The 72089-nt window shown below is 39.7% G+C and overlaps 1 protein-coding gene across 2 annotated transcripts; it reads left to right on the top strand.

Annotated features, from left to right (window-relative positions):
* Positions 1-11743: 11743 nt before the first annotated feature.
* Positions 11744-67322, top strand: LOC131692250 (uncharacterized). Of its 2 annotated transcripts, XM_058979205.1 has the most exons (7): positions 11744-11856; positions 12303-12470; positions 14059-14210; positions 47440-48036; positions 53213-53424; positions 53487-53782; positions 67233-67322. In XM_058979205.1, exons 1-7 carry the CDS (start codon positions 11822-11824, stop codon positions 67276-67278), a joined length of 1506 nt encoding a protein of 501 aa, XP_058835188.1. In that variant the 5' UTR covers positions 11744-11821; the 3' UTR covers positions 67279-67322. The 2 variants fall into 2 exon arrangements, with proteins under 2 accessions (XP_058835188.1, XP_058835189.1); XM_058979206.1 differs by lacking the exons at positions 11744-11856; positions 12303-12470; positions 14059-14210; positions 67233-67322 and adding exons at positions 46786-47039; positions 62491-62958.
* The last annotated feature ends 4767 nt before the right edge of the window (positions 67323-72089 follow it).

The raw sequence follows: 72089 nt of genomic DNA, 5'->3' as shown, positions 1-72089 counted from the left end.
ATGGAGATCTACGTCGATAAATGAAAAATTGTAAGTTTCTGGTGCTCGACAATTCTAAGACGTACGAATATCTCCTTCAAGCCGATATCATCGAGAAGGTGGATTCTAACCGTGACTTGGGAGTATTATTCGAAAGAGCCGTTGCGGCGTTGCTTGTAACAAGATGTAGCTTTTCTAAGGCACCTTTAGATTCAGTTTCATCACATCAGGAACGCGAGCAGTACACGTTCAATATGTTAAGAATAACAGTTTTGTAAACCCTTTAGTTTAAAATCAAAGATCAATTTTTGAGAAATACTTACGTTCAAAAGTTTGATTTTATTGGCATGTTGTAACTTGGATTTAGTGCATGGTCAATTAGAACAGACAAACGAACTCTCGGCACATGTACTTCTTATTTTAATTAGCTCAGTCCAAAACAAAACGCATCAAACAGAGTGGTATTGATGTGGTTTAAATCATGTATCGTTCTGTTGTATTAGTTTTTTTTTACTAAATATTATTCACGAAATTATTGCAATACTTAGATACCGTGGTCAAAAAATAATTTGTTATCCAAATTAAGAAAAAGATTCAGTTTGTGAACCGAAGAACCACAGTCTAGTCGAGGTAGTCGACATTTTTGAAGGCACTCTTTGTGGCAAGGTCTCTGCCCTGGTTCAAAATCCCGGTTGTGACATAAATCTGACGTTGTTTGCCGCAGCTGTAGATTGCTTGCCAGACCAAATTATTGTTTGGCCAATTTCGAATTATTGTTTGTTTGTATTTTTCAGTGATCATAAATCTATTTCTGGCGGTAAATATCAGGCACTCTCAAAATTGTGCCATTCACTACCACGAGTCATTTTGACTTTCATATATAAAAAGGTTATGCAATCACTCTGAACATCGTCAACTTAATCTCGTCATATGTGTGTCATACACCATTGGACTCAGTTCGTTGAATTCGGCAAATGTCTGTGTGTGTGTGTTTTTATAGTAAGGTTTAAAGAGCTTCCAAAGCCTGGCTTATAGTGTATTGTCACTATGTGGGACTCACGTTCGTGACTAACCACTAAAAACATTTCTTACTCTTTACGCCCTTTTTCCCCACTGGACTACGTTATGGTATTACTTCATGGGGGGGGGGGGGTGTTCGTTGTGCTTTCGTCGCAGTTCTTTCTTCTGCTCTATCCCGGATTCTCATTTGGTTCATGAAATGGCTCGACCTTTGAGCTTTGATTTAACTCTCGACTATTATCTTGCTTCTTGTCTCCATCTATTACGTCGCCGTTGAGCTCTTGTCCCCGCTAGCTGTTTAGGTGCTGATTTTAGCCATTTAGCTCATCTTTTCGTGAGGCATTCAGCTCCCAACCTTATCACGATCTACTTGGATTGTCCCCGACGGTGAACTAACCCTATTACGACTGATAGTTTCCCGCGGAGGAATTTCTCCCAACACCGATACCCGCTTCATTGAGCCATTTAGCTTCCAGTTTTATCGAGATCAACTCGGATATTATCCTACTCCGACTGAGAGTTCCTTGGCAACGGAATTTCTCTCGGTACCAGTGTTTCTTTCGTGAGCCAACTAGGTCTCCTTTTCAACACAATTCTGTAGGATAGTTCACGGAGACGAGCCATTTAGCTCGATGTAGTCCTCGGCGGTGGACCTAGCCTACTCAAAGGGCTAGCCAGTAGGTGCTGAGGTCCATCAAGCGATGCCGGGTAGAGCGTAGCGTCCAGTTCACCCTATGTCGCTGCTATGTCGCGTACTTTGTCACATACTACTCAACTTGTCCCCAGATGTGGACCTAGTCTACACCTTTGGAAAGTTCCTCGGCGGCAGAATTACTCCCGAAACCCGATTTGTGGTTTCACGGCGGTGTTCCAGCCAATCACGCTACTTTGTTGGTCCCTTCGCCACTTCCTCTGCAGCTCGGAGAATATACTCGTAACCACTCTGTTCTGCCACAATAGATCAAAATACTGGTCGCAGTGGAATATGTACCCAACAGAAAAAACACTCTGTTGACAGCGTCCCAGATATGCTTGTCGTGGCACATCTATTCGACGATATTATCCACTAACACACCAGACATATCCCTTCGGACTTCTTCGAATCTAGGGCATTCGAAGAAGTCCGAAGCTTGTCCAAACCGATGCAGGTACTTCCGGAAGCATCCGTGCACGGACAAAAACTGCGTCAAATGGAAGTTCTCTGAGTTTCTTGTGTACCCAAGCAGATACATTTGGGATGAGTCGGTGGGGCCACCTTCCTTGACCCACTCTTGCTGCCACTTAGCCCCGAAACGTGAAACGTGCTTGTCAACTTCGTCCGGTTCCGCAATACCTCAGGATTGAGGATGAAACACCCGCCAGGAGACGTCTCGTCTTCCTCTTCCTCCTCCGTGATCGGCATGATCCTCACCAATGCGTTAGTTCTCCTTGCAGCCTTCCCACATACATAGTCGACATTGCTGTTGTAAATTAACCGATCGTCGACCATCACACCCAGGTGCTTTAGGGCACGCACCGATGAGATGAATTATCCCCCGACCTTGATCTCGATACGCTGGATTTTTTTGACCAGCACTACCTCGGTCTTCCAGGTTTCCACGATGCCTATTGTCTCTGCCGTCACCATCGCCACTTTCTGTTGTCGTCAGTACATCATCTGCAAGGCCGACGATCTCAACACCCCTGGGTAGTTCCAGTGTTGTACATTTTATTCCAGAGCGTTGGGCTGAGTATGGAGCCCTGAGGTACCCTCGCCGTGACCCTAATCAACCACTTCTCCATGTTCGTTTCGTAGACCAGTACCAGGGGCGGCGAAACACTTTACGCCCGAGTGGGTAGAAAGCATAGGGTGAGGGGTCCATTAGTAAGGATTTTTTCGCTTTTCGCAATGCACACGCTTACATTACATTAACATTAAATCATGTTCGCTTATGCAAATGGAATTGTGGTACATCGATGTTTTCAAATGTGTGTAGTGCGAGATACATGCGTTGCACATTTAAATTTTTTGAAATGGTTCAAAATTTCGAGTGGGTAATTACCCACTCGGTTATTTTCGAGTGGGTAGTACTACCCATACTACCCACGCTTTCTGCCGGCCCTGACCAGTACTCGGTTCTGGAAGCAGCTTTTCAGAACCCGCAGTTTACCAAGAGTATCCAGTAGGCATATAGGCCGATACAATGCTGGATCTCCTGGTGGTTTCCCTGGTTTTGGCAGCAACACCAGCTTCTGGATTTTCCATCTATTCGGGAAGTAGCCAACGCCCAGGCATTTATATAAGACTATCCTGAACATGTCCAGAAATGCCAGGATCGCAATCTTCAGTGCCACGGTGGGGAAACCATCCGATCCGGGAGCATTTTTCACTTTTAGCCGTTTTGCCACTATAAGGAGCTCGGGAGCCATGCGGTTGGGTCGTGCTTCGGAAAAAGACTCCACGATAATTTTCAGTTTGTCGGTGAACATTTCGACTGGTGTCATTGGACTCTTGATACTGGCCATAACGACACAGTTAGCATTGCCCCAGGAGTTAGTGCCAACTTCTCTGCACAGATTCTTGTAGTAGATGTACTTGTTTAGCACTACCTCGCGTTTCAAAGCGGCCCTGGCCGCCCGGAATGTTTCCTTATATCCCTCTCAAACTGCCTTAGATCTTGCTCTTTGAACGCGTACTCTGGCTTTTAGGCAGGCAGCCTGTGGAATGCTGAGCCATTCGTTCCACCAGTACGCCGGACGCCGGCAGTTTCTCGGCTCCATGTTCCTTGGCATTGTTACATCACATGCCCTTGCTACCATTTCCGACAGGTCATCGGCGCTCGGAATTGGATTGACGCTGTCGGCACGAAGTGCTTCCACAAAAAGGTCCTTGTCGAAGTTCTTTATTTTCCACTTCCGCTTGCCAGTCCTCACTATCCGCGTTACTGTACAATTCCGCCGACCAATGGTGTAGTGGATGGCCTTGAGGTCGCTATGTGTATACTGTTCACTAGCTCGCCAATTCCTGTTATCCATCAGCGACGCGCTGCAGAATTTTACGTCGATTATAGATTCCTGGCAGTCTTTACGGAATGTGGTAGCGGAACCTTCGTGGCACAGCCTTACGTCCAGCTTTGCCAGAGCTTCCAAAAGCCTGGCATGTGGTGTATTGGCACTGTGTGGTACTCACGACTCACGTTCGTGCCTAACCACTAAAAAAATTCTTTACTTTTTATTTTTACGCTCGGAGAGTATACTTGTAACAACTCTGTTGACAGCGTCCCAGATATGCTCGTCGCGGCACATCTCTTCGACGACATTGACCACTGTTATATCAGGCATACCCCTTCGTACTTCTTCGAATCTGGGGCATTCGAAGACCGCGTGTTCCGGTGTCTCTTGCACGTTTACACACTCCGGGCAAAGGGGTGACGAAGCGTGTCCAAACCGATGCAGGTATTTCCGGAAGCATCCATGTCCGGACAGAAACTGCGTCAGATGGAAGTTCACCTCTCCATGCTTCCTATATATCCAAGTAGACACATTTGGGATGAGTCGGTGGGTCCACCTTCCTTTCTCCGCGTTATCCCACTCTTGCTGCCACTTAGCCAATGAGTCCACTCGAACCAGTCTCCTTGCATTACGTTCATTTATCCGCTGGTAGCATTCTACGTCCTCAGCCAGAGTGATGCAGATGGGAATCATCCCGGCAAATACGCATACCGCCTCCGATGATATCGTTCTGTACGCACTCGTGACACGAACAGCTGCTGCTGTATATGTGTATTTATGTATGTGTATGTATGTGATTAACAAATGCACATATGTTACTCGGAGATGGCCGAATTGATTTTCTCAAAATTAATCTTAAATGAAAGATGCAACGTTCCCATAGGCTGCTAATCTATTTCATTTAATTCCGGTTCCGGAGTTACGGGTCGGGTTGAAGTGTGCGGCTACACAGCAAATTCATATTTTTGCCTTTCTCATAGAGAAAGGTTATGCAATCACTCTGAACATCGTCAACCTAATTTTTGTTTGACTAAAATATGTTTTCTGTATTTTAACAGGGGCATAGCTAGGGATATGCGGTGAGGGGTTAAAACTCTCCCTCCGCACACAATCTTTCCCCCCATCAAATCGCCTTCCATCAAGCCCCTTCCCCCCGAAAACAATTTTCGAGTTCCTCCAGAATAAACATTCCCAATAGGTCTGAAAATTCAGTTTTGAAATTAGTACATTACGTAATACGAAGTAGCCGCATTTAATAAAAATCAGAAAATATTGGATTGAAACGATCTTGAGCTTGAAACTACTTCAAAATTGAAACCAATTTAAATTTTTTTAACAAGTTCAAAATTTTTGATGGAGCCCGTATCTCCCTAACCCTCCTCCTGGATCCGCCGCCGGTTTCCAGTGTTTCAGCGTCGACCCATAGCATCTCAAGTTCGTGGCTGTCGATCCATTGAATATATGTGCAAATCGTACTGAATATGTTATAGACATTTCCTCCATTACATTAAACATATTCAGCCATGGAATCGTAGTTTGGACAAATGAGAAAGGCACAATTACACCACTGGATGGATTAAAACAGGTTTTAAGTTTGCGATGAGATAATTTAGAATTCTGGCGATGCTGCATTTCCTTTCGTTTGCTTGGCTAATTTTTCTAGTTATGTTAATTTATAGAAAGAGATCTCACCAAATGTGTCAAATTATACAAAGTCCTTTCACCAAATTTACAGAATATGAACATTACACGTTAAACTATATTTCAACAAAATATGGTTATTCTGCGTAGTTCGGAGAAGGACTTGTGGTGCAATTTTTTCGTGGATAGCATTAATTGTGAGAAATTATGGTAATGCGAAAGTCTGCCACTTTTGATTCATACTTGTCAAGCGACATCTTCTCTATCTGGTACCAAGCAAATATTAATTCGATTGAAAGAACAGCACATTTTAAGCCAAACAAACGTTCTTCTGTAGTATTTTCTCGGTCCTGGTGCATAATGTTAAAATTGTGGAAGTTAAGATCTACGTGGAAAGTGAACCAGGTAGTGTATCATCTTCTGCAAACAATGATCAAATCCATGACTTTTCTCGATGAATTAGCCATTGAAGGATGAGATCGCTCAAGGAGCCCATTTAGTAGAAAACTACTTCAAAAGTGCTTTCACTGTTGAAGGTTTTTAATATCCCCTCCACAATATCATATATTTAATCTGTCCAGTACTGGTTTGAATCTGAAATATATGAGCTCGCTGATGTCCCATGTGGAAATTTCTGCTAGTTTCTAAAATGTTCAAGACCAGCGGCCTTTGGTTTTATTGCAGAACTTCCTCATGTTATTATAGTTAGAAACCCATAAAGGGACACCCTCAGACCTTTACGAGAATGCTTGGAAGAGGAAATGATTTTTTCCTTTCGAGAATTTATAAGCACATTAGATGATGTTCCCTCAATGAGATTGTTGCTCCTTAGTAAACAAAAGAGCGTAAAAAATAGTCGTGGCCGGTAGTGTGGCTCTCTTTAGCATTTCCTCTCGGAGCGTTACTTAAAAAAAATGCTTCAGTTTTTCCCCATATAATTTGTACGCGGGATATGTCGAGAGATCATGTGGAGTCTCTCCGCCGTAGGAAAACTTCCCATGATTCTCTCCAATTTTCCACACCGTACCTTGTTTCTACAACGAGTCGCTGTATAGCCCAATTGTTTGCAACAACGGAAGTTCATGCTTTGCGGTACAAAATGCGAAATAAACGAGCCTAGTTCGAAGAACAGAAGAAGAAGAGCAGAGCCGACGAAAAGCCCGAAATGAGTCTGATGGAAAACAAGTTGCTTTCTTATACTTATCGCTTTGTGCTACATGAGATCGCTTGCAATCCAGAATTTTCACTGATGTAAAGGATTATTGAAGGAGCCAACCCCATACTTCAGCAACACTTCGCAATTAGGGCATCTGACGGAGACCACACCATCAATCTCTACTTCCCGGGCGGGCATGTAGACAAGATACTTCCTCGTACACGACCGAGTCTTATTTAGTTTGATCACGCGATATATTGATGATGATAAATGGTTTATCATTGGTCCGGAAGTAGACCATGCAGGGGCTTAGTGTATTAGATAGATGTAGTGTGTATCGAAACGGAGACATATTGGTATTATTTTTGCCATCTGGGAAATGTGCAAATCGGTCTTCATTGAACCTGAGGGAATGTTGGATATATCTTCCCATTAGCCAACCCTATTATGTGCGTCGATTTAATTCGAACAAACGCATTGCGAATTATTTAATGTGTATATTGCGAAAATGCCACAAATTACCCACTAGAGCAAAAAGTGTTATGTCGGCTCTGGGAGAAATCAGTACTTGATTATGTATGCCATGATGATAGACATCAAGTTTCTGAAAAATCAAACATGATAGCTGATTATAGCTATATAAATATTCTTTTAGAAAGAAAATAAAGTATCCTCAAATGTTACCCATCAATAGTTTTTTGTCTTCGTATAATCTAAAGGTCTTTGAATTTGTCTCTAGAATTTGGTAACACACGATATTTAGAGGTGAATTAAGGGCGGGCCATTACCATACAAACCATTTGATAATCTAGGGTTACTGCGCCCGAATTGATCTTAGCACCCCTATTCATCCCACCCATTTGAACACATTAGTTAGAGCAGTGTCTGCTATCTCTATTCAACGCATTATTTCAAATGGTAGGATGCATAAGGGTGCGTTGTACTCGACTTTTCGCTTCGCTCTAACGCGAGTATTTCATTTTTTTCAAGGCAGATTTTTTATTGATCTGCTTCTTAAGACCGAAGCAAATATGTTGACACCTATTTAAGCGCAATCCAAGAATTGTAAGCCGAGTTTTCAGCGAAATAGTGTGACATCGTGTAACCGTTCGCGCTACGAGTCCCGAAAGTTATTGGTAAACTCGGTGGTTTATGCGCCACTCTCGCTGTCGAGAGACCACCGGTCGTTTTCGCTTGCCCGTCTATTTTTTTGAGAACTCCTCAGGGGACGACTCGAACGGCTATTCTTAATTCAATCTAAAGCTCGTCAAATTAAATTCGCCACGGAAAACTCGCCAAATCAACCGCCGAACCAGTAAACTATTTCGCTCGTTTGGTTAACGCAGGAGGTGCTGGAAAGAACACTTTCGGTTCAAACTTAAACGCAAATAAATGTAACTTAATGAAATGCAATTTTATTTAAGGCAACGTAACGCAAAGGAACTGATTTTAATAAAAATGAACGTATGGCAACTTGATCTAATTTGAAATCTTTTACTATTGAAGTTCGTTCGTATCGGACAGTTTTGCTCTAATGGTGGAAAATAAAAACACTCATGGCCATGAAAGGGTTTCCACCTACCTGCGCGCAGGGTTTGTAGCTGACGATGACGGGCGATGACTGATGACGGAACTAATGGCGTTGACGAATGGAGTGCCACCAGCTGTATTCGATGGCGACGACTACAGATGCCACCAAGCGTGATGGCGGCTGACGAAGCTTCGGCGGCGAGAACGGTTGCGGCAAAAAGGACGCTCGCAAGGGTAGATGCGGCGCCTGACGCTCGACTCGTGTGCGATATGGCCGAACTTAAAGCTGCGGAGGGTGGCGCGGCTGGACGGAAGCTTCCGATTTATTCTCACGAGAGCAAACGTGACGACACAAGGGACGTACGTTTCCCGGGAAAGTCTTCCACGGAGGCCAACGTGTTCTGGATGGCCTTCGCGTACTAAGATTCCGCTACGGACCACCTCAGAACGGAATGAAACCGCCCGTTTCAGACTCGACACCTCGGTACGCTTTTGGTTACATAAGGGACGAGGGCCGGCTCTCGGACTTCGACCCACGAGGAAGTGTAACGTAGAAATCGGCTCGGCACTCACAAGCGGTTATTGGTGGCCGCTGTGTAAATTTCGCAACAGTATAAGCGAACTTACCACCTCTCCGTTTGACTACCACAATGGCGGGCCTTGACGAACCACACGAGTCTGTTCACACTAAACGTAGATGACGCCTCCTCCGGCGCCGTGGACTTCCGATGGTCCAAATTACTCCAGCCCGTACAATATAAAGCGCCCGTTGGACGAGCGCTGCTGTCCAACGCGAACTCACATTAGCAATTTTGACGTAGGACTACGTCTTTGTTTTCGATATGGGGATGCACTCTGCAAATTCTACAAACATGGTATGTAACGAAAAGTGGTCCAATTTTAAACGATAAATTTTCAAATGTTTTTGCGCAAATCGCCCCGAAATACTTCTAAGAATAGATTCCAATAGATAAACCCATAGATTTTTGATATCATAGCATTTAAAAATTAAATAATATACAACCTTGGCAAAATATCGCGCATTAACACACAGAAGATAGCGCTTCCCAAGCCCTGTACGACAGATTGGTGTACCTAGCGCGCTACGCTTCTATGAATGACATCATCATCGACTATTTAAAGAATGGACTTGGCCAGACACGCTCAGTTCCCTGTTGAACGGCTGGCGAAGTAGATCGCTGCGCTGTGTTTTTTACAGCCAGTGTAGCTGAGTTAGAGGTCCGTTACACTGGCTGTGGGGGGACGCTACCCTGTGTCGTCCAACAGGCGACCGCTCCAACTGCTTCCAGTAAATTTATTGTAATGTTGCCAGTAAATTTTTGGTTTAACTAGCACATGTATTTGCTATTTGCGCTTGAAATTAAGTAAGGTAGTGGTAGTAATAAGCTTCCCATTTTGGTTTAAACGCAAGGACAGTTTTTAAAACAGGATTTGATTAATTAGTTTAGCTCATCTAAGCAATTTTATCAATTCTGTAATTTAAAAGGAATTTTACGGAACTTGGTGAATTTGGCCCCACTTGCAACTGGTATAATCAACCTGCACAAAGTGTTGCATAACGCAGGGCTGTTTTTTGAACAATATGTGTTATCATTCAGTCCTTCGCTATGCAAAATCACGATATTATGACAGATGGGCTAAGCGCGGCTGTTCCTTTCAATCGGGAAAGGCCGTGTGGAATTTTGGTGAAATGCGCTAATAGTGTCGTGGTGGTACTAGTTGTCTCTTTCGCTCTACCATCATCATCAGCGTTGACTCATTTTGCATTGTGCGCTTGGATTCAATGTTTGGGGCGAATGTGTTGGTAGGTAGGGGAACTGGCGTTAAAATGAACACGTTATGCAAAGTCATTATTTTCTAACTAATAAGTGAATGAGATATTACAATCACCTTATATGTTTCTTGTTAGACATGTTTTGTACACATCTGGTAAAAATACTTCGTCATAAACACATTTTTTCAAACATGATTCTTGATTTCTAAACATGTCCAAAAATGAGACATGTTTATAGCGAGTGGGTAAAATGAACATGTGGCGGTGGTAAAATGAACAGCTTCTGGTGACCTGCAAAATGTCCTGTATGTATGCAATGCGCAGCGTTGGAAAGCATTTTCCGATCAATGCTAATATCCCAACAAATCATGAGCTTTGCATACACACAGAGCATTTTGCAGGCAAAACAAAAATTGTCATGGAAGAATTGAATTTTCATGACGTAATATTAACCATTTTACAATCCTGTGGCATCAAAACACATCTACAAACTTGGGGTTATCCATGGGTGTTTGAACTTTTAGGATATGTTTGAGAGCAACTATAAAGCTTGGTCTATACATGAGATGTGATTATATTGTCTAAAATTTGATTTTTTTTCACCGGTCCGGGTGTTTTTTCCCACACACTAAGTACTAAGAAAATAAATATTTTACATTAAATAGTATAGTCCTACGTCTACAGTTCGTGCAACCCCATAGGGCTGCCCCTTGTAGTTTTTAATTATAATTTCATGAGAAACAAACGTTACCTTTCTTGTAGTAATCTGAGGCAAAACTCAGAAGTTGGACGCTATGACCAGTTTTTGGTCGAAACAACTAAATCAGAGATACCGAAAAGAACTATGTATTAAACAAAATTAAGCTAAACTCACACTTCACTAAATCACCTTTATAACTCTTAACTCAGTCTCAAATAAACGAATTTAAGCACTGCGAAACGCGTCCAGAACTTCTGGATACCAGCCGAACTGTTAACGAAATGAGCGAGTAGTTCAAATTCCTCGTCTACGAAATCTCTGTTCGACAAAGACCTGAGGCGGTTACTTTCCGAGATGGCGATTTTTTGATGTGGCGGTTATAGGTATACATAATTGGCGCGAAAATAATCTCCATAACACAACGTGGTTCATTTCATATTTTCCAATAGAGATAATAGCCGTCTTATAGCGTTACCCTTACAGTAAAATTATGGCGACTTTCCGATACGCCTTCTCTTTGGTTTATATTTTGTGGCATCTAAACTCAGCTATAATTACTTTATTTTTAATGCATAATTTAAAATTATTTTTGCAATAATTGTCGCAAACACACAAAACGTTACACTAATGAGATGAATAAGGGCACGTTAACCCTAAATGAATAATAACATTTTTATAAATTTTTGGCAAATGGCAAACATATATTTCAACATCGATAACATCGAGAACTTCTAAATAAGTATCAACTCTGGGCAGGAATCCTGGTTTCATTAGCGGTGGTTGCTTGAATGTTACTGCCATGGGTACGTATTCAATATCGGACAGTACTGGAGCGGGTCAGCTAGTTGTGAAATTTCGCGAAAGCACCATTTTACGTCGCCAAAATATGAGAGGACTAAAGCTGAAAATAATGACAGTAGTGACGCAGAAACCGCATGCACCATTTGAGGTTTACCTTTCGACGCCCATAAACACCCACCTGGATTCGGTGCACCGCTATAATTTTGGAATGATGAGTTATTTGAGGGATTACTTTAACTTCAGGTGGGTATTGCTTGGAAAGCTCATTTTCTAAACATTAAAATGTAGTGTGACGAATAGATAGAGTGTACGTAGTATCAAGTTCATAAGTTTTGTTACAAATTAAGTGATAAGCAGCAACATTAACTTTTCCACGTTCCATTCGGTTATTGATGGAATCCCATCCCACCATAATGGCTGTTCATTCATCTTTCATACATGATTGATGATGATTATGACGATAATGATAACTTGAATGTGTGATCATCACGACGTCTGCAGCTGTGCCATTTTCTTGCTTCCCAAGTGATGGCGAAAAACTTTACTCTCCCTTCCCCAAACTCTGCTGACCATTCAATATACGTCCAGTCCAGCCACATCGCGCAGTAAAGCCGAAAAGATTGATACTAATAAAATATATATCATATATGAACCAATTTCATTTTCCCATTATACTGGTGGTCATGTAGCTTGATTATGAGACGAACAAAAAGCTGGGGCTATCTGCGGAATGGGACGTTTGACGGGATGATTGGTGCACTGGCCAGACGGGAAGTAGATCTTGGTGGATCACCGATGTTCTTTCGCCAGGAGCGACATCGGGTGGTAAGTTACACCACCCGATCCTTCATCGAAAGGTGAGTGGATATAGAGGTCAGATTGTAATGAACAGATATAGGGGAACTGGGGGATGCCCGACACCCTGGGTAAGCCCGACACCCCACGACTTTTCCCTGACATCAAATTTTAAATCATACAATAATGACAGGATATTATTAGTACGATTATTTTTGGCATTTCGATGCATATCGATGCCATATGTGTTCATAAACGTCAACAAAATAAACAAAACAAGCGAAAGCAAAGTTGATGCGCTTTTGGATGTTATTTTTAGTTGATACATTTTAAGGTTTTATTAACACAAAAGCTTTGAAAATGACCAGTTTTTTTGTCACACATTCTATTCTACTCTCCATACCGTTATTTGTATGTATTGAAGATAAGTTTGAGTATTTCAATACTGTTAATTGAGCATTTAACAAAAATGGGCGCTGTTGGGGTATAACCGACAATTGTTGGGTGGGGTAAGACCGACACGGTGTTTAGATAATTGGTTAGATGGTTCGTTTTTGATTCGATACAAACGACTGGGTATATTTGTTGTGTTCAATTAATACTATAATTACGTCATGTTAATAATTGAAATACACGGAAACTATGTTTTTTGCATTTATTTATCAGTATTGTCTCAAGCCGACCAAAAAAATAAAAAATAATTGAATGTGATTCATAATAATATTACAAAAAGAAACGAAAAGTATAATCTAATATGAGATTTTGAAATGATATTGATGAAAAAATTTCATTGACCGTCGGATTGTTGATCAACAGTGTTCCGAAAAATCACAACACGAACCGGATAGCTTACTACGAAGCGTGCGTCACTTCTAAGTGAATGAGTCCTAGTAACAGCGTATATAATCTGCTTGCAGAACAGCTCTTCCTCGTTAGAATGGTTATAAAAGTGGCAATAAAGCTCGAAAGAATTACTTGAGAAAACCCGTACCATAATATAAACCATGCGTTAAACATTATTTATTCATAACACCACACATTCGAATGCTCTTCCTTTTGCTACGCGATGAAACTACAGAAAGTATGCGTTTGCATCACACATACTCATATACACATAATTGCACTTTATCACACATACACAATACATTTTTAATGGAAAAATTTGGACAAAAAGAAAGTTCAAAAGGGGGTCGCTCTTGCCCCTTTGGGGTGTCGGTCTTACCCGCAGCGTTTTTAAAATGACATTTTTCTCCATTTTTTGGCAACCAATAACTTTTAATGAATTCAATTTTTTGAAACGCTGAAAAAATTATATTTTGTTAAGAACCACCTAAACAAGGACTATGCACAGAATATACAATTTTAGGAACTTTGTGGAATTTTAGAAAAATTATTGCGCTTAAGTTGTCGGACTTGCCCCGCGTTCCCCTAGTAGATATAGGATAATTTTACACAGCAAGTAGATTGAGATTAAAAATTGTTTTCCACATGTTTCACAATTCGAACTGTTCATGGAGCGTTAGTTTATTTGGTTCATAACAAATGTTACACTAAAAAATTACTAAATCGACATAACCACTTCATTCATCGTAATTGCACTAACAAAGTGATCAGAGGAAGTAAGTTCCTATATTTTTCTCCTTCATTAAGGCCATGTTTCATCTTCCGGCATCCAAGGAGGCAGAACGCGATGCGAAACCCTTTTCTGCTCCCATTCGAAACTGCAATCTGGTATTTGATGACGATTTGCGGAGCCATACTGGTGGTGGTCCTATTCATCAGTTTCTACTTTGAAGATTCAGGTAAAATTGCCACTTCGCAGAACTCAGATTCTACATAGAGAAGATGCGAGAAAGAGATCATAAATAGATAACTTAATTCGTAGCATTCAAGCGACTGTCGTACAAAAGTGCAGAGTTAGTCCGTTGTTGCAGCAAAAAAACCTCTCTGGAAAAGCACCATTTATTGAGCTTAAGTAGTGTTTAGGAAAAACTTTTTCGTTCACTACTGGTCGAGACGTTCTAGCTGCCTGCAATGATTGATGGAAAAATTTTGCTCTATAGGTAAAGGAGCAACCGCACCAGCATTGTGTGCGATTCTCGACGGGCAATCTTCCAAATACGGGAAGTAATCGAAGAAAAAAAGTTTTCCTTTCAAACACGTTAGTCGTTCTTGCCACTACCTGCTACTTATTTTCCCTACTACGCTTTTGGGCCGAAATATGTGTTTTTGGTTGCTTTCAACAGAACGTGAATCTCGATGGAAGGTGGAGACAATAAGCAGATCTTCACGTTTGTGGGACGTGAATTATTCTTTTGATACATATAAATTTTTATTTTCTCTCGTTTCCCCCTGTCAAGTTGCGAACAGTTCTGCTTACAGAATTTACAATCGTCTAGAAGCTTCTTTTCCCAGCGGCCATTATGAATGCTCTATCCGGCACGGTTCGGTTCAGAAGAGAAGCCCGTGGCAATAGTTTGGTTTCTATAATCTTATTCGAAGAATGGGAAACCCGTCGGTAAAAAGGAAATTTTTTTTTTATTGCTGTTTCACGAAAAGATCTATTTTATTCGGTTCGTATTTTCAGTTAGGTCGGGATGAACTGCAGAGAACTGATTTGCGAATGTATAAAGCGTACGAATTTGGCATTGTAGAACAGCTGCAAAACTAATAAGCAGTTGGGGTAGTGCATCGTCTGTTTATTTCGCTACCAGCCAGCTGGAACTGGGATTCGTCGTTTTTTGTTGAGGATGCGGTGTGGGAAATAAACGCAATATACCTATGTTTTCATATAAAGTGAGGGGAATTAATGATACTATTGAGGAATTCTACGGGGAAGTGGCCGACCATAAAAATCCACCATCTCCGATTTTAACAAAAATTTGCAGCTATGTTTGATTTATGAGTCTCCATGACTTCCACAGGTTATTAGACCATTTTGACTCAAGAGCAACTTTTTAAAAGGGCGTATGTGTTTTTGCATGCACAATGAACAAACAATAATAATACGAAAACCATAATTTGTTCAGCAAAACTATTCGAGAATGAGTTGCAGGGCATTCATTAATCTTTGTAAAAAAATATACACTGAAAAAAAAATTGTGCCGATTTTCAAAAAAAATATAATTTATATTAAAAATTGGAATTAAAAAAAACCCATTTTTTTAATTTTTTATTTTTTGCCAGCGAAAAACTAAATAAAAAAGAAATATTTTAAGTCTAATTTTATGATGGAGAAGTTATCAATAAAAAAGTTTTTCTAACAACAAATTTGTACATGTTTTTCAATTCTATACTATGTTACAGACAAAAATATATTTTTTATAGAATGTGATTCCCAATGTCATTTCGAATCAAAATGCTCTTAACAAAAATCTTCGAAAATGTAGTTGTTTTCAAGATATTTTAAATTTTGTTTAGACAAAAAGTAGTAATTCGTTAAATTACACCCTTTTCATAAGTTATTCGCGTTTCTCCATCAACAATCGTACGATTTTCATAATAGTCATGATAAGTTCTACAACTTACCTTTTGACACCAAGATGATAAGAGGATAATGTTGCAAGTTATAGGTCCGATTTATAGAATCACTATCGGTCATTTTTTATACTAACATTTATTTCTTCCTATTATATACAATTCCTATCTTCAATATACACCTTAACACTTTGTTCGTTTATATATGCTAAAAATACTTGGTGTTTCGTCATTCGAAAACAGTTTCGCGGCAATTTTATTTTCTGAAATAGGAACGAAAAAGTGATATTTCTGTGTACCTGGAATCATTTTTGCCTTCTGATACAGTCTACTCCATTCAGCTGCTCCCTGTTCGTATTCTTCTTGTGATACATAACAAAACGAAATTTTTGTTAATTGTTAATTATTTTGCTGGTTAGCCCATTTATACAACTCTTCTGCACTTGTGATTGGATGTTCGTGTGCTATTGCTAAGCTCGCATTTCTTGCCATTCGTTTCAATGTCCCGCCAATTGCGTCACAGGGTCCTTTTCCATGAGAAGTTGCAAAAAAGTGCCACTCAGCATCAATGTTATAATTATTTTTATTTTTACAAAGACTAGCAAAAAAATTTCTATTTTTGTATTGAGAAGCAGCTCCATCAGACATAAATATAGCCTTCTTTAATTGCATTTTTGGTTTTAGAAAAGTTAGTAACTTTGAAATGAATACCTGCACCGCGATTGCATCATGTTTTAGAACTTCGGATATTATCACAAAACTTAAATTTTTTATTATTCCAGAGTTCATATGATAAATAACAAACGGATGAATTGTAGCTTGATCATTGTTCCAATAACTACTCTGAGAAGCATCCTGCAAAACAAATGAATAATTCTCAGAAAAATCACAAATTACTAAAACTTCGCCTATTTTTAAAGACGATTTTGATTCATTTAAAAAAATAGACTGTTGATTTTTTATCTAATCATGAGTTATCAATTTTTCCAACTTCTCACCAAAAAATATGTTACAAACTCATCAACTGGTTTGACGAGTGTTTCTAGATTACATCTATCGGTAGCAACCCATTGTTCGAAAGTTATTTCTCCAACACAACGTTCCTCCAATTCTTCCGAAAAATTGTGTTCAAACATTGAAAGATTTGGACAGCGCTCACATTCGCGAAGATAACAATCTTTTGATCTTGACGATGCACTACACAACATTTTTTCGAAATACAACTTTTTCGAAAAAATATTTTTGTAGACTATGGAGCATTAAAATAATATTCTCGTGAATCGTACAAACACAAATGTTATGAGAACCTGAACTTCCTAATAGCTTGCAATTCTTCGGTCTCAATAATGCAAATGAACTAAATCCAATAGTAAATTTACTAATTTCCTTAAACCTATTAAAAGCCTCTTTCAATGAACAAATTAACACACGTTTTTGTACATGTTGACGCTTACCATCCTTTTTCACAGAAACATAGTCGTTTAGCCCAGGCATGGTTCTGCTAATCTGGTCGCTGTCATAGAACTCCAACGTTTTTTGTTTGTGAATCCAAAGTATGAACCATCTTTTCGTTGTTGTTGTTCTTGTTGTTGTGATGTTGTCCTTCTGCTAACAACCTAGCTTGCGATACAATGTGTTTGTTTGCATGAAAATCATCCATTATCTTTTGATTTGACCAAGATTTTGGTAAAATAGACAATAACCTCACTTGATCGTTTCTTGAACATCCTGAATCTGCAAATCTCTCTTTCAGTTGAGAAATTATATCATCAAGGTCAGCAGCTTTCGTTTTTAATAACTCCAGCTCATCATTTTCTACATTAAACCCGAATAAATGTTTTCGTATTCCATGTGAAATATTCGAATATTTACTATTGGAATAATTGACTTGTTGAAGCTTGTTTATTGCTATTGGTGAAACGTTGATTCCCAGGACTCCTTTATTGAATATTTCAATGTTATGTATTCTGGAATAATCCTGCACATCGCTTTCCTGAGTAGATGCCGAGAAGATTGATGTAACCGATGGTATGTCTACTGGATCATATTCTGAAGGTATGATTGTGGTTCTGTAGTGTAGATGCTCGGTAACTGCAGATATTTTATATTGTCAGAATTGCATGCCTGCAACCTGCAAGTATCACATATAAAAACAGACTCATCCAATTGAATTTTACACTCTGTGGATTTTAAAATTTCAATAATTTTTTGCGTTACTTTGCGAAGCTTCGATGAACACCGTTTACTAGGAAATGGCTTACAACACCTTACTTTATTGATATCCATAATAATTTGCTCTTGTTGACACCAAAACACCGTACTGACTAAGTCTATTTCAATGTAAAATATAGGTTAGTTTTAATACATGGTTCATACAGGTATCAACTATTTTGCTTCAGAAAACATTGGCAGGTCAAATCTATGTCCTCCTATGGTTTCTCCAGAATAAAGAGTAATTCTCAAATGTGCGACTTAAATAACGTACAAATTGAACTATTATCCGAATATTATCAGCTTGGCGCTGAAAACATTTTTAGAGAATTCAATTTCTATGTAGTCAAATAATTTTTTTATTATTTTCCTGTAGTTTTTTAATGGTTCGTTATACCGTCATGGTGTAAAGAGGAAAGTTGTAGAATGTATTATGACTATTATGAAAATTGTACGATTGTTGATGGAGAAACACGAATAACTTATGAAAAGGGCGTAATTTAACGAATTATTACTTTTTGTCGAAACAAACTTTAAAATATCTTGAAAACGACTACATTTTCGAAGATTTCTGTAAAGAGCATTTCCATTTGAAATGACATTTAGAATCACAATCGATAAAAAAATATATTTTTGTCTGTAAAATAGTAAAGAATCGAAAAACATGTACAAAGTTATTGTTAGAAAAACTTTTTTATTGATAACTTCTCCAACATGAAATTAGACTTAAAATGTTTCTTTTTTATTTAGGTTTTCGCTGGCAAAAAATAAAAAATTAAAAAAATGGTTTTTTTTAATTTCAATTTTTAATATAAATTATAAATTTTTTGAAAATCGGTACATTTTCTTTTTCAGTGCATTTTTTTAAAAAGATTAATGAATACCCTGCAACGCATTCTCGAATAGTTTTGCTGTACAAATTATGGTTCTTGATCAATATTTTTTAAAAAGTAGTGCACGCAAAAACACATACGCCCTTTTAAAAAGTTGCCCTTGAGACAAAATGATTTGATTATCTCTTGAATATACTTAATTTCCCATAACGCATTTACGCAACGTAAAAAGTTTCATCAAAATCGAAGATGGTCGGTCACGATTTTTTACAAAATTGGACGGCTCTTCGTGGAATTCCTCTTGCAATCGTAGTTTTGTAAAATCCCTATTGGAGTAGGTAGTTAGAACAGTTATTTATAGAATCTGTGCTTTATTTCCAGAAAACAGAATTCGCACACCTTTAAAACATTTTTGTCTTTCTCAATAGAAAGGTATTGCAATTGCTCTGAAAACGGACTGGTTAACCGAGGCCCGGGGGGCCGAGTGACATATACAATTCTGTTTTTCTAATAGTAAGGTTTAACCTTCCGGCAGTCGCGCTAGTGGACTGAGTGCACGCTGCTCTGAAAATCTAGCGAAATCGTGGTAGGGCACCAGCGGCTGCTAGTTAAGCGCGACTTCCGGAGGGTTAAAAAGCTTCAAAAGCCTGGCCTGTAGTGTGTTGGAACTATGTGGAACTCACGTTCGTGCCTAATCACTAAAAACTATCCTTACTTTTCACGCCCTTCTTCCCCACTGGACTACGTCAAGGTATTACTTCGTGGGGGGGGGGGTGCTTTCGTCGCACCTCTTTCTTCTGCTTTATCTCGGAGCCTCACTTGGTTCATGGAATGGCTCGACCCATGAGCTTTGATTTAACTCTCGATTCTTCTCTTACTTCTTGTCTCCATCTATTACGTCACCGTTTAGCTCTTGTCCCCGTGAGCTCTTTAGGTGCTGATTCCTTGAGCCATTTAGCTCTTGTTGCCGTGAGTCATTCAGGTCTCTGCCTTATCACGTTCTACTTGGATTGTCCCCAACGGTGACACCGACACCGATGCTCGCTTCGAATTCCTCGGCGATAGATTGCTCCCGATTCTGATGTACGTTTCTGTGAGCTATTAAGCTCCCCGCTTCGTCTACTCGGTCTAGTTCCTGGCGGTTGACCTAACCTGCTCAATGGGCCAGTCAGTAGGTGCTGAGGTCTACCCAGTGATTCCGGGTGGAGTGTAGCTTCCGGTTCACTGGCGCCCCAACGACCCACGGTTAGCTATTCGACGCGGTCTACTTGGTCCAATCCCCGGCGGTAGATATAGGCTACTTACGAGCTACCTGGTAGGGTTTCGAGGTCGGTCCGGCGCACAGTGTCGCTTAGCCGGACAAAACCTCAAAATTTTATTTTAGATTTTTCATGATTTAATATTTTTCTCTGTTTCTTAACATTGAATAGAGTCATCTCAAAATATTGAGTCCCGAGGACGAAAGTTCGTTTTTTTACAGAACTTCAAAGGTGAAATAGATGATGTATTTCTGCGAAAAACTGTTTTCAAACCTAAGTTATTCAAATGAATATATCTTTTTAGTTAAGATTCCGATCAGGGTCAAACTGGTTTCATTTGAAAGGTTATTCGCTGGATTTATAGTTGCCATTCGATTTAGTCGATACAAGCCTTTCTTCTCACTCAGACATGAAGAACAAATAATAAATCGTGCAATAAATTAAAGTTGTAATGTTCAAGTGGCTGTACTTTTTTGAAACAGTTCGATACTTAAAATTAATGTACTTTTCGAAAATGAATATCTTGTTTTGCTTCTTTCTGCCCCGAGATATAAAAAAAGGTGATATTGATATGTCTGAAGGAGACGCGTGGTAGCCTTTGATTACCAGGGTTCGTAATATAATTTATAGATGTGTCTTATCATTATCAACAATTGAAAAGTGTGTATTCTGCTAAAAAATTCACCACATCTAATTCTTTGAAAATGAATTTTCGGATATAGTACACTTTATATTTGAAAATGTTGAATTTTCGAATCACAATCAGAAAATCACTGTCCGGACATCATGAACCGGATCGTGTCCTTAGATCCGCTGGGAACTCTTGGGATTAGATTTCCAGGCAGCTGTTAGCATGTCAACCAAAAGAGAAGCGAACTAAATATTATCGGGGGTTTAAAAATATGTGCATAAGAGACATACAGGATCGGAAAACTGTCGCTAGAACACTAGGCGCACGACCAGACAACATGTTTAATGTTGCGATAACCGTCACCACAAGCGCAGAGACCGTTCTCCCCGACCCCAATGCTCCGAAGATTCGCATTCAACGTACCATGATTGGACATGATTCGATATATCACCCAAAGGAATTCACGACCTTCATCCATTCCTTTAACCTTGCGGAAAACCCAAACTTATTTTGGATGTGCAATGAATGTGTCAAGCTGATGAAGTTTGCTCGCTTTCGCGACACCGTTTCTTCACTTGGATGTGTTATCGCTGCTATCGTTGGGAAAACGGATGACGCCTGTGCTGAGCTAAAGGCCGAGTTATCCAAAAATAACCAGCAAATTTCGCGCCTGGCTAGAAAGGTTTCAACAGCTACTCCAGTCCGGCCAAACTCCGGTACCTCTCGACCACCTCAGAAACGTCGTCGCGAGGATGGCCCTGATCCGAGCAATATTCTTGTTGGTGGTCGAAAGCTAGTCGATAATAGCAACATTGTTACGGTTCCACTTCCCGCGCCGTTGCTCTGGATGTATCTTTCCCGCTTTCATCCTAGCGTTAGCAAAGAGACTGTCGAAAAAATGTCTAAAGAAGGACTAAATTGTAACGAGGAGATAAAGGTTATTCCGCTTGTTAAAAAAGGCATAGACGTCAGTACTTTGAACTTCATATCCTTCAAAGTTGGAGTTCACCCAAAGTACCGTGATGCAGATCTTAATCCTGACACATGGCCGCAAGGCATACTGTTCAGGGAATTTGAAGACTGCCGTACCCAGAACATTTGGAGCCCGCCGACTGATTTTCCACCGCCTCCAGAAGAAGCATGTACCTCTCTAATGCAACCCGGCCCATCAATGGTCCTGCAGAGGACTCCGCAACGATTGGCCATGCCACTATACCAAGCCACACCGCCCTTGTGAAGGAGTATCGATGCCGATCGCATACTGGGATGCAACGCAGTTGGTACTATGGAAGCCCTCGATCCCCCCGCTACAGTCGAGCCCTTGCCGCCAGCGTTCATCAGTCGTCCCGGTCCTGTATGTGTGGGTGGGGAAAGGGTCTTCCAAGCCGCCTTTCTCGGCAAGTATAATAAAAATTGTAACGATACAACGGTTGAACCGATTCACGCTTCTAGCTCATCGTACGACTCTCGCCGCAAGCTGCTACCACACCGTTGCTGCTCTCCGCATTCCGCCATCGGGTTCCAACGCATACTGGGACGCACCGCAGTTGGCACTATGGAAGCCCTCGATCCCCCCGCCACAGTCGAGCACTTGCAGCCAGCGAGCATCAGTCGTCCCGGTCCTGTGTGTGGGATGGGTGAAAGGGTCTTTCAAGCTGCCGCAAATGGCAAGTATACATCTGTTCCGAACACTTCAAGCGCTGATGTATTCTTCGCTTCCAGTTTTTTGCCTTTTGCTCTGACATCTTGTTATCAGATGCCAACCATTTCTCTCGACGACGACGATAGTCGTATTTTGTGGCGCGACGCAGTTGATTCGGGATGCCTCGAATCCCTCACCACAGTCGACCAAGCGACCGTGAACCGTTCCGATACTGTTCGTGAGATTGACGAAAGGATCTTCCTACACGGCAACATGGGTTCGCTCTCTGCTGTACCTGATCCGTCCTCCAACAACATCGAGGTTTACTACCAGAATGTTGGTGGCTTAAATTCATCAACGGACAGCTATTTGCTCACGACCACGGGTTGCTGTTACGACGTTATCGCCTTGACCGAGACGTGGCTCGACAACCGTACTCTGTATCGCCAGATCTTTGGTTCAACATTCGATGTCTACCGCTGTGACCGCAATGCCCTCAACAGCCACAAGACATCAGGCGGTGGTGTGCTTATCGCCGTTCGCCGTGGTATAAAAGCCCGAGTGATCAACGATGACCGGCGGGCGAGCTCCGAGCAAGTGTGGATATCAATGAAACTTGCCGATCGCAATCTGTTCCTGTGTGTTGTGTATTTTCCACCTGACAGAATTCGTGATTCCAGCCTGATCGATGTACATCTTTCCTCCGTTTCTTTTATCGCCTCGATCGCCGCCCCGTCTGATGATATCGTTATACTGGGCGACTTCAACTTACCTGGCTTGACGTGGTGCCAAGCAAGTAATGGTTTTCTACGATTGCATATCGAAAAATCTGCGCTTATTAACAATGCCAGTTGTATTTTGGACAACTACAGCAGCGCAACTCTTCGGCAAATTAATAATGTCACCAACGAGAATGGACGTACATTGGACCTCTGCTTTGTAAGTGCCCGGGACTGCGCTCCGTACTGCTGCACTGCACCGACTCCTTTAGTCAAGCAGGTGCGGCATCATCCCCCACTACATCTTGTATTCGCTGGTAAACTAGGAGTGAATTTTGAAGACGTCTCAAGCTCTATCGTCTACGATTTTAAAAACGCTGACTACGACAGCATCGTTAGCACGCTGTTGGATATAAACTGGGACGAAAATATTAACAATGACGACGCGAACGAAGCAGCGATGACGTTTTCTTGTATTCTTAACTACCTTATCGACCGACATGTACCAAAACGAACAATTAGTACCGATGAACACCCTCCCTGGCAATCAACCGTCCTTAGACGCTTAAAATCTGCCAAACGAGCTGCATTTAAAAAAATCTCGAAGCATAAGACACTTGCATTACGAAATCACTACTTTCAACTCAACCACGAATACAAACAACAAAGCAGACGCGCCTTTTTTAGACACCAGCGAAACGTCGAGCGTCAACTGAAATCCAAGCCCAAGTCGTTCTGGAAGTATGTTAACGAGCAGCGAAAAGAATCCGGTTTGCCATCTTGTATGTCGTTTAGTGGAGTTTTAGGCACCGACACTAAAGAAATTTGCCAATTGTTCTCCGACAAATGTTCAAGCGTTTTTTCCAACGAGCGCCTGCCACCACAACAAGTCGCTGCCGCCGCTAATTTAACTCCTTCTCTAGGACGAACCATCAACCGAATTTGTGTCGATAATGCTGCCATTCTTGCAGCAAATGCCAAACTGAAAGCATCTAGGTCCCCGGGTCCAGATGGTGTTCCCTCGTTTTTTGTCAAAAAGTGCATCAGCGGGCTTCTTGAACCACTTCGGCGAGTCTTCGAGCTATCACTCACTACTGGTACATTCCCTTCCTGCTGGAAAGCAGCGCACATGTTTCCAGTTCATAAAAAAGGAAACAAATCGAACATCGACAATTATCGGGGAATCTCGTGTTTAAGTGCTGTATCAAAACTGTTCGAGCTGGTTGTGTTAGATCCTATTTTTTTCACTGCAAACAGTACATTGCAGATGACCAACACGGTTTCATGCCTAAACGATCGACAACGACAAACCTGCTCTCGTTCACAACATATGTAATGGATGGATTTGCTGACGGATTGCAAACCGATGCTATTTATATGGATCTATCTGCGGCCTTCGACAAAATCAACCATGATATCGCAATAGCGAAGCTGGACAAACTCGGCATTCTTGGACAACTTCTGCGCTGGTTTCGTTCCTACCTCGATGGAAGGCAACTCCAAGTCAGCATTAAGGACTGTCTATCTGCACCATTCTTCGCTACATCCGGCATATCACAAGGAAGCCATCTCGGTCCAGTAATATTCCTCCTCTACTTTAATGACTTCAATTTCACATTACGGCGGGGTCCTTGCCTTTCTTTCGCCGACGACATGAAATTTTTTCAACAAATACAGGATAAAACCGATGCCGAGCTTCTTCAGAGGGATCTGGACAGCTTTAGCACGTGGTGTGATCTAAACAGAATGGTTTTAAACCCGAGCAAATGCTCAATCGTTACGTTCACGCGGAAACGCCAACCGACTCAGTTTAACTACCATTTCTTCGGCTCGAGTATTCCAAGACACTCTCACATCAAAGATCTCGGAGACATCATGGATTCGGTATTAACATTCAAACCATATACGTCATACATCGTGGATAAGGCACCACGACAGCTTGGGTTCATCTTCCGAATAGCGAAAAACTTCAGGGACGTATATTGTCTTAAATCGCTTTACTGCGCGTTGGTCCGCTCAACGTTAGAATATTGTTCAGCTGTTTGGAATCCGTGCTACCAGAACGGGATTGACAGAATCGAGGCTGTCCAACGCAGGTTCATACGCTTCGCCCTTCGTCATCTCCCATGGCGAAACAGATTTCAGCTGCCGAGCTATGAAAACCGTTGCCAGCTAATACACCTCGATACACTCAGCATTCGGAGGGACTGCTCTCGAGCCCTGTTCGTCTCGGACTTACTCTCTGCCAGAGTGGATTGCCCTACAATCCTCGGACGTCTGGATCTTCAAGCCCACGTTCGAGCTCTACGTAATAACGCTCTTTTGCGAGCTCCGTTCAGGAGAACCAACTATGGTTTCCAGAGCGCTGTAACCTGACTCCAACGAATTTTTAACAGTGTGGCGACGGCCTTTGACTTCAACCGGACGCGGAATGCGATAAAAGCGAAAATGTTGTCAATTTTAAAATGTAATTAGTTTAAGCAACCGCCATTGGGGCCAAGGGGCCTGTTGGTGAAGGTAATAAACATAAACAAATAAATAAACAAAAAAACCAAGGTTTGCTGATACCTTTCGAAATTTGATAAATTTTCAAGCATCCTTTGACAAGATATAATATAAATTCGTTGAAGCTACGCGATCTATCATGAATATCTCCTTCTAATGCCTAAATGTCCGTCTTCCCATTACCCGGAAATAAGCAATGTGAAAGAACTAATATTTGTATCTGGTAATCTGCTACGATTTTTCGTTTCGTCGCAATCAAGCCACTCAAAACATTGTACGTTACGTTGTAGCGAGTTCGAGTACAATGATAAATCTAACGTGCTAGGCCGAGCTGGTGGACTTGACGTGTATGTCATTTCCATCGTAGTCAAGATGGTCATATTGAAATTGTTGCGAATATCATGCATTAAGATAGATCGGTTATTATCGTGAAGACAAGCCCATGGCATACCGTGGAAGTTGAAGTCACCTAGAACCAGCTGATGTGCGAAGAGTATGTAAACAATATCAGTAAGTCTTTTGCTTTGATTCGGATTTGACAAGCGATAACTTCAATACCTGGGACCGAACAAAGGCTGATCCGATTGAAATAATAGCACATTTTGATCCCTAAATTGCTCCTACATAGTGTTTTTGCGGCACTGACGAATAATCTTAAAATTGTGGAAGATCTACGTTGAAAGATAACCAGTGGTTCTATAAGGCAAATACATTGTGTAAAATTTGGGAAAATAATAGGAGTAACGCACTTAGACTTACTTCGGTTTTGTAACAGCAATCATCAAGGACACTTTCAGGCATTTACGAGGAAGCTCAGGAGAGGAAATGATTTCGAAAATTTTTAGGTACATTACAAGATGTTCCCTCAATGGGATTGCCAGAATCTCACTCTTTAGTGAGCGTAGAAATTAGTCGTGGCCGGTGGCGTAGCCCTCTTTAGCATTTCTTCTCGGAGTGGACCTCAAAAGAATGCTACAAGGTTTCCCCGTCTACTTTATATGTCGATAATTCATGCGGAGGCTCTCCATAGTAGGAAAACTTTCCACGATTCTCTCCATATTTTCTACAATTCTACAATGGGTAACTATATAACTCTATTGTTTACATCGTCGGTAGTTCATGCACAAAAAGGCGAACAGCTAGGCGAGCCCTGATCAAAAGAACAAAGTTTGGAAGAACAGATCCGGCTAAAGGCTCGAAATGAAGCGATTGGAAAAAAAGTAGTTCTTTTATACTCCTCGATTGTTGCTTAACGCAATTGCTTGCATACCAGAATTTTCATTGACTGAAGCGAAGGGTTCTGAAAGGATCCAATCCCATATTTCGCAATTAAGGCCCCTCCCAAACACTACACCATCTATCTCTACTTCCCGGGCGGGTACGTATACAAATACTTATTCGTACACGCCCGAGTGTACGAATAAGTATTTGTATACGTACCCGCCCACGAATGTCGGGAGAAGTCCGACAGAGAAACCCAGACAGTGGCCTCCAAGAGGGAGGGAAGAAAGAAGGTCGATACAGGCACTCAGACAGTGGCCTTCATCTTCTATGGAGCAGCCACGTCGCTCGAAGCGGCGGCCGAGTTCCCCTCGAAGGGAAAAGGTAAGGGCAAGGGCAATCGTAAGACGGCGTCGAACGCGAAGCGCCCTAAGAAGTCGCCAGGTGAGGGTGCAAAAACCGACACCACACGGCGTGCAACCGTTAAGGCCAAACGCCGTCTGGCCGAGGTAAGCGAGGGCGAGAGTGACCTCGCTGAGCAGAGCGTTGGTACCAGCAATCCAGCGTGACCGGGGCAGGGGGCGTTAACCCCTGGACGCTGGTCACCAGGAAGAAGCCGGCACCGACACCGGAGGTACCGCGACCCGCGAAGAAGGCCAAGGACAGAGGCGAGGCCTTGTGGTTAAAAACCGACAAGGACAAATATGCCGACGTCCTAAAGTCGATGAAGGCGGCCGAAAGCCTTTCGGCCCTTGGGCAAGATGTGCGTAGCGTGAGACGCACCAACACGGGTGAAAGGCCTTGGCCCAAGAGGTCCTTGGTGAAGGCGCCCAAGTCAGGTCGCTAGGGGCGGAAATGACTCTCCAGTGCAAGCATCTGGACGAGTTCACGACCGCAGAAGATGTCGTCGCAGCCGTTAAGGAACAATACGACGTCACAATCGAGCGGGCCTCTGTGCGATTTAGAGATGGACCCTCTGGCACCCAAGTAGCCTACCTCAGGCTACTGAAGGCGGATGCCAAAAAGGTAACCGAGAAAGGGAAGCGGAAGATCGGCTGGTCGGTATGCCCTATTAGCATACCCCAGCCGCCTTCAGTGGATAGGTGCTATCGGTGCCTTGAGCCCGGCCACAAAGCCTACGAGTGCAAGAACATAGACAGGAGCAAACTATGTCGTCGCTGCGGCGAGGAGGGGCATAAGGAGCGGGGCTGCACTAAGGCGTACAAGTGCCTTATCTGCACCGCTAAGAAGCAAGCCCATAAACATGCTATGGGCGGACCTTCGTGTCCCTTCGGTGAGGCAAATAAGAAGAAGCCGTGAACGTCACACAGCTAAATCTTAACCATTGTGCAGCAGCCCAACAGCTGCTGTGGCAGTCGGTCTCGGAGTCGAGGACAGATGTCGCCCTCTTATCAGACCCGTACCGCATCCCTGCCGGCAACGGCAATTGGGTGTCGAACGGGTCTGGAATGGTGGCAATCTGTACAACGGGACGGTTCCCGGTTCAAGAGGTAATACACTCCTCCGCCGAGGGTGTTGCGATTGCCAATATCAATGGTGTGTTCTATTGCAGCTGCTACGCTCCACCAAGGTGGCCAATAGAACAGTTCAACCAGATGATCGACAGGCTCTCGTCGGACCCAGTGGGCCGGAAACCGGTAGTCATAGCGGGAGACTTTAACGCTTGGGCAGTGGAGTGGGGCAGCCGCTGTACAAATAGCAGGGGTCAAGCGCTAATGGAGGCGCTTGCGAAACTCGATACTGTGCTAGCTAATAATGGCTCCGTTAGTACATTCCGTAGAAACGGGGTGGAGGCGTGGATTGACGTAACATTTGCCAGCCCGAGTCTGGTTCCAGACATGGAATGGAGGGTAGACGAAGGCTACACCCATAGCGATCATTTAGCAATCCGCTACGCCCATAGCGATCATTTATGGGAGATAATAGTAAAATGTTTGTAAAAAGAATTTAGAATGTTGTTGCGTTCCTTTTGACGCAAGCAAAAATAAACGCATAACCGTACCGGAAATCGACTATCAAAAACATCGGCTAACCGAATGATGCTAAAGAGTGGGGATGAAACGTGAGCGGGAGAGCTAATACATCTGCAAGCAAGGGAAGAGATCAATATGCGCTTAAATTCTCACGAGAGATAGGGAGAGAGAGTGCAAGAAACGAAGTTAAATATGGGAATCACGAAGACGGTAAGTTCAAAGTGGATCGTTGAAACTCGCTTCGCTCATTCTGTTGGTTACGTTTGAAAGCAGCGGATGCATTCCAGTATGGCCGAGAAACGTCACGACAACGTTGTCCGCGAAATCCACGATTTTCACTTTCCTGGACAGGTGCAGCAAGAATGGGAGACTGAGGAATGACCGCTGTGCAGGGCTTGGAAATCGAAGCACTGAATAGAAGCAGGCATAGTTCATTCTCTCAAACACTCACGAGTGTATGCATGCTTACCACTGCTCTCAAATCCACCCATCGTGTGTAGTCTGTATTCGGCTATTTTTTACCTTCGTGAATGTGCATATATGATGAATATTTATTCCTTTGAAGCCATCTGCTGTGCAATGCTTCGCAGGCGCTATTGAGCCGTGAAGCAACATCATTCAGAGAATTTTTTTGCCGGTGAGAGAGGCCTACTATACAGCTCAGCCCTCTCCCATTTTCATGAGATTGCGATGGTCTAGCAGAAAACATCCATCAGATTGTTATTCGCAAGGGTACATTTCGCAAGCGATTTTATCCCTGATTTCGAACCTCTATGTATAACTGGGTAAAATCTAGCAATTTTAGGTCGCTGATTAGAAATGAAGTCTCAATTGTTGTAGTTGTAGTAGGGGGAGGGGAGAGATACGACTTAAAGTATGCTCGACGAAAATAGAACTGCTTTTAAGACTTTTTCTGGCGATTCAGAGTGCTAGGATGTTCAGTAAATTTACATATTTTAATGCAACATTTATGCAATATGTTCATTATTTTCATTGCAAACTATTTCAAATTGAGTTAAAAATAGTTAGATTAGAGAGTTAGATTTTCCCAAATTTAACAAAAACCGACTGATGCACGTTCTTTGAAGACTAAAATGTATGTCAAATTATTTACTTTTGGCTTTACTAGCAAGAATCTTTATAGATTAGCTTCGCAACTTTTTGAAAACAAATCCAAACTAAAACTGCTCTAACATAACTCAATCTCTCCACCCACCAAATCTAAAAAAGCTGAATCCCTCTGGTACAAAGACTCGCCATCTCTAACGTATGTTTACCATTTATCTGACAGTGTCATTTCAATCGACTATTCATCTATCTAGGATTAAATCGTATAGCCATTAAAACCTTTCTAGATTTTCAAGCTTTTTGTATGCACGAACCCTCTCAACGTTCAAAATAATTCATAACTTTAAAATAAATAACATTTTTGAAAAGAATCCTATGAATTTGCTTTTTCGTGGATACGAAGCATAATTTTAGCTATATTTTACATATTTTTTCTGCGCAGCTGGTTCAAATGCTAGGACAGATTATGTTACACAATGAATGTATACAGTGCCCCGTTTTTATCAGCCCCCTGGTGCACGTTATGAGGAAATTGACAAAATCGGTACATATTTTTTCTTTCTTTTTAATAATTTTAATAGTATTTTTTCTTTAGTCGCTAAACATGGTCTCATTATCCTTTCTGATTATTTAGTAGGAATTTCCTAAAGGGAATTTTCCAGCGCAAACTTTAAAAAAATGTTTTTGTTTTTGTATAATTTGTATATTTATGATAAAAAAGTGCTCAAAAGGATTTACTCGGATTTGACTTGATTCGTCTGCTAAAGTCCATCAAACGCCTTTTCATTAGGCTGACAATGTCGGGAGCGAATTGGGGTTTGATAAAATTGGGTTTTCACTATATTGGTAATTCAAATAACGCATTACATATTTTCACTAAATAATATAATTTCATTATTTAGAAAAAATTCTCGCCGATCCGTAGAGGAACCCGGGGCTATTCGGACTTACCTAATCAAAAGGACTTTAGGTGGATAGATGTGTTTATCGGTCAAAGGTTCTAACTGTTAGTTTGAAACCTCAGCTACATTTCGGAGCTATAAAAATTCATTTGTATCACTCCATGACAGCGCTAGGCGGCGATTTTCAAAATTCTACGTTTTTCCATCCTTTTACGATGTAGGATTCGAACCTCCCTAGGAGGCAATCATATTTACTTATGATATTTTTATTGGAGAAACTCCTTAAGAAGCCAAAGGAATGTGTTAAAAAGTTGTTGCCGATTTGGGCATTGTGCATTATCTTTGCCGTGGCGTGGCGTGCGTCGACGCGAGCCGCTGAAGCTTCGTACGCGCATTGGTAAGTGGTAAGCGTTTTGAAAATATCTGCGTTTTTACCCAAAACAAAAATCATTCCATAAAATAGGAACCTTGAGCTTTTTATAGCACTTTTTTCACTTTTAATTATCACGATTTTGCCAATAATTTTTGTTTTGAGCATAGCAAAAAAATGAAACACGTATCTCCTTGCTAAAAAAAACTGTAGAATGTAAAAATTAATGTTTCAGAATGGCGCTTCCACGAATATCTACGACAGTCACCGTGTTCCTTTATTCATTATATTTTCTACAAACGCCCTATACAAGATTTCGGATCTAAAAGCGTGATGACGAGCGCACGATGGCCTTTGCACTCAACCGGGAGGCAGGTGTAAATGTGGTATCTGAGTTCGTATACGGTTTGTCTATGCGCCGGGTAATGCCACCAATGCCGAAGGTCCAATGCTTCTACCGCTTCGTGTACCGCCCAGATGCGCCAAAATTCTGCTCTTGTACGTTAATGATAAGTACCTATATGACGAACGCTATTCATTCCCGTATTTTCACCAGCCAAAGTGGTAAAAAAATGTTTGCTTCATCCCGTGTAGTAAGGCGTGAAGCAGCATGCCTCATTCTCATTATAAACTAACGATAATGAAGCATTCGTCGTATACCAGTTCAACGTGCAAGTGTATTCATGAAGAGTGTCGTCGGACAGCGCAGATTCGATGCAAGAGAGACGTAACTTTTCAGTTTTGAGTATGTTTATTTCGTCATGCATCTGTTTTGGGGAAGGCATGAGTTGCCTCTCGCCGGGAGTGTAAGTTCATTCAAGTACTCAGCTTTCTCACGTTTAGCTGTTTGCGTCAGGCATAGGTTCTCATTTACGCGTGAGAATGAGTGCTCTCATGCAAGGGGGAAATCGCTATATTCGTTCATTTGAAGCTTCACAATCCAAGCCCTGCCGCTGTGACTCTCATTGACTTCTACCCTTCGCTTGTCTCGTATAACAGCACTCTGCTCCGGAAGTAGCTCTTCAGGATCTGGTGCAGATAGTCAGGAGCCCTCATTCTGTGCAGTGCTGCAGTGATGGCTTCTCGGCTGGCGCTGTTAACTGCATTCTTCACATCTATTGTGACCACAGCGCAGTATCGATCTCCTCTTCGATTCTGTTTAGACGCCCTCTCAGCACTCTCGAGCACTGTCCGAATTGAATCCACTGTCGATGCTACTTTGTAGAATCCGAACTGCATCTTGGACAGTCCGGGCTCACCTTCCGTGAATTTCGTAAACCTGTTAAGGATGATCCTTTCCAGAAGCTTTCCGAGTGTATCCAGCAGCCTATACCAGGCCGTATCGCCCGGTAACTTCCCTGGCTTCTTTGTGGCCTGTGTGTGTATGTGACCAAAAATATCACACACTTTTCTCAGAGATGGCTGAGCTGATTTCCACAAACTTAGTCTCAAATGAAAGGTACAACGTTCCCATCGGCTGCTATTGAATGTCCAATAGTTCCGACATCCGGATCCGAAATTACGGGTTGTGGAGTGCAATCACATAGAAAATTTCGATTCAAACCGATAGCGCGATGAATGCAAAATGGTAAATATTTTGCTAAAATGAGTGCCAAATAGCATTTGCAGTTCTAGGTTACTGACAGCCAACCAAAGTCTCGTTGACCACATTGACCAGCATAGACGGTTCCGGAAGCGGAAACGTGGCCATCTTTAGAAATTACAAAACTCACATCAGTTTCCAGGAGATGGTTGGGCCGATTTTCACAAACTTTGTCCCAAATGAAAGGTACATTATCTTCCAATCTAACTTGACAAACTGAAATACAAACTACTATCATTGGTCAGACTACATTTTTAATGCATCAATGTCAGATCACACCGTGCCAATATTATAAACAGAGAGCACTCCACGGAGGGACCTGCACTTTTAAGAATAGTTCGTCAACAATAATCTAAACTTACAGTTTAAACCGTCTGTTTCATATGCATGTACATAGGAGAAAACAACGGAAAATATAACGAACAGAAATAGAACCCATACGTGAGATAATTGGCGTCCTGTTGTTCGGAGGCATGAAACCCGAGTTGATGGTACTCGAAATAGTTTATGAGTGTCTGATAGCAAAGTGCGCACGTGATGGGATATATCAATGGATTACATGCCTAATTAAAAACAACAGTTTGTTCAAAAAGTGTGCAACGAGTTGTTGGACCACTTTTTTGAAATAGAAAAGCCATCAACTCATCAGTTAGACTCGAATGTGGTTTTAATCAACTATCACAAACACACTTTTTTCTATGCTCATTCTCGATGATGTTGTCATTAATGTTGAAAAGTTTCGATTAACTTTTTTCTGCTGTATCTGTACTACTCCAGTGAATAAATCCCACGCGGAGTTACTCTATTTGCGTTACTTCTTCAAAGGAAAAGCTGGTTCTAGTGCTACTGTTCGTCATTTATAATACGTTCATGTTTGCATCTGGGTGCCACGAAACGATGAATTATTGTTGTTTGATGTGCGTTCGTTGGAATACTTCATCAGAAACACATAAATAGATGGATGGACTAACGAAACGTAAAATTTGCGATACATTAAACGTGTGAGTAACTTAAAGTTGGGATTCTACGAGACAGCTGCCGTCCATAAAGCATGACCATCGTCGGGTGGATGAAGGAAATGCGGGTGTGCGGTTGGTTTGAGAGGAAGAGAGAGTTGGGGAGGGGTGCGAGAGAGAGGAAGGGAAGGTTTGTGGATGGGGGGTGCGACACACATCTTCATATTATAGTTTCTATTTGAGACTAGGTTAGTAAAAATTGGTTCAGTCATCACTGAAGTGGCTTTAGTTCTGAAATATGCTCAGAACCCGGGACTTCCGGAATTAGCGATAGTGAACAATATATGCCAAGAATCTTTGATTCGCCTTCAGTGATCTATGCCAGCGAATCGAAGTAATTTGATGTTAATTTCAATAGATTTTAAACCTATGAGGTATTACGATTGTACCGGTTTATATGAGAAATTCCTATGTCACCGCAATAACCAACCTGTAACTTTGGAACGAAAAGTCAGTATTGAATGAAATTCAATAGCAGTCAATGGAAGTATTATATCTTTCATTTGAAATCAAGTTTGTAAAAATCGGTTAAGAGTTCGCTGGAAAATAGGTGTGATATTAGCTTAGGACCATGGCGAGTTCCCTGAGGGCTTAAAGAGCTATCATAGGTGGCCAATGTGATCCAAACTATTTTGATTGGTCATTAGTGATTTAGACTCGTAATGTTGAATCAATTTTAATATGTATTACATCATTCGGACACCATAGTGTTTTTGTCAACTGTTGTTACGGCATTTAATTAGCAAGGGACTGGAAGGTGAAGTATATTTTGCAATATTAAGAGCCATAGTACTCCAGGGAGAGCAAGGAGTTGAAGGGTGAAAGTTTAGAAAAGCGTGGGAGCAAACTTAGAGTTTACCGGCGACTTAACCCTTTGTCTGCTACCGTAGGAGTCAAGATCTTTTGGTATTAAAAATGTGAATCACCTGAGTCTACGGCATGTCCGGACAAGCGTAAAGTAACTTGTTACTTCATGCTGTCGGAACCGACAAAAAGTTAAGTCACGGTAAACTTCCAGTGTTACTAGTTTATAAGCGAATTTGCTGTGTATCCGTCCTCTTCAACCCGTAACTCCGGAACTTGAAGTCGGACCAACTAACAATTCAATAGCAGTTTATGGGAGCATCATACCGTTCATTTCAGACTAAGTTTGTGCAAATCGGTTCAGCCTTCTCTGAGAGAATCGAGTGACAGACATTTTGCGATCTCTACTAACTCAATCGAATGGTATAAGAGACTCTGGTATAAGGCCCTGCAGGCCTTGGTCAAAAGGTCGAAATTCCGGCCGATTGCATAACAAATAAAAAAATGAGAAATGTAAAAATGTGCGAAATCAGCAGACTATCTATCTCAAAAAAAAAAAAATATCGGTGCAAGATTTTTTATTTCCATTATAGAGGTTTTAACCTTAAGGTCACTCGCCTCTTCGGGTTAGAAAAATCTTTTATGAAAAATCTCTAACCCTATGTGCGGGGTCGGGACTCGAACCCAGGTGCGCTGCGTACAAGGCAATCGATTTAACAAATACGCTACGCCCACCCCAGGGTATAACATAAAACCTCGGCGTTTAATGCATTTTAAGTACATTTGGCATAAAAAATGCGAATTCTATTTCTGGAATTTCATTCCCCTCTTTGAAATATAATTTTTTGCTCCGGTTTGTATGGAAATTTTTTGAGACCGGACGTTTCATTCTATATTTCCGTAACCATATAACCGATTCGAACAAAATTTCACAGCAGTGGAGATAATATACCTTTCGTTTGAGACAAAGTTTGTGAAAATCGTAACTCCGCAACCGAAACTCGGATCGAAATAAAATTTAATAACAGTTTTTGGGGACGCAATACCGCTCATTTGAGACTAAGTTTGGTCAAGCTGGTCCAGCCTTCACCGAAAAATCGATGTAAATGTTATTCTGGTTTTGGATACTTCCGCCGGGGCTTCCGTAACTGTCGATGATGGCTAATGTAGCCAAAGAGACTTTGTTAGTGACCTAGAACTACAAATCCAAGCAGTTGTGGTCACATTTTGGGAAAAAAGGTTTGGAAAAAAATCACCTTTTTACATTCATCGCCGTATACATTGAAATTGGGAGTCTCATAAATTAGAAATTCAATTGCAACCAACGGGAACGCTGTACCTTTCATTTGAGACTAAGTTTGTAAAAATCCTTAAATAATTCGCTGAAAAAAGGTATGCCATTATCTTAGAAACTTGACAAGTTCCCCGGGGACATCAATAACCGTCATAGGTGACCGTTGTTAAAAGCGACTTCGATGGGTCATTAATGATCCAGGCACGCAAATCCAAGTAATGTTGCACACATTTTAATATGTACTGCATCATTTGGTCATCATGGTGGTACCAGTTTATATGCGAATTAGCTGTGCGATCGTACTGTTCAATCCGTAACTCCGGAACCGGAAGTTGGGTCAATGAAAACATAATAGCGACCGATGCGACGGTTGTAGAGTAGAATGGGGTCAAAAAGGTATGGGAGTACAATAGGTAAATGGCACTATCTTTGCTACGTGAACATCGTTGAAGACTGTTACCACAGAAAACAGACGTTTAGGCTCGATTTGAATCGTGTGTAAATACCCGCTACTGAAATTCCGAATAAATTAGACGTCTGAAACACGTTTGGCAAACGTTTGTAGATGTCGCAGTGATCAATACAATGCAGTTAGAGTGCAGCTGTCAAACATGTGTAGCAAACAGTTGCGCAGATGGCAATAGTGAAACACGGATTTCCAACGTTTATCAATTTGAAAGCTTACACAGGTTTTGGAAGAAATTTTATTCTAGCCTAAACGTCTGTTATCTGTGCTGTTACTAAGGATCAGCTGTATTAGTAACGTCGTCGTTTATGTTTTCGTGTGTTGTTCTGCGAAAACGCGTTGTATTTTGTCCACAGTACAGTACATTTCATCAATAAAAGGAAAAGTCAAGTGAGTTTTTGCATACGTACAAATTATTTCTGAACACGAGTTTTGGGTAGGTTTTTCTAAATATTTTGTTTTTGAAAAAATACGGACATCAACATGAAACATACGCTTAGAGGCACGATAGATCAGCCGTTTGGGATTAGTGATACGTCACTACTATAATCTAAATTAAAATTATTTTGACAGGAAAATTGTGCATAATTTCATGCGAAAAACGCCAAAACGAAGTGAAGAGGACATAAAGAACACAATTGTATCTGTTCAGAATAGCGCCAATATTCGATCAGCCTCTAAACAATTGAAGGTTCCGTTCAAAACATTACGTGCTCGCATGAAAGAAAATTTTTCGTCATGCATGAAAGCGCGTCAGATATTTCGCGTGAGTTAACGATATAATAATTTAAAGTGTTGTTGAAGCAGATGATCGAAAAAAACAAGATCGAAAAAGAGAAGCAAAAGGAATCCAAAAAACCCTCCCTCGAAGCGCAAACGTGATCATTGCATAACTAAGCAACCACGTGAGCCGCAATGCACAACTTCAATTCCACACTTTGGCGACGACGAGGACACTGCTGAAGTCATTCGCAGGTACAAAGCCAGACGCAGCTGCTAAAAAACCATCCATCCTCGGTTTCATGATTTTTCACATCATTTGCCACTTCCAAATTTTCTCGCCTGAATGACTTGCATTTATCATTTGTCTTATTATTTTTAAATAATCTGCCGTATTCATTGTTTTATTTAGTCTCGAATATAGTGTTCGTACCCATCGTACCCCTAGGTATTAAAAACATCGAAAAAAGTAACTTCGCCGTATTGGATTTAAAATGAAAAACATTTGGCCAGGCATATAATCATTAATGCCAAAGCGTTGCCGGATGTATAACCTTTCCGACGAATGCTTTTTTATCAAAATCAGTGCAAAAATACCATCTCACGAGCTGACTGACCTACTTGTTGCTACTCTACTCTACCTTTCATTTGAGACAAAGTTTGTTCAAATCGGTCGTCTTTGAGAAAAATCGGTGAGATTGTTTGACACATTCATACATACATACACACATACACACAGGGGTAGCAAGGACAGGAAATACAGGAGCCTAGGGGCTTAACGAACCCACCCCCTCCCGGAACTACGGCGAGTTGGGGAGTCTTGCTAGGATATGATGGGTTTGGGTTGGGCTCTTCTAATACTACTAATTCTCCTTGGTTTTGGTATACTTTTCTATATGAAAATCCAGTTAACAAATTTCCTATTGCAACTAGAGCTATGTTCACCCGTTAAAACATGTTAAGATATGTCTAAGGAACAACCTTTGATGATTTGTGGGCATGCTGGGCCTACTAAATCAGAATGTAATTGATCTTCATATGGAAACATAGCAAAAACACGATTTTTGTTTGGAGACACCTCTAAATCATGTCCAACTTAGGTCATTTTTGGCGAAAGTTCTTAAATTCACACCTAGAACAAAAATTTGAGCTGACCCATGTATATTTCGAAACTTTTTCAAAATGTGGAGAGGTCTAATCTACATACATACAGGTCATGGCGAACGTCAACGGACTGGACACGTATCACGGATTGGACGACGACTTTGGGCTGACAGGCGTGCGGTTCTACTCCCTGAGTAAGGAAGGACGACATTGACTTGAAATGGCGAGTGGGCTAACAGCACGGCTGCCTCCGTTCTCACAAAACCCTAGCAGGTCTCCGGGTACATTCAAAATTTGTCACCATTTAGTTGGTGGTACTAGGTTCGGGTGGAGCATCCCCGATTTTACGCCGATCGTGTCAGTGTCAACACTTACATGACCTCACTGTTCGCATAGGTAATCGTGGGATCACAAGAGGCGACTATATACAACGAGTGGAGATAGCGACCCGGAGTTGGGGTCCAATAAAATGGAGAAAAACATTGAAACTCACACTTACGGAGCAGACGCAGCAAATTCGTTCACCAGAGATGATTTGGTGAGGTCACCACAACCAGAAGCAGTTTAAGTTATTCAGCAAGAAAAAGAGGTTGGAAGCCGTAGTAGCAATATCGGAAGCAGTAACAACAGCCACAGCAGTGCATGGTGATGAATTACACTCCACAGAAGCCAAAAGTAGTTGTAGTGAAGTACTTGGTTGAGGAGTTCCTCAAACTTATGGACACAAGAAACAATGTTCAAAAGGCGTTATTGTCTGTCGTGAGTGAGCATGACACGGGAACGTGGCGGGCTGATGTAGCTGAGCTAGCATTGGCGTCGGCTAAGGTTACTATCTTTCTGCAACCTCCCCCCCCCCCCAAGCAGGGAAAGGAGAGGCAGATTGAAATGGAGAACACGCCATTTTCCAGAGAGGACAAGAACTTCGCCAGGAGACGGAAAACCAGGCGGGCCCAAGAGGTAGACACTCGAAGACGCTGCTGTTGCCAACGAAAAGGACGTCACCCAACAGGAAGAAATCTGGAGTAGCGTTGTAGGTCAGACGAAGAAACACGGGAAACAGCAAAAGCAGAAAGAAGTGCAACAAGTAGAACAGAAGATAAAAGGAAAACCTCTGACTCGTCAGAAGGCGCCATTTTCTCTTTGACCGTACTCGTCAAAGCCAACGACGTGACGACGGTCAAAGAGGACCCAGAGCTGAAAGATTTGGGGGAAAACGTGGAATCAGGCGTACCCAAAAAGGCGAGATTCTCTTCGAGTAAAAGAAGAATCCCACGACTAGTAGCTAGACCTTGCATGAGACTATTACCAAGTCGATGAGTGAAAAGAAGTTAAAGCCTTAAACCCGGAGATGGTGATGGTGTGCAAGGACCTCGATGAAATCACGGCGGAAGACGAGCTGAGAGGCGCACTGAGGTAGCAGTGTAACCTGGCGAGGTACACACGACGATCCGGCTTAAGAAGGGATACGAGGAAGGGATACAAATGGATGGTAGGCAAAGATGGTGGTAGGCAACTGGAGGTAGGCAAAGATACGGTTGGATAGTCGAGATACCCATTGAGAGCTGCCCCACTGGTGAATACACAAGCGGAGAAATGCTTCAAGTGTTTTGGCTTTGGACATTTGGCAGGGGCGTGCAAAGGCCCGGATAGATCCGGGATGTACTGGAAAGGCGGAGAGACGGGCCAACTTTCGAGAGAATGTACGCAGAGATCGAAGTGCTTGCTTTGCACCCCAGCAGACGGAAACGACCATCAGGCGGGTGGCTTTAAATGCCTGATGTCGCTTTGATTACAGAGCCATACCAAATTCCTACTGATAACAGTAACTAGGTGTCGGATAGATCAGGAACAGCTGCGATACAAGTTATGGGCAGATTCCCCATTCAAGAACGCTTCGAGGTCGCCAACATCAATGGCGTCTCCGTGTGCAATTGTTACGCTCCTCCAAGGAGTACAGTAGAGCAGTTCAGCCTAATGCTGGAACAGTTAACCAAGCAGTTGACGGTCAGAAGCCGGGAGTCATTGGTGGCCTGGGCTATGGAGTGGGGCAGTAGAGTAACCAACACAAGAGGGTGTATCCTGCAGGAAGCTCTAGCGAAGTGAGACGTACGATTGTGCAATGAAGGTTCTATTAGTACATTTCAGGGAGACGGGGAGACTCTAACATCGACGACACATTCTGTAGTCCTTCATTGACGGCGAACATAGATTGGTGAGTATGCGAAACGTATTGCGACCACCAGGCGATTCGCTACCGTATCGGTCAACGGAACTCTGCTGGAGTGCGGAGAAGGATGACCGGCGAGCGAAAGGTGGAACGAGATGCTTAGTACGCTACGCGCAGCTTGTCTCAGAGCCAGAAGACGGGCTCAGAGAGTAATGTCGAAGTCAGATAGTGAAGAGCGCAAGGCAGCGTTTCGGGAAGCTCGGGCCGCTTTAAAACGGGAGAACAGACTTAGCAAGTCAGACTGCCACAAGGAGCTGTGCCGAGAAGTAGACGCCGATCCCAGGGGCGACGCGTACCGACTTGTGATAGCGAAAATGAATGGCTTGATGGCGACAGTCGAAATATGTCCGAATAAGCTGAAGATAATCGTTGTCTTTTCCCGAAGCACGATCCAACTGTCTGGCCACCGACACCGTACGACGAAGAAGAATTGATGTAATTTGGAAAGTGTTGGTCACTAAACATCAAAAATTGACAATTGGGTCATTTAATTAGAAAAAAAAGTCGTTTTTGCCTTTCTCATATAGAAAGGTTATGCAATCACTCTGAAAAACGTCAACCTAATCCCGGCCCGGAGGGCCGAGTGTCATATCCCATTCGACTCAGTTCGTCGAGATCGGAAAAAGTCTGTATGTGTGTGTGTATGTATGTATGTGTGTGTATGTGTGTGTATGTGTGTGTATGTGTGTGTGTAAGTATGTATGTGCGTATGTGTCAAATAATGTCACTCATTTTTCTCAGAGATGGCTGGACCGATTTGCCCAAACTTAGTCTCAAATGAAAGGTGCAACCTTCCCATCGGCTGCTATTGAATTTTGGATCGATCGGAATTCTGGTTCCGGAATTACGGGTTTCAGAGTGCGGTCACACAGAAATTTCTCATATAAACTATAGGAAAAATTAAAAATAGAATTTTTATTTTTGATGCAAAATGTGTTCAAGGTGCATGAAACGTCGAGATTTGATGCAAACTCGAAAAAAAAATTTGACTACGATTCACTTTTTTGGATTTTGGCACATTTTTGCCTTTCTCATATAGAAAGGTTATGCAATCACTCTGAAAAACGTCAACCTAATCCCGGCCTAATTTTTTTTTCGACTCGTTTAGGGTTTCTGGATTTTAACAGGAGCGTAGTTGATGGTTTTTCGGAGAGGGGTTACACCCCCCATCTACTGTTCGCGCCCCTCCTTTAAAAATCTCCTTAAATCACCCCTCAGACCACCACCCCATCCAGCCCTCATACTCCTCCCTTTCAGCCCCATCATCTTTAAACCACCACTATATCACAAAGCATACCAATTTAAGCTGGGGAGTCGTTCGTTCATGGGACTTTCGCCCTCTTCACATACCCAGCCCCGCATGACAAAATGAGTTAGCAAGCAGATAACATTGATCTAATGCTGATTAGGCTAATGGAGTATGATATTTTTTTGTTTCAAGTGTTTCACCGTCGACACGTAGCTCATCAAGTTCGTGGCTGGCATGCCATTGTGTATAAGTGCAAAGTGTACTAAGAATGTAATGGACATTTCCACGATTATGTTGAACATAAAAAGCCTCCGTGCCATAGTTTAGAGAAATGAGCAGGCCCGTAGCCAGGATTTTGTTTCGGGAGGGGCTTAAAAATTATTGCATAAATGTATTAATTCTGATGACTTGAAACAATCACTGGAAACTGAACGTAATTATGAAAAGTTCTTAGTGAAAACAATTCCAAAAATAAGACAATAGACACTAAAAACTCTAATAATATGTTGCCTGTTACAAGAAAGGCTATAGTGCATCGACGAATTAAATTTGATTATTTTTGATTTACAAGTTAGAAATTTCTCTAGTTACAAAAATGAATAGTCAAGAGCTCAAAGTATTAAGGGCTGCTTGAAAATGCTACGCTGCATGCTACGCTGCTTGAAAATGCTACACATTCGATACACCTTTACAATTTGTAGAAGACGCTAAATTGGAATGAGTAGAAAAATATCCAAAAACCCGTCTCATGAAACTTTACACGCATTTGCTAATCAGAAGAACGAAACCAACGTCAAGGTTGTCCCCATGAATAGGAATATATCAGTGTGAAATCAAAGTTTACCGTTGCAAAGAATGTCCGAACAAAGTGAATGTCGAAATTTGCTTCAAATCTTCTGATAAGGCAGGCGATTTGTAGATGCAGAAAATAGGTTCAACTCCTATTTTCATGATCAGGTTTCTTTCTACTATTACTAGCTCTTTGACTTCATCCGAAGTTTGCGTTAACTCGACTTTATGAAATTTTCAATTTAAATGATACTGATCATGTCGTAATCAAAACAATCCTGAAAAAAACACATGTTTTTTTTCATTTGACTCTCATAGGTAATGGGTTAAAGACTATCTTCGACAACATTATCAGGCAACTCAGAATAACTATCTTTTTATCTATTTAAGTTGATTCTTTTTAGGTACTTTTTATATCATTGTACTTATGAATTAAAAATATCGTAGACTGATTTTCCTAGATCCCTAAAACTATAGTAAAAGTCAAAATGTAAAGTGAGTGCAAAAACTACTGATTTCACTACAAAGCAAGAATGCCTTAGCTCTATTGACTTTTGACAATCTTGCAAAACCGTTGTAACTTGAGAAGATTACCTAGATTAAGTAAATATTATATTTGAACATTTTTTTTTTTATTTATTTATTTGAAGGTTTTATTTCGGAATTCATGGGGTTTTGGACAATGTCAAATATATATTTCAATGATTTAATCTACTAATGGAAACTACCCAGAATTTAATCTACTGAGCGAAACTGCTCAGAATCTATTCACAAATCGAAAGAAAATTACTTAGCACTGATCACTCAATGCTTCTAATTTACATAAAATTTGGTAAATATAACATTGATGACACCAATATAACTAGAGACTATAAACATAGATAATAATTTCAGCATCACTTGCTTCCGACACATGGAAGAGAACACATCGCACTTGCACCTAATTTGCCGAGGCTTTCTTTTAGAGTTGTCTGTTTTAAATTACAGCAAATTATCCGTTTCCTGTAAAACTTTTGCAAAACTCTTTGCCAATTCATTAAACAAATATGAACACTAATCTGTTTAGTAATAGGTTTGTTTGTGAATAAAAATAATTAGCTCTTGATTTTTTTCAATCATCATCAAGATTGGAAGAGATGTATGATTTCTTGAAGAAAGTTGTAATGTTTGTCTGATTACATGTTTGTTTTATCACTATTTGGGAAAAAGTTTCAATTAAAGTTGTTGCACCTAACGCAACGAAGACGAAATGAGAAGATCAGAGCGCAATTCGGAAAGAACTCGTGTTGAGTGTATAGTAAAGATAGAAGAGTGATCTTGAGTCGATTTAGATTGGTTGATTTTTTCCTCTCTTTGCTCTCTTATTTAAGATTATCTCTCTCATTTTATTCCAAGACGAGCAAAAACGGAACGAAAGACTGTCACATACTTAAGACATGAAATCGAAACTGTTATCCCAACTTATTGACTTATAGATTCAATCAGTCCCAACATTTTAGTCCCTCTTCGTGATTGCCTATTATTTTACCACTTTTTGCCCGGTCCACTTTTAAAAGAATTTTTTTTGCACGTTTGTCGAAGATATCACGGATTTACGGATTAACAGTGTATTAGTACGGAACGAATTACTCGTAACAATGAAATGAAGCGTTAATAAAAATGGTATTGCGTTAAAATGACGCGAAATGAAAATTCTATTCTCGGCTCAATCGTTCTCAGATAAATTGAAATACTTTTTGTGTAGCGCAGAGTAGTGTACAGAGAACAGAGTGTACAGTGTGCACTGACCTAATACAGAAATTCAAAATTGTGCGCAATTCAAAAACTTATCATTTAAAAATAACAAACTGGGTCGTGGGTCTTTTATATATTTCCTTATGTAAACAATAAAAATAATATAACGAGTTTATGTGGTTGTCCTACAGATCTCGCGCAAGCGCTTAGCCATTGCACGTGGAAACCTGTTTACGAGGCGAGGAAATATTTTTTTCCTCACCAACTATGTCTTGGGGGGGAGTAGTTCATTTCTATCTCGCTATTGTACATTTCCGTGTCATCATCGTAGTTGCTGCCTTTATGTTCGCGAATATCTTCCTTGCTTTTCGCCCTCAATAATTGCCCTTCCAAATAGATTCCATTTCTCCCAAATGTGACATTAATCTGCGAGTAAGCGGTATCCGATCTTGTAGCGGAACATTCATTTTCTCATAGTCCATATACAGAAGGATCTTAATTATAGCATTGTCACACACAACCTTGTGCTTTAAGTTGTGCGAAATGAATGGTTTCGTCTGCACTAATTTGTTGAGCGCTAAATGCCTGCCATGATAGAACTGGATAGAGCCGGTTTCCGAAAGTCTAATCTCTATTTACACCTTCAGGATGCGAATGATCAATAATTTTATAATCACCGTATTTGGCTGGAGCACCAATTCTTGCTTCTGCTAATCACTAATCTCGACAGATTATTACAGCTACAATTAAAGTAACAGTCTCTTGTATTCTTCAGACAAGGCACACAATATAAAAGTTACTTTTTTGTTGTTCGCTTCGCACTGGCTCGAGCAAAAGCATAAAGCACACTGAATTTCGTGACCATTGCCTTCGGTGGTTAGAAATAGCCTTCTTTAACTTTTTCTCAATAATTTGTTCAAACCAAATAAGCAACAAGTTTTGTTAAAAGTCACCGGTTTTTTAAATTTATTTTTGAAAAATTTCGGGGGGGGCTTTAGCCCCCTAGCCCCCCCTCTGGCTACGTGCCTGGAAATGAGAAAGGCACAATTGCACCGCTAGGTGGATTAAAACAGGTTTTTATTACTTACATCGATAAAGCTGATTTTCGTGATTGCAACAATGTTTTTTTCCAACTCAGGGAACGTGAAAATAATATTAAAATTTAAAATAAAGAAATATGTTGACAGTCTGGTGGATTTGACATATCGAATTTCACGACAAATGATGCCATGTCAGAAAAAATTAGGGCATGTTTTCTCGGTTTTCCCGGAGGGTTATTTTTATTTGACATAAACACCATCCATTGCATATAGTTTTTTTTTTCATTTTGGGCGTTGTTCTGATTGGCCAGATGTAAACAACCGCAGTTTTCTTATGTATGGTTGCCAAGTTTACATAAGATTTATTTTAAAAAACAAAAAAATCGATTTTACGTATTACAACCATCTTGTACTTTAAAATAGCGTTAATTATTTATTTCCGATGTTTACTACCCACCACTTTTTAGAAGACACCTTGATGATGGTTTTCACAGTTTTGTGGTAACCGGAAGTCGGAAGTCTTGGATGTCGAAATGGCGTTCATTATCCATTTCAAATGTCTACTAACCTCCCACTTTCAAATCACACTCATGTTGATGAGTGCTCTCTCTCTTTTCTGGTAACCGATCTTGGATTTCAAAATAACGTTAATCGCCAATTTTCGATGTGTACCGACCACCCACTTTCAAATGGCACCCATATTGATGATGGTTTTCACTGATTTGTGATAGCAGTGATTTTTTAACCCACTCTTATCTTCAGCCTGTCATTTATAGGTCAATTAATCACTATACCTAACAATATAAAATTGCGCTAGACATTTCGGCTACTATATTGGCGACAATCTTGGATATTTTGAATCATATCAAAACAAAGTTTTTATAATTATAATCAGCGTCACAGCGTGATCCTAATATAGTGATTTGAACTAATTTAAACAACTTTTTAGGTTTTGTCCGACTTTTGTTCGAAGACTCGCTACTATGTACCGCTTCTGATTTAAAATACATCGACACACGCTCTAGTTTTGCACCGATACAAATAAACTTAAAAATTTTTTCCTAATGTGGTGATTACTGAAAAATAAAGTCAAAAGAAGATCGAAAAACTGTTCCATTAAATTTCAAAGCACGAGACTTTGCTGTGAAGTATTCCCAGCTGTCACGAGTACGTATATCCGATAAGATTCGATTCTATCAAAAGCACATCAAACAACCATGATCTATCGCATCGTGGCATTCATCCGGAAGTAAACATCGACGTATCACGAGCATTGAATAGTGCCAACTTTACAAATCCCTTTGAAAGAGCAGCGCAAACACTCTTAGCGTGGGATCGGAGGAAAATAAATCAAAACTTTTCGACATTAATGACAACATCATCGAGGATGAGGATAGCAAACGGGAGTGTTTGTGACAGTTGATCAAAAAACGACTCGAGTCGAGCTGATACGATATCATTGGCAGTATAAAAGCTTTCTCGTGATAGGATGGTGGAAAGGGTATCCGGTATCAGCAGCATAGTATCATAGGAAAGATTTTCTACTCTCCGACATGGGTGTTAGAATGGTTCAGCAATTTAATGTTCAACCATACAACGACTTTGTACTTTGTTAGTTTACACCCAAAACAAGACTTGCACTGTTCTTAGCCATGAGTATACGCTTGATTATGATGCTACAAGCATTATCCGAGTAGTGCAAACGTAATCTACCAAGGCTAGTTTGTAACATTTTGTGCCAGGATATATTGTGGTATGTGCAGACAATGTATGTGCAGTAAAGAAGGTTATGAGAATAATTTGTTGCCATTTTTGTGAATATAAACAATCAATTAAACCTATATATCACAGCATGTCCATCACAGAGTTATTTGTAGTGATTGATTTTAGGTGTGATTTTCCACAACAAAAAAACGCACTCTTAGAACAACTTAAGCCATTACACGTGTCGTTCAAGATCATTGCGATATTTTCACATGAAATTTTTAAAGACTAAAAACTGTGCCCATTGTGCATTGAAAAACACGTTGGAAAAAGCCTTCTGTTATCTCTAACAAAGATATCGTATTCTGTTTCATCTAAAATGACAGCCAAGCAAAGGTTGAGTCAAATTATTTTTTCATCACACTACCCAAAATTTTTTTTCACCCTAGGCTTTGTCCGCGGAGAAAAAAGTTCGATACACGATAACAAGTTCGCAGCGCACCATTCATTCGGTTCTTTGACTATCGAAGACGACGAAAGTTATTACGAAGATAGTTTCCATTGCAATCCGGGCATCGAAAAACAGTCCATGGAACTCGCGCAGCAGCATCACCGAGCCAGCATAAAGGAAAATGTACTTTTTAATGACGCACAAAAAAATAACAACGACGATCCACAGCCCTGTCATCGTCGACAGGGGCACCAGCATCAATGGCGGAGGACATTGAGCCGGAGGCATGTTTTGAATGTACCTCATCGCCAGCAACAGTGGCATCGTCATCAGCAGCAGCACGATCCTTTGGCCGGAGATGCAGCTTGGAATAACAACAAAAACAGCAATCTGGAAGTAGTTACTGCAAAGGCGCAAAAGGCGGTAGATGGTGATTCAAAAACGTTGCAACAAACAGGACATTTTGCGAAAGCTGGCAATGGTGATATTGGTACAACACAGGATGCACGCGTAAGCGATTCCTCGAGCAGCAATTATAAAGCGGAAAAAATATCGAAAAGTATTTTACTGTTTCTTGGCGGTGTTTGTCAACAAGGTATGTATGAATGAGGGTCTTTCCTGCTCTGCTGTCAATAAATGGGAAGGTGTGTAGGTGTAGATTGCTATTAATAATCTTTTGAATGACTCGTTTTCGAAACGTTTCAATACGATAAACTAGCTTGTATAATATTTAAATGAAAAAAGCTAGTTTAAGTCCAGAAAAAAATATCAATTTTATGATACCTCAACATCTCAAAAGATTACTATATTGCAAAAAACAACAACGAATGCAAGATTGACAAATTAAGATAAAAAAGTAAGAGCAAACAAAGAAAGGTAAATAAAAACAAGAAAAGAAATGCAAAGAAAAACAAAACTGGCGGGAAAGAGAAAAATAGTAAAAGAGAGGTAAAGGAAAATTAAGTAAAAACAAAGAAAAATGCAGATAGACAATCGAAATGGCATATAAAGATAGAGAAAGATAAGAAGATGCAGAAAGACAACGAAAGGCAGAATGAATGGCATAAAAGAACGAAGAAAGATGAAGACTGGAAGAAAAAATCAGAGGATAGGAAAAGAAAGAGAAAAAGAGATAGAAAAAGACAAAGAGATATAACGAAAGACTAAGACAGACAAAGAAAGACAAATAAAAATAAAGAAAAATAACAAAGAAAGCCAAAGGAAGTTAAAGGAAGGCAAAGAAAGGCGAAGAAGGATAAAGAAAGGCAAAGAAAGACAAACAAAAATCAAGAAGACAAATGAAGTTAAAGAAAGTTAAAGAAAGACGAAGAAAGACAAAGAAAGGCACATAAAGAGAAAAAAGATAAGTGGACAGAAAGATTAAGAAAAAGCAAAAAAAAGACGAAGAAAGACAACGAAAGATATACAGATGGACAAAGCAAGACAAAGAAAAATAAAGAAAGCCAAAGGAAGTTAAAGCAAGACAAAGAAAGATGAAAAGACAAACAAAGGCTCAGAAAACAAAGAAAGGCAAAGAACGACAAAAAAGGATAAACAAAGATAAAAAATGCCAAAAAAGAAAAAGAAAGACAACAAAAGACAAAGAAAGCTAAAGATGGACAAAGGAAAACAAAGAAGACAAATAAAAACAAAGAAAGCCGAAGAAAAACAAAAACAGACAAAGAAAGATAAAAAGAGACAAAAAAATAAAGAAACACAAAAAAGACAAATATACACTAAGCAAAAAAAGGAAAGGCAATAGAACAGAAAGAATGAAGAAGAAAGACGAAGAAAAACACAGAGCGATAAAGAATGACAATGGAAAACAAAGAAAAACAACTAAAGAAAACGAAAGACTAAGAACGACAAAGAGAGATAAAGAAGGGCAAAGAAAGACGAAGTCAAACAAAGAATGACAAAGAAAGACAAAGAAAGATAAAGAAAGACAAAGAAAGACAAAGAAAGACAAAGAAAGACAAAGAAAGACAAAGAAAGAGAAAGAAAGACAAAGAGAGACAAAGAAAGACAAATAATGAATTGAAAAGACAAAAAAGATAAATAGTGACAAACAAAAACCAAGAATGACAATGAAAGACAAACAAAGGCAAAGAGAGACAAAAAAGGAAAAACGAAAACAAAGACAGAAAAAGAAAGACAAAGAAAGTCAAAGAAAAACAAATATGAACGAAGGAAAAAATGAAAAGCAACAAAAAAAAAGAAAGGCAAAGAAAAACACAGAAAGAATAGTAAATGATATTGAAAGACAAACGAAAACAAAGAAAGGCAAACAAAAACAAAGAAAAACAAAGAAAGACAAAGAATGACAATTAAAAACAAAAAAGGCAAAAAGACAAAGAAATTCAAATAAAACTAAAGAAAGACTAAGAAAGACAAAGAAAGACAAAGAAAGACAAAGAAAGACAAAGAAAGACAAAGAAAGACAAAGAAAGACAAAGAAAGACAAAGAAAGACAAAAGGACACAAAGAAAGAAAAAGAAAACAAAGAAAGACAAAGAAATACAAACAAAGACAAAGAATGACAAAGAATGACAAAGAATGACAAAGAAAGTCAAAGAAACGCAAAGAAAGACAAAGAAAGACGAAGAAAGACAAGAAAAGACAAGGAAAGACAAGGAAAGACAAGGAAAGACAAGGAAAGACAAGGAAAGACAATGAAAGACAAAAAAGACAAAGAAAGAAAAAAGAAAAACAAAGAAAGGCAAAGAAAGGCAAAGAAAGACAAAGACAGACAAAGAAAGACAAAGAGAGACAGGAATACAAAGAAAGACAAAAAGATAATGAAAGACAAAGAAAGAAGAAAAAAGACAAAAAACAAAGAAAGACAATGAAAAAGAAACACAAAGGAATATAATGAAAGTCGATCAATGACGAATATAAACAAATACAGTCAAAGAAAGACAAACAAATACAAAGAAATACAAAGAAGGGCAGAGAAAGACAAAAAAAAGACACAGAAAGACAATGAAGGACAAAAAAATGCAAATAAATACATCGAAAAATAAAGATACACAAAAAATGACAAAGAAATACAAAAATCATAAAGAAGGACAAAGAAAGGATAAGAAAGACAAGGAAAGGCATAGAAAGAGAACGAAAGATAAGGAACGGCAAAGAAAGACAGAGAAAGACAAAGAAGGATAATAAAAGACAAAATTGGCAAAAAAACTAAGATAGACGAAGGAAAAGAACATAAATATGGTGGAAGCTAATAAACCACAAAGATAGTCATAGAAAGTTAAGGAAAGACAAGGAAGGATAAATAAACACAAACAAAGACAAAGAAAGTCAAAGAAAGACAAACGAAGACGATGAAAGACAAAGTCGTTGAAATACAAATAAAGACAAAGAAAGAAAAAACACGAAAAAAACAAAGACAGACACAGAAAAACAATGAAAGATAATGAAAGACAAAAAATGACAAAGAAGGACAAAGAAATTCGAAGAAATGCCGGGAAAGACAAAGAAAGAAAAGAAACATAAAGAAATACAAGGAAAGACATAGAAAGAAAAGGAAAGACGAAGAAATACAAGCAGTCAAAGAAAAACAAAGAAAGACGTAAAAAGACAACGAAAGACAAAGAAAACCAAAAACAGAGAAAGAATGACAAGGAAAATTAAAGAAAGATAATAAAGACAAAGAGAAGCAAAGAAAGACAAAAAATGGCTGAACAAAACAAAGAAACACAAAGAAAGGCAAACAAAGACAAAGAAAGAGAAATAAAGACAAAGAAAAATAAAGAAATACTGAGAAAGACATAGAAAGTAAAGAACCCCAAGAAAGACAAAGAAAAACAACGAAAGACAAAGAATGATAAAGAAAATCATAGAAAAGGAAAAACATAGAAATGCGAAGAAATATCAGAAAAGACAATTAAAGAAAAAGCTAATCAAAGCCAATCAAAGAAAGACAAGTAGATAAAGAAAGACGAGGAAAAGCAAAGAAAAACAGAGAAAGATGAAAAATTAAAAGAAAAAGAAGGAACGCAACAAAAGATACAGAAAGACAAAGAAAACAGGGAAGGTACAGAGAAAGAAAGACACAGAAAGGCGAGGAGAGACGAAGGGATACAGTAAGACACAAAGAAAAAGAAAGATAGGTAAAGAGTAACCATGAAAAACTAAAGAAGACAAACAAGAAAAAAAATGCCAAATGCAACATATTCAAACACATGTACAAAAAATGGCAGGAAGGCACGAGGAAAGATAAGATAAGAAATATATAGAAATTCAAAGAATACATAATGAAGTACAGAAAGAGACAAATAAAGGAAAAGAAATACAAAAAGAGACAAATACTCAAAGGAAGAGAAAAAAGACAGATAATGAGAAAGAGAGACGAAGGTGGGCAGAAAGACAACTTACAAAAAACAATCAAAGTGGAAAGACAGAGAAAGGCAAAAAATACCAATAAATATAAAAAAAGACAAAGAAATTCAATGAATAGCAAAGAGTAAAAACAAAGAAAGACAAAGACAGATAATGAAATTCATACATAGTTAAGAAAGTATGAAAAAAGATTTACTTATTTTATGTTTCGTCAACCAACAAGTTTTCAACATTCCCGAAACAATGAGACGTTGTTTACTTCCTATTTGGGTGGGTAAGCCTTAACTATTTTTATTTGGTGAAATTGTGAACTTTCTTCTAAAATGGATAATGAATTCATAATTGCATGCTGTCCTTTCCCTCTCGCCCTAATTATCACTGCCATTGGCGTTTGACAGTAATCTGGACAATGCCTGCTTCCAAGATTCTTTTCGAAACAATCCCTCTGTTCCACTAACTCACCAAATTGCCCACCCTGAGCTCTGAAGTGATACCAATCCCGCAAAACTATTTAAACTTTCTTTCAACTCAATTGTCGAAAATTGTTTGGAAGAAGTTTCTCTCGCAATCAGTTGCACCACTTTCTTCCACACTTCAGCTGTGGCAAACCGGGCAAAATAGGTCCAAACAGAATAAGGAGAATGATTCAAAAGTAGATTTCCGTTTCCGCTCCTGAAGCGATTCTTTTCTTTGACAAAAGTTCCTCTATCAGGCTGCGACTGCAACTGGTAAATTTCCCGACGCTCGGTAGAAACAAAATATTGCAAGGCATTAGCAAACAAATGGAAATCGAATTGGAGGAAAAGAATTTATTGGAGCGCTGAACGATGCGCGGTTGCTGCCAGGGCTTTTGGTGCGACGAACGGAACTTTATCGGTTTCAAGTTTAAATCTTGGTTGGTCTTTTCGGTTGCATTCCTTTCCGGGTTGCTATCGTATTGCAGGATTTTTACAGTGATGGAAAGGTAGACCAAGATATTTCAATGATGATATATTTTGAACACTGTCATTGGATTAGGTTGTTATTTTTTCACTAGTAGTTTTTCTGTGACTAATGCTTGGACTTGTTTTTGTATCGAAATTTATATCTGTATTTATATTGCATTTGCTTTTATATTCTAATTTGAATTTAGTTAGTTATGTGCCAATTGATTTTCATCAAGATTAACATATGTGTAAAAACTACTATTTTCGTTTCCGATTTTTGTATCATTATTACTGGGATAATTTTTTCTTACTGGGCAATTAACGCAAACAATTGCCAAATTGAGTGTTATAAGTGTGTTCCGAACATGACCATGTTGAGCGCCATAATGGCACGGCACTTATCATAACATATAGTATACTGAACATTTGTTTAAATGTTACCAGCAAGACCTTTCCCGCTTGTTCCTTCTTATAATTTGACATTTGGCATCTCTACAGGACTATCGGAGATTCCACATCTACCGTCCGGAAAATGTACCTCCCTGTTTATTTTACTATTTGGATATCTGATGTTCCAGTACTACTCAGCCAGCATCGTTGGTTCCCTGATAATGGATCCTCCCAAAAATATAAAAACTTTGCGAAATTTGATTGACAGTCGTTTAACACTCGGAATCGAAGATATCCCTTACAGCCGGGACTATTTTGTGGTAAGTAACTGTTACAAATCAGGATTGTAATATCCGTCCAACACGCGTATGCTTACCTCCAGCGAACAACGGACCAGGATTCGCTTGAACTCTACCGAACACGGATCAGCTTTTACGATGAAAAAACGCACCAGAACGAATCGCACTTTCTGAATGCAACCGACGGGCTCAAGCTGGTCAAGGCGGGCGGGTACGCATTCCACGTTGCCATCTCGGCCGGTTACAAAATCATTCGGGATAGTTTCAGCGAACTGGAAGTTTGTGAGCTAACCGAAATCGACATGTTCCCCAGTTCATCCCAGTGGATGGTAGCGATTGTGCAAAAAAATTCACCGTACCGGGATGTTATAACGTATGGGTGAGTTGAATGATTTTTTTAACTGCCACAGTGATAGACTTTCGTTCAGTCGCACCCTGCCATTCCTTCATTTTTCAAAAATAAACCAAAATTATTTGTCTTATTCAGTCTCAAAAGATGAATTCCATTTATTCCAATTAAATTAAGGGGTTACATATGTTGAGGTCGGTCAAAAAATTAATTTTTTCTTATTCTTCTATCCTAAAGTTAAGGTTCTAAAGAATATTAGAACAAGCTTAATATCGTACGGGCTTAATTTTTGTCTCCTGCTAATGAGGGTCGAGCTTAGGCAGCATAACTACGAATCACCCGAGTTCACTAGCATGTCTCCTGGTATAGACAGACAAGTCCATCCTTACCGTGACAACCGACCGTACAGTTGGAAGAGGGCACTTCTGAGAATATTAAGAAAAATAAAAGGTCAGGTAAATTTATATATTGATGGTTTTTAGGAAGGTGTATACGAGAGACATATAGAGAAGATCGCGGCTTGCCAGCCCATCTCGAACCGGGACGTTGGTTGGTCTTCCTCGGGTCTGGAGGGTAATCATTAGCCGAGACCTGGCGGAACTCTGCTCGGTGCACGCCCAGACAAAGTGCTCGATATCATGATAGCTGTCGCCACAAGTGCAGATAGTACTATTCACGAGCCGAATACACCGGAGGTGTGCATCCAGCGTGGAATGGTTTGCATGAGTCGGGACATCACACAAATGAAGTCACGACCCACATCCATCCCCTTGAACCAAAGTTTCGTCGATACCTTAGGGGTTATCGAATGTAGCCACCTTCCTAGTTCCCCATTGCTCCAAAAAGTTTGCCAACTTTCGAGGGTTCTCTGATGATTAATATTGAAAAATCCGCTGAAGTAAATTGGTCTTTCGTGAATGTCACCTTCTAGAGTACCCATCTTGGCTAAAGAATCAGCCTTCTCGTTGCCCGCAATGGAGCAATTAGATGGTACCCAAACCAAGGTAATCTGAAAAGATTCGTCAGATAAGGCGCTCAGTTGCTCCAGTATTTTCCCCAAAAAATACGAGGAGTGCTTTCCATGTTTCCATCGAGCGAATAGCGTCAATGGAACTGAGGCTATCCGAAACTATGAAGTAATGGTCTGCGGGTAATGTGTCAATGACTCCAAGGGTATGCTGAATAGCAGTTAGTTCTGCGGCGTAAACTGAAGCAGGATCGCTGAGTTTGTAGGAGGCGGTGAACTTTCTATTTTTACCATTTTTTGTTAACCATTTTTGTTAACGACCTATTGAGTCAATTTGTCAACAGTTGTTACGGCATTTAATTAGCAAGGGACTGGAAGGTGAAGTATATTTTTCAATATTAAGAGCCATAGTACTCAAGGAAGAGCAAGGAGTTGAAGGGAGAAAGTTTAGAAAAGCGTGGAAGGATCATATATGCAAGCTCAGAGCTCACCGGCGACTTAACTTTTTGTCTGCTACCGTAGGAGTCAAGATCTATTGGCATTGGAAAATGCGAATCACCTGAGTCTATGGCATGTCCGGACAAGCGTAAAGTAACTTGTTACTTCATGCTGTCGGAACCAACTTCTCGGAATTTATTATAAAAAATGTTTGAAACCACTTGCGGGAGTATGTGGTCCGGAATTCCACAAATCTCATCTTTCATGGATGTGTCGAAGAAAACAGTTTATTCAGAAGTACTTATGAAATGTACACGGTTGGGATTGTAAGAAGAAGGATTAATATTCTGCGCCATGTAGTCAAACTACAGGGACATGAAACGGATCTAAGAATTGAGCTCGATAAGCCTTTCGAAATTTTCAATCACCACCGGGTTCAAGATATCGCATCGAACAAACAATCGCCGTCTTGCAGAAACCACGCCGTCGTCTGCAAGTTGCCAGGGTGCTTAGTCATGAACCCTCGGGAAGCTGAATCGTGATGTCGATAGGTCACCATTTGTGCTTTTCCGACAACAAGTTTAGTAAAAATTTGTTTAATGTCGCCGAAAGACCATGCTGATGCAGCTTCTCCGAAAGAATGCTGAAAGAAACTGAATCAAAAGCCCCCTTAATATCTAAGAACACTAATGTCATCTGCTCTTTGCTAGCATAGACCATTTTAATTTCGGTTGAGAGCAACGCAAGACAATCTTTCGTCCCTTTACCTTTGCGAATGCCAAATTGTGTAACTGACAGTAAGCCATTTACTTCGACTTAATTGTCGAGGCGGGATAGGATCATTTTCTCGAACAACTTCCGGATACAGGACAGCATTACAATCGGTCGATACGAATTGAGATCGGAGGCTGGTTTTCCTGGTTTTTGGATGGCGATGACCTTCACTTGTCTCCAATCGTGGGGACAATGTTAGCCTCAAGAAACTTATTAAATAAGCTCAACAAGCGTCTTTTGGCAGAGCGTGGAAGATTCTTCAATAAGTTGAATTTGATTCTGTCTGGCCCTGGAGTTTTATTGTTATATAATAAGAGAGCGAGTAAGAACTACACCATCGAAAACGGTGTTTCGTTCGCGTTATCGTTATTGTGAGGGGATGCGGCGCTGTAGATCTTCTGTATCGGGGCGCAATCCGGACAAATATTCTTGGCGAAATCGAATATTTGAATGTTCTGCGCTCTTTTCAGTGCTATTTCGGTTTCGTAAACGCCGGGCCGTGCCGCAAAGAATGCTCATCGATGTTACTCTTGTTAGACCGTCAACGAACCGGCGTGAGTAACTACGTTTCTTGGTTTTTATCAAACTTTTCATGAGAGCTTCTAACGTCGCGTCGCAACGTCTTATACGCGGCGACTAGGGTTTGAAGTACCGGTTTTACCGTTACCGAAAAGCGGTAAAACCGTCCAAATATCCTATACCGAAATACCGGTTTTATACGAATAAAAAACCGATATTTTCGGTAATTTGTTACGAAAGACTAATTAATAAAAGGATTTTATTGAAGCACAGCTTTAAAGCAATTTAAAAAGCATTTCACTTGCTAGTGTTTTCAAATTAGGTCGCATGCACAGTAAGCTTGCCTGTTTTAGGCTCTTAATAATGATATAAGCAGGGGAATAGTGCTTATGTAAATAGCGGATACAGCTTAATTTAACGACCCTAAAAATCAGACATGTCAAATAAAACTTATCAAACTATGGAGGAACAAGAAAATCTGCAAGACAAAATCAATCAACTCCATATTCCCACATACTCCATTTTGAATTCAATTTATTCACACTACTGGCAAATCTATAACGCATAGACCTATCACAGAACTCTGACAATAGATTCTTCGGTTTTCATCGGCAATACTGCCTCGGGATACGTCGAATTGAAATTAAAAGAAGATTGTTACAAAGCACTGGTTTTCAAGACAAGGCGGAATTTATGCTCAAGCGCTTTCATAAATTGAGTATGAGTGTTCGAATAGCATTTTTGGATACCAGTGAAAAATCTGACCTTGATCAATCTGTCCAACAGCATTTTCGTTTTCGACAGACTGAAACCCGTTCCAATTTCTGGTGAATACCACCTTTATGTTCGAGCATTTGGATAACCAAAAAACAATAACTTCAGCTTTGATTTTCCATGAATTTCAAATCTCGGAACGCCGACTACATCTAGCTAACCAGTGTGCTTTTTGAACCAATAAACGACGACACTTTGCATACTACGATACAAAAACCAGATGCTGAATCACACCCCATTTTTTATTTTGATTATATAGGTTTTAACCAATGGAAAGATGAACGGCCACTTTATTTTCAGCAATGAGAGATGGCGTTTGGTCACGGGTTTCTTACAATAATATTTTATTGCGTCTATCACCAACGTTTCGAAGGTTTATTCCTTCAGAAGATGAAGGCATAAACCTTCGCAACGTTGGTGATAGACGCCATAAAATATTATTGTAAGAAACTCGTGACCAAACGCCATCTCTCATAGGTTTTAACCATAGGGTCATACGACACTCTTTTCGAGTTAGAAAAATATCTTTGGAAAAAAAATTAACCTTATTTGCGGGATTGAGAATCGAACCCAGGTGAGCTGCGTATAAGGCAATCGATTTACCAACTACGCTATTCCGGCCCCCTGATGTGGGCTTTAGAAAATATTCACAATACCATAAGAAATTAAATCAACATTCATAAAGCTTTTTTCGAAATTGGAGTACTTTGAGAGCAAATCATCTTCTCTGTTAAATGATGCTTTGTATGTTAAGTGATTTTTTTGTAAACACAGTTCGTAATTTTTTGTTTTAAATACCGATTTTTACCGGTCTTACCAGGTTTTTTCATTTCCAATACCGAAAATACCGGTTTTTTTTAAAATCCTCCAGTTTTCCCAACCCTAGCGGCGGCCTTCTCCGCGTACATGTCTGTGCACTCTTTGTCCCACCACGGATTAGGAGAACGTTTTTGTATGTTCGCGCCGGGTACTGGCTTAATCTGAGCTTGACTCTCTGCACAGTGATAACACTTTTCGGCGTTCTTACTGCACGAATCTTCTAGATGATTCTCCCCGCATTTTCCACAACAGGTCTTATGGTAACTTCAGGAGAGATGCCGCGTCAGGAGAGATGCCGCTCTCTCTATATCTCGTATATGGGGTCACTTTTATACAGTAATATGATATTGTGAGATTGTCTTTCGAAGAATTACAACACTGGAGATGTAAAACAATCCCTATTATTCACTCACCAAAATTTCATTAATGATTATGTGTTATGAACAGTTGCATCACAAAGCGTCGAAAATTTTTCAGCGCCATTTTAAAATTTCGTTTTTCTAAATTGTAATTTTTTACCGGTTGAATACCTGGGAACTTTTAGAAGGCATTCTGATCATGAATACAGTCTTCAATAATTTCAGAGGAAAATGTCGTCGTGCGGCATCTCTCCCCTACAATTGGGAGAGATGCCGCATCAAAATTGCAGGTGAGATGCCACACTCGATGGCGGAGGATACGTAACTAAAATGTATTTTTTTCACCTCGGAATGTCATTAAATGATCATTTGCGTAAGGTATAGGTTCTAAATAAGGTATATCACCAAACTAACGGACCTAACACAGTGACATATAGGATTATGAGTCTATTTATCTATATATTTAAGCGGGCGATATGTATCTAAGTATTAGTTACTTCAATTTATTCTTTAAAGTTTCAGGCACTCATTTTCGTGATAAAGATAAAAACGAAAATTTCAAGGAAATAATTATTTTTTTCAAAATGAATCTTGCAAGAACAAACGTATGTTATATAAATTCAGTTTAGGAGAAACAGCCAAAAACTGCTTTTAAAGAACATATATATATATATGTCGCTCGTACAAACATATAGTACCCTTAATTAAGTTACTCAAATTTAACCGTTACACAAGATTGCGAAAGAAAAATATTTTTAAAATACTGAATAATTTTTTTTCCTAGGAATGGTAGTACCCCCTTAAGAAAAGCGTAAGTGCTAGCCGATTTGTAGGTATAATCAAACTTCAAGAAGCTCAGCTGGACACCCAATCACAAAAAACATCAACGAGAGCTAAAAAATACTTTTGTTCACCATTTTTCAGATTGTGACCACGGTGCGGTGTCTCACCCGCACATGCGGCATCTCTCCCGCAATGACCTTTTTTTTTAAATTTTCGTGAAAATTTGATGATTTTTTTATGACAAAAACCACAGTATTTTGGGGACTTGTCGCAATTGCTAAAAATGATTTTATCGAATATTGAATGGTTTACTTCGATGCAGGATCGATTTTCAGAAATGTGCGGCATCTCTCCCCAAATTACCCTATTGCTACAATTAGGGTTGTGGTACCGGTAATACCGGTACCGAAAATCTCGGGAATACCGACCCATTTTTGGTACCGTAATGCCGGTACTGAACAAAGGCCAGTACCGGTATTTTCGGTACTATACAATTTTTATAACAAATATGTTAACTCTGCAGGGGGATCTGTTTCAAAATATCGGTCTGTAAGATAACGTTTAATTATATTAATTTGCCTTCTAGATAAATCGTTGAGATAACACCTTTGTGTGGGAATAAGGTGGGTCCATCATCATAATAATTCTAGAAGTTAAAGTTTTATTATCGACATTCTGATTGGTTTCCATTATTCACTGGGTGGCGCGTAATGAGACTATGGTCTAAGTCAGGTATGTATTTGGTTTGCTCTTAAACCTTTATATATAAAAGAACGAACAGCGATTTAGTAGCTACCAGTTTTAGACTTGGTAAACTGCTTCAAATTCTCGCTTTGATTTACTGTTGTTAATAGGGTTTCATACATTTATCATCTGTTCAAGTCAACGAAAGTCGCACCACTTAGCAGTTATTGATTTCAAAGTGGCCTAGATTTCGAAATAAAAGAAGGTGCCGTATACGAAAAATATCTTTTGTAAAATAAGTCTTGCCATTCCGAAGCAATTAAAAACAATAAACAAGTTTTTTGATCAGTACAAATTAATCATCTGAGAATAAGAGCATCAGTTTGAGCATTCAATTTCAGTTTGAAGCTTTTTTCGAATTTTTTAAAATAATATTCGAGTACCGGTACTTTACCGGTACTACCTGTACTGAGGGCTTCAGTACCGTAGTACCGGTTCTCGCCAAAAAGGGTCGGTACTGCAAACCCTAGCTACAATGCGTGGCTGTGTGACCCAATTGTTTACACTTTGTGCAGTTCATGACCCGCGGTGCAAATAGACGGACAGGCAGACGATCCTTGTGCAAGAGGATGTAGTTCGGCAAAGCGGTACCAACTAAGGTCACCCGAAAAGAGTTTGATTGGGGGTACGTTTTTGAACCATCCTCCGCAATTACTACTTAGTGCAAACACTTGCACCCAAGTATTTTCACAGGCTGAAGTAAGCGGTCTCTAAAACGTCCTACCCCGTACTGCAGCAGATCCTCGCTCGTCAAACTCTCATCGGTGACGACGCCTTCAGACTGTACCTTTACAGCGGGAATATACACGTTATAATCCCACGTAAAGTGCTCACAACATTCAATATCGTTTGCCTGGTTTGAGTTGGCTAGCAACACCTTTATCTTGTCCGAGCGGACCTTTGAAATTTCGGTCACAGCCAAGAACCATTCGGTCAGGTCTTTAGAAATCTAAAGAAGATTCAGCGATTTAGTCTTGAGCCGAAAGAAGACCACAAATGGACCAGTTGAGAGCTCTGGGTAGCATTTGGGCCGGGGCGGGGGGGAGCCTTAGGAGTTGAACCCGATTCAACTTCCATTTGACCATCCAGAGAGGGAACCATCGAAAACGTCAACGCACGGGGTCAGCGCCCGCGCAGACGGAAGAAAACAATAAATGTGTTACAACAGACAAAAACGACTTAGCTTTAAACCGGTGTCCAACGACAAACCGATCCAGCTTATATAGTTGGCTATTGTTGAATTCTCATACGCGAACAAAAGACTGTGGATGGAACCGAACCTGCAAGATAACCTTGAACGCGGATTATTGTTTGTCGCTAAACACGGCACGGACTGTAAAAAAGCACTTGTGCCTCGACAAAGAGCTCGAAAACGAATGATGAGTTTTGCTATCTTATAACATGCGCCATGCAGCACATTTCGAGAAAAAAATTGAAAATTAAGATTAAGAATATCTTGAAACTCATAAACAATTCAGAGAAGACAACTGATGATTTTATCTATTTTGTATTAATTTTTCAAATATTTCGAAGATATTTTGAGTTTTTACTAATAATGCAAACTAAAGTCGCACTTTCACGTGTAACAAGTGTGTATTAGGGTGACAATAAAAGGACCATTTTTAAAATCACTAATCTGCACCAGCTAGCGTCGTTCCAAATTATTTAAAAATGACGCTATCAAAATTTGACCGAAATCGGTTAACCCTAACCCCTCCCCCACAGAGCTTTAAGTTTGTATGAGATTTTTTGGTCAAAATATATGGGGAAAAGACTTGCAGTTCACAAACCGCCGCTAGAGGGCGCTGTAAGTTTGTTTTTGAAATTTTTAGGGTGCGACTAAACGAATGTCTGTCACTGTAGGTACTTTTATATCTCGAAAATGTTTTGTCTTCTAGTGTTGTGTTTTGTAGTAGTTAGATTAGTGAAAAAAATGTTTTAAATAGAAGTAAATTTTATGTCCAAACGATAGATTTAGACTCGTTAAATGACCAACAAAATACGTTAATTGGCAGAAGGAATATTTGATTACAAAGTATTATTGAACTATTTTTTGAACTACAAATACAAATAGCTTTAAAAATGTTCGAGAAAAATGACGTATTTTTTATAAACACTCATTGAAATAAAATGATACTATATAAAACATTTGATTTTTTAGGACATTTACCATTTTATTCAGGATATACCGATTTGCGGAATTCGTCGTTTGCTTTTCATGCTCGATTTCAATCATAGTTTCAATAAAGTACTATTAAACAATTCACATGCACAAACAAACAAACGAACACACACACGCAAGTACTTGCAATGAACAAACCGTATTCGCAGTCGGTTCCAGATTTTCCACTTTTCGTTTGGACCTGCTATTGTCCTGTGTTGTTGTGCCAACTCTGCACGGAATCAGTTTTTGTGCTTTGTAGAAAGTCACGACTAGCGAGGAGCTGTTTGTGTACGTTTTCTCGATTTTTCTGATTTCGCAAATAGCTACTTCTCTGTCTCTCTTTGTCTATGTGTCTCTATTGTCCCGGTTGACCACACGGGATGATCTAAATTCGCAGATTACGACGCTTGAATGAAGCCGGCATAATGGACCACCAGAGACACGTTTGGCAGGAACCGAAACCGAAATGTGTGCGCAAAATAGCGCCAACGGATCTGATTGTTGGCATGGACAGTGTTTATTCGGCGTTTATCCTGCTGCTCGCCGGCTCGATGATGTCCGCTGGCTTGCTGCTGATTGAGATACTGCATCACCGGCTGGGGCTGCACCGAAATCGGTGGCATCAGTGGCAGCAACAATGGACGCACGAGCCTCGCCGGCAATTGGGATTCGGGATTTTACCGCAGCAGCCGAGGGATCATGACCTAGTTTATCCCTATGTAGATTGAATTGATTACGGCTGGTTTGACTCACGGCACAGGAGCAACTCTCCGTATAGTCTTGTGCGGGAACCACTGGGGGTGTAGTCTATAAAAATGCACTGTTGCTTTTATTTAGCACGAACACTGTAATAAAAATAGCCGAATATGAGGTATAAAAAACAATAACTGTTATTGATAGAATTTATTCATCATTGGAAATGCATGTATTGGAATTCGTACCTATTTTTGAATTCAGAATAAATGTTAGTGTTAGATTTCCTACGGGGAAAAATCTATGGTCACATCTTTCTTAGGAGAGGAAGTCAAGCCGTTGGTCCCGGTCTATTTGTAAAATTCAGAAACATCAAATTATCTGACATATAGTCTCGACTTAACATTTTTATCATAAAACCGCACATATTAACTCCATTTAACAACAAAATTCTTTTTTAATTTATTACTTTTTGTGTGAAATACGCTTAGGGATCACATGAGAAAAGTTACATTCCTGGAAAAATAGGGCAAGTTGAGGTATCAGGACATTTAATGAAAAAACGCTTTTAATCCACCTAACAGTGTGATGAGACATTTCTTTAACTCTTATCACTTTCTTCGGATATTATATCGTTTGAGAACATTTAGAACTTGATGCTTCGTGATGTTTTTGATAACACTTACTACATGAGATAGGGACAGGACTAGGGTTGTGGTACCGGTAATACCGGTACCGAAAATCCCGGGAATACCGACCCATTTTTGGTACCGTAATACCGGTACTGAACAAAAGCCAGTACCGGTATTTTCGGTACTATACAATTTTTTTATGACAAATATAGGTCTGCAAGATAACGTTTAATTATATTAATTTGCCTTCTAGATAAATCGTTGAGATGACATCTTTGTGTGGGAATGAGGTGGGGCCATCATCATAATAATTCTAGAAGTTAACCCATTATATCCCAGGGGTTTCAAAAAGTGAGCCAAATGCAGTGATATCTTCAATTCCACCAAAAAATGTATCAAAGATAATGGGAAAAATAAAATCACCGCTTAAAATGGTATTGAGAATGAAAATATCTCGTGCAAAAAATTTCGTACGCTTAAATACAAACAACAAATTTTAAGTTGTTTGACATATTTCTTCGGATTTTCTGATAGACAACACTTCTTTTACACCTATAGGAACGTTTTGTCACATAATGGAACTATTAGCACGAATTCCAACAATAAAATTCAATTAAATGTATTGCTTACTTTTCAGCCGCCATTTGCCCCAACTATTCACGTTTCTAAAATGTAAACAAAATTATAAAAAATAGCAGTTGTCTTGTTTCACAATGAAATATGAGGTGCAATGATCCCTTTAGTGCAATAATAAAGCAGTTAGATGCCAAAATTCTGCAGTAAATACGCGTTAAACGATTGATAGTTCTGCGTATGAAATTTCATACGCTAGGATATAATGGGTTAAAGTTTTATTAGCGACATTCTGATTGGTTTCCATTATTCACTGGGTGGCGCGTAATAAGACTATGGTCTAAGTCATGTATGTATTTGGTTTGCTCTTAAACCTTTATCTATAAAAGAACGAACAGCGATTTAGTAGCTAACAGTTTTAGACTTGGTGAACTGCTTCAAATGGGGCGATTTGTAATTATTGGTGATCGGAAAATTCAGCAAAACTCCATAGTTTACAGGAAAGCAAGGAGCCTTGATATGCATTAGAGAATAGTAGGCAAAGACATAAAGGTCGAAACCAATTTTCAGAAAAGCAAGAAAGGAAATGCGATTGACCTGCTCGGATTTACGGCCATTCTCGCTTTGATTTACTGTTGTTAATAGGGTTTCATACATTTACCATCTGTTCAAGTCGACGAAAATCGCACCACTTAGCAGTAAATGATTTCAAAGTGGCCTAGATTTCGAAATAAAAGAAGGTGCTCTATACGAAAAATATCCTCTGTGAAATGAGTCTTGCCATTCCGAAGCAATTAAAAACAATAAACATTTTTTTTTATCAGCACAAATCAATCATCTGAGAATAAGATCATCAGTTTGAGCATTCAATTTCAGCATGAAGCTTTTTTCGAATTTTTTGAAAAAAAAATCGAGTACCGGTACTTTACCGGTACTACCGGTACTGAGGGCTTCAGTACCGTAGTACCGGTTCTCGCCAAAAAGGGTCGGTACTGCGAACCCTAGACAGGACTCAGAGAATCCCTCAAATCAGCATAGGACCACATCAGTGCTAGAAATCTCAAACCAAATGGGAAAGCGAAAAAATGGCCCATAAAATAGACATACAAACGAATTATTGTTAATGCTCTGTTAATAAAATATCTAAATTCTTCAATCAATGCATTGTGGTGGGAACACTGAATTTTCCTAAAGGGGTTATATATTGTACTGAGCCAAAAAAAAATCGATTTTTTTTTTGAATCGATTTGAAGTTTATACTTTACTCAAATTTCCAACGCAACCGAGAACTAAGAAATCAACGCTTTTTCTTGAAAAGGGCGATACTAGCAGTGACACCATTCAAAGAAAATCAACAGTGAATATTTCCAGACTTGGTTTTATTTCCTATTGAAGAACTATTGTGTTTTTACATCCTACACCCAAAACACGAACCGTACGATTTACATGCGAATAAGCATGATTCTAAAGAGAATTTTGCATTTTATAATGCACATAAAGCCATATTGGTCCGGGACAAAAATGCATGAAATGGTGATTACGCCGTAGAAACATACATAAACCCACAGTTGGGAATGTATTCGTGAATTCAGCCATATCGGAGTTTTAGTTTTAAAATGACCTGTACTAATACACATGTAAAGAACATCTTCACTCGTATACAAGTGCGCTCTAAAAATACTAATACACGCTCAAGAGCCTCTTTCATTTTGCATTTCCATCGATTGCTGGCTGCATCTTGCAGAGAGTAGCACACGGTAATCATAAAATTGATGGGGTGTGGGTGATGTTTCTGGGATGATATTATGATAAACTTTCGGCGTTCTCAACCCTTAATATGCCAGCGGTATAGGAGTTCTAGCCGCTAGACAGTCTCATGCATTTTATTAATGATTGATGAATAATTGAGCGCACTATAGGCTGGAGAAAGTTATCCATATGGGATCATTGGGTCAACAGGTTTATTGAACTTTTGTCCGGTAAAAGTCCTTCACTGATCATTTCTGGTACTCCCCATTGCGACAGTATTTTTAAAAGTCAGGTGATATATCAATATGTTGCGTCAAAAGCATTTAAGTGTAAGGCAACAAAAACTATGAGGGCAGTGATAAATTTGTTTTGTATTTTTAATTGGAAGTTTGCATGTCATCTCGAGCATTCGAATCCAGTTCACAGCAAAACCAACTAATACTTCTACATGCGAACAGACTATATTGTTGCATGAGGTAAATTTGGTCTATAATGCGAACAAGACATGATTCGAATTCAAAATATGTCCGAAAGGGTGTAATGCTTTTTTGCATTGGGAAATTGATTTGGGTGTAGATTGCATGATTCAGTGATCGAAACCCAAAACTTCATGAAGTATTTGAAATTATTAAATTAAAATTTGTGTTTGCTATTGAAATTGACAAAACGATAGTATCGCCCCTTTGGCGATTGTTTACTTTTTCAGTCCCACCTATCAGCATTGAAGTATCGCCCTTACGTTTTTTACAATAACTACCGTTTTACACCACCGATTTCGTCCGGGTTTTTTTCAATAGCGATCATTGGTACTATTTGCTTGATAATCCTAAAAAAATACGAAAAAAAACAGTTTCGCCTCTAAACAGCTAGCCAAAAAAGTATCGCCCTGTTTGTTTGCATGGAGCGTGGAGGGTGAAACTTTAAATAAACAAACAAAAATACAGTTTCGCCCGTTGTATTTTTTGCTGTAGTTTAAGAAATCAATATCGTAGAATCCAAATTTTTAAGTTAATTTGTTGCGTTTCAAAGCCCTCATTCGCATGTATGAAAAAAGCCTTATGTTTACATTTGTAAGTATCGCCCTTTTCAGAAAAAAGCGTTGAAATGAAATCGCAGCTCCTGATATCACGCTATCTCTGAAGTGCATGCGAGCATAGTTCCAAATTTTAATTCGACATCGACTTTTTCTAAAGGTGACTTCCCAGTAGTATCCTTGATTTGAATTATTATCGCTAATCCTAATGCCAAAGAACAATTAAAAGCCTCTCGAAAACGAAGCGTTTGGGAAAATCATCATCATTACGGGAATTTTCATTTTCACGAAACTTTTCGATATCCTTCCGTCATTTGCGTTAATGCACTGGGTGCACAGTGCTCTGAAAATCTAGCGAAATTGTCTTAGGGCACCAGCGGGTCTAATACAGAGCTATCTGCGCGGCGAGTTAAATCTGTTAAGGATACTAAAAACTAATTTCTATTCCATAATTTTCAGTTCAGCAATTCGAGAGATCGTGTTCACCGCAAGCCATGAAAAATAGACTACGTTGTGAAGCGATGGTCATTATTTATTCAAAAATCACGGTTACATAAAAAATTAAACTATTAAAAAATTTCAAATAGTTTATAATTTTCACAAACTTATTAGGAAAAATGTATTAATAAGCTTTCGTAATATTGTGTAGGAAAAAACCTGAAAATTTCAGTATTTTCTCTATCTGCAACATATAAAGCCTCAAGTATACCAATTAATTGATATACGAATTGGAATAGGTTCGCCAAATTTTGGAAGAAGTCTATAAAATAACCCCTTGAAAGCTACCTAAAAATTGTTGTAGTTCGATGCAATAAAAAATCCCCAAAAATGAAATGTACCTATTAATGTGAAACACAGTGAATAATACATATAATAAAGATCCATTTTTATCAGTCTCGTGGTGTATTTTAAGCTGACAAAATGGTGACATTGACTAAATGTTTTCTTTATAATAAACTGAAGCTGTTAAAATATTCTTCCCGTCCCTTGATGTAGGATGATTACTATTTTTGATTATGATGAACTTTTTATTTTTGCATATTTCCATCTTCATGATAAGGAAAACATGCTCAAGAAAAGATTTACTCGAATTCAGTCTTGTTCGTCTGCTAGAGCCCATCAAACATATTTGGCTGATAAAATCGGGGTTTTAATGTGTTATAATAGATATTCAGCATTCGAAGAAGTTTCTTGTGAACGAGTGTAGAATGACTTTGTTTCTACTTACTTGAAGTCAGCGGCGTAGCCAGAAATTCGGTTTGGTGGGGGTTTGGTGAAAATCGATCTTACTGTCTAAACGGCATAATTCCGAAACCGTAATTTTTGAAGTTTTAAAATAGTAACAGAGTTCGTGTCTTTAGCGAATTTGTTGAGACTTTATTGTAGTTGTGAAACTCATCCATGATACTTAACCTCCGAAATTGGCGGTTTCGAAATGATGATATCTTGACCTTAAATTACTGTTTTTGAACATTTTAGCTATACATATAATTGGTCATACAACAAAAATCAAATGCTCATCAAAATCGATCAGGACCTGCTAGAGTCGAATGGAAATCGTCATTTTTCATAAATTTCTCTCTACATTCGGAAAGTGTTATCCTCGTTATTAATCATATTACGTTTTCGTCTCAACTCGACGCGTTCCCAAAATAAAAACCTGTTTTAATCCACCTAGTGGTGCAATTGTGCTTTTCTCATTTGTCCAGACTACGATTCCATGGCTGGTTATGTTCAATACAATGGTGGAAATGAATATTACATGTTCAGTACGATTTGCACATACATATAATGGATCGACAGCCACGATCTTGAGATACCATGTGATACTGAAACATCGCTTGAAATCAGCGGCGGATCATGGAGAAAGATCCGGGAGATCCGGGTTCTGCCGAAGATTTTCAACTTGTTAAGAAATTTTAAATTAGTTTTAATTTTAAAGTAGCAACCCCTCACTGCATACTCCCTCCGGGCCGGTATGATTGACGATTTTTAGAGTGATTGCATAACTTTTCTATAAGAGAAAAGCAAAAATGTACCAAAGTCCAAAAAAGTCAATTTTTGTCAAACATCTCAATGTTTCATGCATTTTAAAGTCATTTGGTATCAAAAATACAAATTTGATTTTGAAAATTTTTCATTTCAGTTTATATGGGAATTTGCAGTGTGATTGCACTCTTCAACTCGTAACTCCGGAACCGGAAGTCCAATCAATAAAAAAATTCAATAGCAGCCGATGGGAAGGTTGTACCTTTCATTTGAGACTAACTTTGTGCAAATCGGTTCAGCCAGTTTTCTATTGGAATGTTTTCAGGCAGGAATTTGATATTGATGCTATCAAGAAATCAAGACCAATAGATCAGTTACATATCAGGACCCCATTCCGAAAATTTATCAAAAATCCTCACGATGTTTACAACAACAGGTTATCAATGTACGGATCAGATAATTGTTATTGTAATATTGAATTAAATCAGTCTGCATCAATAAATTTTCAACTTCAATCCAATTTTTTTTTGGGTGTGGTGGGGGGGTGGGGGTTGGGGGCGTTGTATGGTGTTAAACCCCAAAACCTTCTCTTGGCTACGCCGTTGCTTGGAGTGATTTATTTCGCTTTTCATTTTCCGATATGTTTCAGATCGATCCGATGGTCATAAGTTAGAAAACTTGCAGTCAGAAGGTTCGCACAAATGAACATTTTACACTGATAAGTTATCAAATTCCTTCCAGACAACTTGGAAGTGTTCGGTGATTATTTCTAGCGGTTGTAGATAAAAAAAAACCTATTTTAATCCACCTAGAGGTGCAATTGCGCCTTTCTCATTTCTCCAAACTATGATTTAATAGCTGGTTCGTACAATATAACATTATGGAAATGTCTTTCATTCTTATTACACTTGGGAAGTATATATAAGGCTACCTTTTTGCATTCATCGCGGTATCGGTTTGAATCGGAGTTATCTATGTGATCGCACTCCACAACCCGGAACTCCGGAGCCGGAAGTCGAATGAAGATGGAATTTAATACCAGTTTCCGGGGACGCAACACCTTTCATTTGAGACTAAGTTGATCAAATCGGTCTAGCCATTTTCGAGAAACCAATATAACCGTTATTTTGAATTTGGATGCTTCCGTATCCGTCGATAGTGACCAAAGAGACTTTGAGTGATTATTGGTGACCTAGATCTACAAATTCAACAGTTGTGTTGACATTTTGGAAAATGCAGAATTCGCTAGAAGCGGGATTTGCTGCGTGATCGTACGTATCACACTGTAATTCAGGAACCAGAACTCGGATCCACACACAATTCAACAGCAGCTGATGGACCTTTCATTTAAAATCAATTTGTCAAAATTTGTCAAAATCGGTTCAGAAAATTCCGAGAAACCGATGTGGACAAATCAACAAATTTTGTTTTGTTACCATACTCTTCAACTCGTAATCCGGAACAATATGTCGGTTGAAAATGAAATTCAATAGCAACCTATGGGAATATTATACCTTTCATTTGAATCTTAGTTTGTAAAAATCGGTTCAGCCATCTCCGAGAAACCGATGTGGACATTTTGTTAACAAATCCGCACATACACACACATACATACATACATACACACATACATACACACAGATATTTTGCGATCTCGGCGAACTGAGTCGAATGTTATATGAGACTCGGCCCTCCGGGCCTCGGTTAGAAAGTCGGTTTTTGGAGTAATTACATAACCTTTCTATATGAGAAAGGCAAAAGAATAATATTTAATTAGCTTAATCAGCATGAGTTCAATGTTATCTTCATGTGATTATATTTTTAAATGTTGGTGGAATGGGTTTGAAAGTGAAGGGAATGGGGGGTTAGTAGAGTGGGAGTGGAGGATGCGTCAGAAATCCTTCATCTTATTTCGGTATACGGGGTGGATGAAAGAAATGCGGGCGTGAGGGTGGTCCAAGGGGAGGGGAGTGATGGAGGAGGGAGGTGTAAGGGCAAGGCGGGGGGGAGGGGCGGCGACGCAATACTCAACTGCATATTTTGCCTTCCATTTGAGACTTTGTTTGAGAAAATCGGTTTAGTCATCACCGAAGAACCGATGTGACTTTAATTGTGGAATATGCCCGGAATTCCGGACTACCGGAATCGTCGATAGTGGACAATATATTCAAAGAATGTTTGATTGGCAATCAGTGATCTAGATCTACGATTAGAAGTAATTTGGTGACCATTTCAATAGTTTTTAGCCTCTGAGGTATTACGATTGTACCGATTTATATGGGAAATTCCAGTGCATCCTTACTAACACTTCACTTCACACTGAAATTCAGCAGTAGTCAATGGTATTACTGTATCTTTCATTTGAAATCAAGTTTGTAAAAATCGGTAGAGAATTCGTTGTGGAATGGGTGTGATATTAGCTTAGGAACTTGGCTGGTTCCCCGGGGGCGTCATGAACCGTCATAGGTGGCCAATGTGTTCAAAGCTGCTTTAATTGATCATTAGTGATCTAGACCCGCAAACTAGAGTAATGTTACATCAATTTTAATATGTTTTACATCATTTTAACATCATGGTGGTACCAGTTTATATGAGAATTTGCTGTGTGACTGCACTCTTCAACCCGTAACTCCGGAACCGGAAGTCGGATCAACTAAAAATTCAATAGCAGCTTATGGGAGCGTTATACCTTTCAGATGAAACTAAGTTTGTGAAAATCGGTTCAGCCATCTCTGAGAAAATTGCGTGAGTTTAAATGACACACACACATACACACACATACACACACACATACATACACACAGACATATGCCGATCTCGACGAACTGAATCGAATGGTGTATGACACTCGGCCCTCCGTGCCTCGGTTAAAAAGTCGATTTTTACAGTGATTGCATAGCCTTTCTTTATATGAGAAAGGCAAAAAGAAATACATATTTCGTTTTATCGAAATAATGTTTGGCTTATTTCAATGGATTATGACTATATTGAACAATAAACAGGCGACAAAGAGTAATCAACAAACAACAAGCCATAACTTTTAAAGTATTCAATATAGATATTTGAAGTCTTCAGTAAAGTTATTCGCAAAAGTAAGAGCTACAAATCTGCTGAGGGCATCATTTCGATATAATCACTTCCAAGAAAATTTGTGAAAATATCTCACTCATATGGGGATTAATCAGCAAAAGCGCAATACCAAAAGAAAGGGCATATTGCCTCCATTATATTCTCCGAAGATACTATTCACCTAAAATAAGCCGTTTTGGCGTTAATAATGTTTTTGGTCATATTTCTGGCAATGGGAAATGATAAAAATCTTTCGTC

This window comes from Topomyia yanbarensis, chromosome 3, assembly GCF_030247195.1.
Source record: "Topomyia yanbarensis strain Yona2022 chromosome 3, ASM3024719v1, whole genome shotgun sequence".
NCBI lineage: Eukaryota > Metazoa > Arthropoda > Insecta > Diptera > Culicidae > Topomyia > Topomyia yanbarensis.
Note: the sequence above shows the minus strand (reverse complement) of the source record. Positions and strands in the feature narration are given on the sequence as shown.

Coding starts and splice junctions, on each gene's coding strand:
- LOC131692250 (XM_058979205.1), top strand. CDS start 11,822: ATGATGAGTTATTTGAGGGATTACTTTAACTTCAG. Junction 11,857..12,302: donor AGGGATTACTTTAACTTCAG/GTGGGTATTGCT, acceptor GTGGTCATGTAG/CTTGATTATGAGACGAACAA. Junction 14,211..47,439: donor TTTCTACTTTGAAGATTCAG/GTAAAATTGCCA, acceptor TTTTCACCCTAG/GCTTTGTCCGCGGAGAAAAA.